The sequence below is a fragment of the Papio anubis genome, chromosome 13 (genome assembly GCF_008728515.1).
Source record: "Papio anubis isolate 15944 chromosome 13, Panubis1.0, whole genome shotgun sequence".
Classification (NCBI taxonomy): domain Eukaryota; kingdom Metazoa; phylum Chordata; class Mammalia; order Primates; family Cercopithecidae; genus Papio; species Papio anubis.
In genome coordinates this window covers 62,725,233-62,796,234 of record NC_044988.1, presented here as the reverse complement: position 1 = coordinate 62,796,234, position 71,002 = coordinate 62,725,233, and the positions used below count along the sequence as shown (strand labels likewise).

The following is a 71,002-nucleotide window of genomic DNA, read 5'->3' as shown; positions in this document are numbered from 1 at the left end:
CTTTATACTCTCTTAAAGGTGTCTTTTGATAAATAAAAGATATTGATTTTAATGTAGTCCAATGTGTCAATCTTTCTTTATGGTTAGTGCTTTTTGTGTCCTTTTTAAGAAATTTTTCCTAATCTCAAGGTAATGAAGATAGTCTTCTATGTTATATTCTAGAAGCTTTATGATTTGACCACCCTAAAGCAACAGGATGAGCCCACACCCAAAATTTGGTTTGAATATCAAGACTTATGATGCCACACACAATAAGAGGGTATAAAAAGGTTTATTACTTACATAATTCAGGTCTCAGGGAGCAGGGCATGCCTCCCAAGCTGCCAAATGGCTTTATTAATCAAGGAAAGGAGACTGACTCACAGTTTTTAATGTTTGCTTAGTAAATATTCTTTATCAGATTTCATCCATTCCTTGTTTGAGAGAAGTTTTCCTAATGAATGAATGTGTAATATTATCAAAATATTTTTCTACATCTATCAATATGATCATATAATTTTTATTCCTAATTCTCTTAATGTGAATTGCATTGATTGCTTTTTCAATCTTACACTTGCCTTGTACTCCTGAAATAAACCCAATTCAGTTGTAGTGTATTGCTGTTTTTATATATCACTGGATTTAGTTTGGTAATCTTTTGTTTGGGTTGCTAATATCTATGTTCACAAATGAGATTAGCTTATACTTTTCCTTTCTCTTACTATAGTTGTCAGGCTTTGGTATCTCATGGCTGGTAGCTAAGCTAGAGGCACTGGCAATCCCAGATCACCATAGTTCAATCAGAGACTGGGAGGATTTGCAGTAGATTCAATCCATGTGAGGGTTTGTCTATTTCCAGTTCATACTTACTTCTATGGTACAGCTCTTCAGGGGTTGACCAAAAGCCTGTGGTTTTTACCAGAACCCCTCCTTCTTATCAAGCAAATTCCAAGTTTTGTTCCCTTTAACCTATAAATCTCTCAAATGTTCTGCTCAGTTTTTCAGCCTGTTAGCCCTTGTCATTGACCTTAAGAGGAAGAACAGCCCCAAACGTCAGGCTCCCTTTAGTAAGCTTTCCCTCTCACTTGAATCTTGACCCCATAATTCCTCAGTGCTTTGGTAGTTTTACCAAAGTTTTTAAAGTAATCTTTGATAGTTTTATCAAACTTTTCTTGAGGTTTTACAGTGCCTTTAAACATTATTTTAAAATATTTTGTCACTATTTTCTAGTTGTTCTTGGCAGGAGAAATGGTCTGAATCAACTTAATCTATCATTGGATTGAAAGCGCCCTAATTGTTTACTTTTGAAATGCTTTTTTAAACTATAGAAGTACAGTGCATCTTCATTATTTGTTAGGGGGTAAAGTTGTTGGTATACTTTTCCATTTTCAGAATTCTGAATGGAAAATGGAACAATATATTCACAACTTTACCCCCCATAATAAATAATGCTATCAGTATGGGGTATTTCTGGTCTTTTTTTCTCATGGACACATTTTTACATGGTTATATACTCTTAGTGCTCAAATAATTTCACATGCTGGTTTTTTTCCTTTAACATTATTCTCATCAGTATTTTACCTACCTACCTCTTATTGTAAATATCATTTCTTCTTGAAAAGCTAGTAAATTCTTTCCCCACCACTTCTTTCATTCTCCTAAGAGAGTACCTACAGCTACTTCTCACACTCCAGTGAAGCAGCTAGCCTAAAAAGTGAAGCTGGCTGATAGATGGAAAACTGAGTAGCTCATTCTATTGGTCCTCTTGACCTTGGCTCACCAAGCTTGGCCAGTATAGCTGTGGATCCAAGAAGCCAGTATGGAGAAGCAAGAATCGGGAGGCTGATCAGAATTAATAATACTCCAGCTGTGGGGACTTGGTAGTCAGCCTACTTCAGCTCCTTCCTGACCTCTCTGCTCTGAGTCATGGAGGACAGTCTGCCAGCTGGCTGCTCCTTGCTCTAATCCCTCCTCTGGTCCTGTGTACTCAGTACACCCCTGCACTCCTTTAGCATCCATCCCAGCAAGGATAGCAGCTTCTGCCCAAGCCTTCTAGTTAGGAAATGACATTGTCTCTTCTGATTCTGTGCTAAAATATTTCTGTCAAGCTGTAACTAACCCCTGGCTTCCTGTTCAACCCCTGTCTGGCTGGTGGAGCAGATGATTAATGAGTATGTCATGGACCTGAATTTTTTTTTTTTTAATCTTGCCAAGTCATGACCAGTGATATCTCTGCCTCCATCCACTTGAAATGTTTCTGTACTAAAGATTACCTGATTTTGGCAAGACCTATTCTTTAGAGCAGCAGTTCCCAACCTTTTTTACACCCTGATACATTTGGCAAATGATATTCAAGTGCCCAGTGTTACCTAGTGCACAATTTCCAGCATATGTGCTGTAACTCTACCCCTTTCTCTCCCTCAGCAAAGCACTGTAGAATGAAAGTAAAAGTAGCATATTATAGAGATAAATTTAAGTTGCCTTTATTCTTTCATCATGTAAAACATTAAAATGTCTTGGCACAATATTTAGTGACAAATGAACAAGGTTGAAAACCACTGTTCTGGAGAAAACTGGTGATTCACCTCCACATCAGAAAGCAATTACTAGGAACCTTCTGAGTATGTAGCACCGAGCCAGTTTGCAACCTACTTTGTGGTTGGCCATAAGCCAGCCAATTTTGTTATAGCTTTTACCCCAAATTTGAACTTACAGCTCTATGATTTTGTGCATTACATCTTTCTCACTCTTAACATATAAGCAGTTTATTGGTTCTTCAAAATTCCGAGCCTATTTATTCTCCAGTGAAGCCATTGATATCACATGTCCTATTGAGCTTTGTTCCCCACTGACCACCACCCATGGTCCATTGTAATGTTCAGCCCCTAATCTTGAGTACTTTTGCCAGCTTGGAATTACAATTGCTTGGGAGAAATAGGGTGTTATGGTTTGAATGTGCCTCCCAAAGTTCATGTGTTGGAAACTTGATCTGCAGTGCAAAGCTATTAAGAGATGAGGCCTAATAAAAGGTAATTAGGTCATGAGAGCAGAGCCCTCATGAAAGGATTAATGCCATTATCACAGGAGCAGGTTAGTTATCATGAGAGTAAATTGTTATAAAGTGATTTCAGCCCCTAGTGCCTCCCTTTGTCTCATGCACTCACTTCTGCCTTCTGCCTTCCACCATGGGACGACTCACCAGATCCCAGTGTCATGTGCTTGGGCTTCCCAACCTCCAGAACTGTGAACTGAATAAATCTCTGTTCATTATAAATTATCCAGTCTCAAGTATTCTGTTACAACAGCAAAAACAGACTAAGACATAGGGAAAGGGTGGGAAAGGGATCAACCATCTCCAAAAGGAGAAGATGGTACTGGTTATTAGACACCTATACAGGACCCACATGGTAATGTAAATTTTTTGCACAAACTCAAGAAGAGCTGTAAATATAAAAGTGATACTCCTAGGATATTAGAGGCATGCTCCCTGAAATTATAATGATGGCTAATATCATGAGTTCTTCCCCAAATCCCATGTAGTTAAAACAATTATTGGTCCTCATATTTCCAAGAGATAGATGTAGGTGAATTAGAAATAAATAGCCTAAAATAGTCCTTTCTGCAGTTATCTGGAGAAGTGAATATGAACTTTAGGGTTTACTATGGTTGTAAATAATCCCCTGAAATGGAAGAAGGCTCTCTAGAGGGGTTAACCCTTTCTGTGTTTGAAGTCCAATTTTTCTCATTCTGTATTAAATTGTGTCCCCCTTCAGTGGAAAACTGGTCCTCACCTAAAGGTGTTATAGAGTTTACTACTTTGTCAAATTGTAACACCATGGATCAGGTAGGATAGGATTAAAATGTTTCTAAAAGACATGATTTTTTATAAAGGAAAAGCCTTTATACAGCATTTATATCTAGAGATGAAAGGTCTTTGAGCCTATAGCGCATGCTTATACTAGGGCTTGGGGAAAATGTACAAGTGAGAGAATATACTGTTACTGAAACTATTTATCACAGGCTGCTTTTAACTACAGTGTTGTTGCAAGTCACATTGTGAGATAGTAAATATTTTAGAATGGCAGGCATCTGTTCCAAATACCCGACTCTGCCATTGTAGTGAGAAAGCAGCCACAGACAATACATCAATAAATGGGCATGACTGTGTTCCAATAAAACTTTATTTACAAAAACAGGCAGTTCAATACCTGAACTATACTACATTTTCATGAAGCATGACTTTATTATAGGTAATTGTCATGTTAAAGTGTGACTATTTTAAAATGCAAGTGTTTAATGCAAAGTTGTATAAATAAAGTGCATAATTTTTCACCCTGTTTAAAAAAAAAAACAAAAGAAGCAAGGCATGGTGGCTCACACCTGTCATCCCAGCACTTTGGGAGGCCAAGGCAGGAGGATATCTTGAGCCCAGGAGTTTGAGACCAGCCTGGGCAACACAGGGAGACCCTGTCTCTATAAAAATAAATAAATAAATAAATAAATAAATAAATAAATAAATAAAAATTTTAAAAAAGAATAGGCATACCGCATTTGGTGAGGTAGGTGGCAGTTGTTTTTCTCTGTGATGGTGTGACGGTCGTATGTTAACTGAGGCACAGTTCTTTGTTGGGGGCCTGCAGCAATGGTACTGTAGTAGTGCCCAGAGGTATCTACTCTGAGGAAATGCTGAGAGTGAGCAAGGAGAGAGCTGCTCCAAGACTGGGCCATGGTCAGAGTCCAAGGTCATTGGTCCCCTCCCCATACTATCCCACAGCCCACTCTCACTCCCAGCTCTGCTCCTCTGAACTTGAGTCTGTGAGGAGACCTCCTTGGGAGACTTTAATCTACTTATTTTCCAAGTGAATTTTTCTTCTACATTCCTGAAATTAAAAGCTGATTAATATTCCCTTCAGTCTGGGCATATTTGCACTGTATCTTGCTGATATTTCACAAAATATAAGTGTCCTTCTAATACAGATACAGATGTTCTATTTTTATATTCTCTTGGGCATTTCAATTGTGATTTTGAAGAGAAACAAATTAAATGGAAAGGGAATCTCCAAAGGTTCAGTGCTCACTGGCAGATCTTTTATACTATGACTTCCATTCTCTCAGTACTTTCAAGAGTTTCCTCAACAAGTACATTGATAGGGAACACACTGAGAATTGCGTATCTTGAGAGCACTTCCTGTTCTGTCCCCTCCCCCCCATTTAAAACTAGTGTGATGAAATACTTAAGCCACACTGTTTGTCTTAGTTCCAGCTGCCTAGAAAACAGAGCCCAGGTAAAGCTTAAGTACTAATTCTTCATAGCGACAGTCAAGGAAAAGGGACATGAGACAGGAAAGGATGGAAAGCAAATAGAAGGTGGTACATTAAACAGTCAGCCCAGCCGTCACTTGGCCATGCAGAATATCACTGGACAGGCAATAAATACTGCCAGGCCGGATGAGGTGGCTCACGCCTGTAATCCCAGTACTTTGGGAGGCCGAGGCAGGTGGACCACCTGAGGTCGGGAGTTCAAGGCTAGACTGACCAACATGGAGAAGCCCCATCTCTACTAAAAATACAAAATTAGCCAGGCATAGTGGCACATGCCTATAATCCCAGCAACTCTGGAGGCTGAGGCAGGACAATCACTTGAACCCGGGAGGCGGAGGTTGCGGTGAGCCAAGATCATACCATTGCACTCCAGCCTGGGCAACAAGAGTGAAACTCCGTCTCAAAAAAAAAAAAAAGAAGAAAAAGAAAGAAAGAAAAGAAAAGAAATACTGCCTTGTAACAATCTGTTAGAGGTGGAAAATAGAAAACTCATCTGCCTGTCTAGTAGCCAGCCTTTAAGATAGCCCTTAATTATATATATATGTATGTGTGTGTGTGTGTGTGTGTGTGTGTTTCTAAACTTTTTTTACAAAAATGAGAGGACACAGGCCAGGTGCAGTGGCTTATGCCTGTAATCTCAACACTTTGGGAAGCCAAGGCAGGTGGATCACCTGAGGTCAGGTGTTCAAGACCAGCCTGGCCAACATGGTGAAACCCCGTCTCTACTAATAATACAAAAATTAACCGGGCATGGTGGCACAAATCCGTAATTCCAGCTACTTGGGAGGCTGAAGCAGGAGAATTGTTTGAACCTGGGAGGCAAAAGTTGCAGTGAGCTGAGATCACACCATTGCACTCCAGTCTGGGCAACAAGAGTGGAACTCCATCACCAAAAAAAAAAAAAAGAGAGTGAGAAAGAGAGACAGGACACTATATACGCTTGTTTCGCTTACATACGAGACCATATGTATCTACCTCATCCTTTTTAATGGTAGCATAATATTCCATTGTATGGATATATAATAATTTATTTAACGATCCTCATGTTTAAGTTGTTTCCACTGCTTTGCTATTCTAAATAATGATGCAGTGAATACCCTTTCATATGTCTTTGTGCAAATATATGAGTTTATCTATTAGATAAATTCCCAGAAGGGGAACTGCTGGATCAAAAGCTATGTGCATTTCACATTTCTATAAAATGGCACTCCAAACGTTTGTTCCACTTTATGTTCTAATCAGCATTATATAAGAGTGTCTCTTTTCCATACCTCTCCTAACATATTGTATAATCAAACATTATTTTTGTCAACCTGAAATGAAAATGAGGTCTTATTTTTTTTTAACTTGAACTTTCTTACTATGAATAAAGTTGATCAGTTTCAAGATAACGAATAAATAGATTTCTTACTCCTTCTCTAGAAAATCACCTCAAAACAACAAGAAAAATAGAAAACTGCACCTTGAATGAAAGTAGGAAACAGCTATAACCCAGAATCATGGTACATGAAAATGAAAAGTAGGTAGAGGAAATAGAAGTGTTCTGGCTCAGGAATAGTACTCAAACTCAGGAGGTTCCAGGATTCCTTTAGAGATTAATGTCATTGAACATCCTAACACTGTCCATTGTTCTCCATCATCCTCAGATACTGATGTTTTAACCTCTGGCCTATCACCTCAGGACCATAAATGGCTGATCTAGGTATAAGCACGACGTCCGTACTTCCCATTCAAGGTCAGGAAGCAAGGGAGCATAAGCTGGGGAACTGTAAGCAAGTTCTCCTATATCCCATCTCTTATATCAGAAAGAAACTCCTCTCCAGAAGTCCTCCCAGAAAATTTCCCCGTATATTCTTAGTCAGAACTGGGTCCCATGTCCATCCTTAGATGTAAAGAAGTCTAGGCAGGGTGTGGTGGCTCACGCCTGTAATCCCAGCACTTTGGGAGGCCGAGGCTGGCGGATCATGAGGTCAGGAGATCAAGACCATCCTGGCTAACACAGTGAAACCCCATCTCTACTAAAAATACAAAAAATTAACCGAGTGTGGTGGCACGTGCCTACTCGGGAGGTTGAGGCAGGAGAATTGCTTCAACTCGGGAGGCAGAGATTGCAGGGAGCTGAGATTACGCCACTGCACTCCAGCCTGGGCAACAGAGTGAGACTTTGTCTCAATTGAAAAAAAAGAAGTCTAAAAATTGGGAATCTGACAAAGGGGACCAATTGCTTTGATATCAATTGTTGACTAATAAATCACCCCCAAGTGAGTGGCTTAAAAAACAATTACGATATTATTATCTCTCATTGTTTGTGGGACTGACTGGGATCAGCTAGGCAGTCTTGTTTGGGATCTGGCCACAGTGGTGGTCATATGCTGGTGCTGGACCATCTGAAGACTCACTCATTCACATATCTGATGCCTGGGTTGAGAAGATAAATAGCTGAGGCTGTAACAACTGGGGGTCCTTGAACATCTCACTATATTTCTATGTAGTCTCTCTGCATAATCTTCTGGACTTCCTGCATGGATACTCAGGGATTCAAGGGCACATGTCCTGAGGGAAAAAAAAAGCTAGACAAAAGTCATATTGCCTTTTATGACACAGCAACTCTTATACTATCTTCTATTTGTTAAATGAGTCACAAAGATCTGTTCAGTGTCAAGAGGAGAGGAAACAGACCATCTCATGATGATGAAGTGACAAATTACGGTAAAAGCATGTCGGACTATAAATATCGTGGCCATTTTTGGAAAATATAATATGCCTCAATTGGCTTTTAGAAATCACAATTCATCCTGAGGAACTGGGAATTGCAGTGTACTCAGGGTTCTGCAGCTCTAACTAAAAATTAGGGTTCGTCATACATTGTTGGTGAAAATGTAAAATGGTGCAGTTACTATTGAAAACAGTTTGATGGGTCCTCAAAAAGTTAAACATAGAATTACCACATGACCCAGCAATTCTACTCCTATGTATATACCCAAGAGAACTGAAAACAGGAACAAAACCTTGTATACAAATGTTCATAGCAGCATTTTTCATAGTAGCCAAAAACTGGAAATAACCCAAATGTCAATCAAATGATGAATGGAGAAACAAAATGTGGTATGTCCATATAATTGATTCTTCTTCAGCCATAAAAAGAAATAAAGTACTAATAAGTTCCATAACACGGGTGAACCTTAAAAAAGTTGTGTTAAGTGAAAGAAGTCAGGTGCAAAAGGTCACATATTCTATGATTCCATTTATATGAAATGTTCAGAATAGGAAATTCCGTAGAGACACAAAGCAGAATCATGGTTGCTAGGGACTATGGGGAGGGTAGAATAGTAGTTGAATGCCTAATAGGTACAGGGTTTCTCTTTGAGAGTGATGAAAATGTTCTAGAATTAGTGGTGATGATTGCACAATGTTGTGAATGTACTAAAACCTACTGAATTACACACTTTAAAATAGTTAAATGGTGAATTTATGACATGTAAATTTTACCTTAATTTTTAAAATACAGGGCACGGTAACTCATGCCTGTAATCCCAACACTTTGGGAGGCAGAGGTGGGCAGATCACGAGGTCACGAGATTGAGACCATCCTGGCTAACAAGATGAAACCCCGTCTCTACTAAAAACACAAAAACAAAATTAGCCGGGCGTGGTGGCGGGCGCCTGTAGTCCCAGCTACTCTGGAGGCTGAGGCAGGAGAATGGCGTGAACCCAGGAGGTGGAGCTTGTAGTGAGCCAAGATCGCGCCACTGCACTCCAGCCTGGGCAACAGAAGGAGACTCCGTCTCAAAAAAAAAAAAAAAAAAAATACAGGTTCAGTTAGCTAGGAAGTGAAAGAATCAATGATTGGCAGCCAACTTTTTGAAGAAGAATTTTATGAAGAAGAGAAACCCTAGCAGCCTGAAAAACATATTTATTTCTCTCTCATTTTTGAAATATATCATTTGCGTGGTACAGAATTCCATGCTGACACATTTTTCTTCCAGTGCATTAAAGAGGCCACTCCACTGTCTTCTAACTTACACAGATTTGATCAGAAGTCTACTGTAATTCTTATCTTTGTTACTCTTTATATAATGTTTCCTTTTTTCTCACACCACCTTTAGCATCTTTGTCTTCCTTTCTCAGCAGTTCAAATAACATATGTCTAGGTCTGTTCTTCAATGTTCATCCTGGTTAGTATTCTCTAAGCTTCTTGGATTTTCAGCTTGGTATTTATCATTAATTTTGAAAATTTCAGACAGGCATGGTGGCTTATGACTGTAATCCCAACACTTTGGGAGGCCAAGGTGGGAGGATCACTTGAGCCCAGGAATTCAAGACCAGCCTGGGCAACATAGGGAAACCCCTATCTCTACAAAAAATAAAAAATTAACTGGGTGAGATGGTGCGTGCCTATAGTCCCAGCTACTCAGGATGCTAAGATGGGAGGGTCTCTTGAGGCTGAGAGGTCGAGGCTACAGTGAACCATCATCGTGCCATTGCACTCCAGTCTGGGTGAGAATGAGACCCTGTCTCAAAAAAAAGTTGTTTTTCTTTTTTTTTTTTGAAAAACCCTTGGCCATTACTTCTTCAAATATTTCTTCTGTTCCATCATCTTTCTTTTCTCCTGGGATGTCAATTGCATATATGTGTGATTGTTTAATATTGTGCAACAGCTCTTGAATGCTCTGTTCTGGTATTGTTTTGCTTTTTTCACTTTTTTCTTTCTGTTTCATGTTGGATAATTTCTATGGAATTATCTTCAGGTTCACTTAATTTTTCCTCTACTGTGGAGGAAAAAAACTACTATTGGTGAGCCTGACAAAAGCAACCTTTATCTATGTAACCACGTTTCCTACTTCCAGAATTTCCATTTTATTCTTTCTTAGAGTTGCCATCTCTCTGATGAAATTACCTATCTGATCAGGAAGGCTGTCTACCATTTCCACCAGACCCTTTAACATATTAAATATAGTTCCTTAAGTTTCTCTTTCTGATAATTCCAATATATGTATCATATATCTAAGTCTGGTTATATTAATTGCTTTATCTCTTTTTTTTTTTTTTTTTTTTTTTTGAGAGGGAGTCTCTTACTCCATCACCCAGGCTGGACTGCAGTGGCACAATCTCAGCTCACTGCAACCTCTGCCCCCAGGTTCAAGGGATTCTCCTGTCTCAGTCTCCTGAGTAGCTGGGATTACAGGCATCTGCCACTGCGCCCAGCTAATTTTTGTATTTTTAGTAGAGACGGGGTTTCACCATCTTGGTCAGGCTGGTCTTGAACTCCTGACCTCATTATCCACTGGCCAAGGCCTCCCAAGGTGCTGGGATTTCAGGCATGAGCCACGGTGCCTGGCCTGCTTTGTCACTTTATAGTGTAGTGATTTTCTCTTGCTTCTTCATATGCCTTGTACTAATATTTTGTTGAAAACTGGACATCTGGGCAGGGCGTGGTGGATCATGCTTGTAATTCTGGCACTTTGGGAGGCCGAGGCGGGTGAATCACGAGGTCAGGAGTTCGAGACCAGCCTGGCCAATGTGGTGAAATCCCATCTCTACTAAAAATACAAAAAAATTAGCTGGGCATGGTGGCAGGCACCTGTAATCCCAGCTACTTGGGAGGCTGAGGCAGGAGAATCGCTTGAACCCAGGAGGCGGAGGTTGCAGTGAGCTGAGATCACACCATTGCACTTCAGCCCTGGCAACCAAGTGAGACTCCATCTAAAAAAGAAAGAAAGAAAGAAAGAGAGAGAGAAAGAAAGAAAGAGAGAGAAAGCTGGACATCTATTGTAAGGGAGTAAAGACTGAGTTAAATCGTTTTTATACCTGAAAATCATCACCCCTTTCCTTCTGCTAGGACTTTAGTATGTGAGTCTAGTAGGGAGCTGAGCTGTGTTTGGTTTTTGTTCTTGCTATGTTACTGTCAGTGCATAACAGGCTCCAGGTTTCTCTAATATTACTTTGTGTTTATGGTTGAGGCTGGTTTGCCAGAGGTTTGCTCAGTGTCATCCTCCATGCTCTTGATGCTATTTCAGCAGTAGACTGCAGTTGTTACTTAATGCTTATTAGCCTGGTTGGTCAGGGTGGGGAGATCCTGTTTTTCTGATTCAGCTTCAGTTTTAGACAGGCACTGTGCCCCTGAGTCTCAGGGCAGGGCCTTCTCCCTGATCCTATGCCACCCCCAGCTGGAATACTTCTGATGGTCTGGGGCCTACAGACCCTTTTTCCAGCTGCAATGCGTCTTCATCTATACGTGATTTATGGCCTAACGACAGGACTTACTGCCCTTTTGTTTCCATAAGGAAGAATCTGGGAAGGGCTTGGTGCCTTTCCCCTCAGCAGCTGCTCTTTCTTTTCCCCAGGCCTGTACCACGAGGTATATTTTTTCAGGACTCTCACACTACCCCAGTCTTTCTTGTGAATACACAGTAAGATTCGTGGAAAGGACCCTGCGAGTGTGAATTCTCCCTGTACTTGTAAGTCCCAGCATTTCTGTATTCTCATGCTGGGCTACAGTTGGCCTTTAGCAATTCATTAAAACTTTTATCTGGATTCTTACAAGCTTGATGGGAGGGGAGTGGGGGAGTCGGCTCCAAATAAGCAAGTGCACATGTGCCACATCTCCATCAAGATGTCTTTCCTTAGATTAAGGTTAATTGGGTTGACCTAGAACTTCATCTTGCTGACAAATTCAAGAACAGTTGTGAATTTGCAGAGTGTCTTGTGATTTCTTTTCTTCTTGTATGTGTGATTTCTTTTGTTGTAAGAGTGAAAGTAATGCTACTTCCAACTTTCCTTTCTCAGGAATCCAGAAGCCCGAGAAACCCTGCTTTGTAGTTAAATCTCTGTTAGATGTACTTCAATGTAATTCTTAACTAACACAGATTCTAACTTCATTCATTTATCAAAAATAATGAAACCATGAGTACCTGAAGAATTAGAACTTTTTTATAACTTCAGGAAGGGATAAACCTTTCTTAGTGTGACTTAAAACACAGAAGCCATGGTCGGGCACAGTAGTACATGCTTGTAATAGCAGCACTTTGGAGGGCTGAGGCAGGAGGATAGCTTGAGACTAGGGGCTAAAAACCATCCTGGGTAACACAGGAGACCCCCATCTCTACAAAATAAAAATTAGCCAGGTATGGTGGCATGTGCCTGTGATCCCAGCTACTAGAGAGGCTGAGATGGGAAGATCGCTTGAGCCCAAGAGATCAAGGTTGCAATGAGCCATAATAGCACCACTGAAATCCAGCGTAGCAACAGAGTGAGACTCTGACTCAAAAAAAAAAAAAAAAAAAGACCCACAGAAACCATAAAATAAAAGACTAATAAATTCAACTACATAAAATCCAAAAATTTATGTGTGGCAAAAATTCATCATAAATATCAAATGACAAACTGAGAAAAAGTATTTCTGATACATATATAGTTAATTTCTTAATATTAAAAAACACTTATACATCCACAAGTGATTTTTGCCCAATAATCTGTGAGCTAAGAATAGGAAAAGATATTTCACAGAAAAGAAACAAAAAGGTGATTATTGTAGCTTCAAACAAATTTATAAATATATAAAATACAATTTTTCACTTCTCATATCGACAAAGATAAAAAATTTGATAATAATTGAGTCAACAAGCATAGGAAGACAGGCACCCTTACAGAGTTTTGGTGAGATTGCCAATTCATACAACTGATAGGCAATTATGCAATATCAACATTTAAAATATACACACTCTTTGACCCATTGATTCAACTCTTAGGAATTTCTCCTAGTTATATACTCATACCAGTGTACAAGAACTTATACACATGAGGTTCATGTCAGTGTTATTTGGTAGAACAAAAAAACTTTAAAGAAATATCCATGGATATAGGATTGAAAATAAGTTATGTTATAGTTTTACCAAAGAAGACTGTACAAACATTAAAGAAAATTATATACAGGAGATATATTCATAATAATTAATAGTAAAACAAGAAAAGGGAAAACAGTATCTAGCATGTTTCTATTTATGAAGAAAATATATCAATTTATTTATGCTTCCCAGGCTAAATTAATTCTGAAAGATACATGAGTATTGAGGAAACTCTCCAGGAAATTAGTTTGGGGGGCAAAGATTTCTTTGTGGAGTAATACCCCGTAAGCACAGACAGCCAAAGCAGCAAAAATGGACAAATGGGATCATGTCAAGTTAAAAACCTTCTGCACAGCAAAGGAAATCAACAAAGTGAAGAGACAACCCCAGAATGGGAGAAAATATACTTACAAACTATTCATCTGGACAAGGAATTAATAACTAGAACATATAAGGAGCTCAAACAACTCATTAGGAAAAAAAATCTAATAATCCTATTGAAAAATGGGCAAAAGATCTGAAAAGATATTTCTCAAAAGAAGACATGCAAATTGCAAACAGGTCTATGAAAAGGTGCTCAACGTCAGTGATCATCAGAGAAATGCAAATCAAAACTACACTGAGATATCATCTCACCCTAGTTAAAATGATTTTTATCCAAAAGACAGGCAATAATGAATGCTGGCAAGGATGTGGAAAAAAAGAGAACCCTTGTACACTGTTGGTGGGAATGTAAATTAGTACAGCTACTATGGAGACCAGTATGGAGGTTCCCCCCCCAAAAAAAAACTAAAAATAGGCTCATGCCTGTAATCCCAACACTTTAGGAAGCTGAGGTGGGGGGATCACCTGAGCCTAAGAGTTCAAGACCAACCCAGGCAATAAAGTGAGACCTCGTCTCTACAAAAAAAAAAAAAAATCCAAAAATTAGCTGACTATGGTGGTGCATTTCTGTGGTCCCAGCTACCTGGGAGGCTGAGGCAGGAGGATTGCTTGAGTTCAGGAGGCTGAGTCTCCAGTGAGCCATGATCACACCACTGCACTCCAGCCTGGGTAACAAAGCAAAAACCTGTCTTAAAAAAAGAAAAACAAAACTAAAAATACAACTACTATATGATCCAGCAATACACTGCTAGGCATATAACCAAAAGAAAGGAAATCAGTATGTTGAAGAGATATCTGCACTCCTATGTTTACACAATAGCCAAGATTTGGAAGCAAACTAAATGTCCATCAACAGATGAATGGATAAAGAAAATGTGGTACACATACACAATGCAGTGCTATTCAGCCATAAAAAAAGACTGAGATCCTGTCATTTGCAACAACATGGATGGAACTGAAGAACATTATGTTAAGTGAAATAAGCCAGGCATGGCAAAATAATTTGGCATGTTCTCATTCATTTGTGGGAGCTAAAAATTAAAACAATTGAACTCATGGAGATAGAGAATAGAATGATGGTTACCAGAGGCTGGGAAAGGTAGTGGGGTGGGGTTTGGGGGTTTGGGTGGGAGAAGGGCAAATGGTTAATGTATACAAAAATGTATACAAATGGTTAATGTATACAAAAAAAGTTAGATAGAATAAATAGGACCTAGTATTTGATAGCACAACAGGGTGGTTACAGTCAACAATAATTATTATACATTTTCAAATAACTATAAGTGTAATTGGAATGTTTGTAACACAAGAAACGTTAAATGCTTGAGGTGAGGGCTACCCCATTTACTCTGATGTGATTATTATGCATTGTATGCCTGTATCAAAATATCTCATGTACCCCATAAATATATACACTTACTATGTACCCATAAAAATAAAAACATTTTTTAAAAGAGAGACACATGATGAAGAAAAATAGGAGGAGATAAGGATGAGAAAGAGACAGCTGTACACCTCTTCTGCCTTTTAAATTTTGTGCCATGTATAAGTATGCTTACTTTAAAAAAAAAAAAAGTCTTAGGGATTGAAATAAAATAGATACAAAGGCCCTCCCTCCATCAAGAGGCCTCTATCCCTGATCCTCCAATCTTTCCCACAATTGCTCTCCAGTCCACCCTTCTGCGTTCTGCTAGAGATACACTGCATTTCTTATTGCCAAATGAACTCTATGGCCCATTCCCTAGTTTCAGCATGAGCCGGTAAGTTTTTCTCCCACCAGGAAGAGTCTTTTTACCCACAGCCTGCAAGGTTAAACTTAACTTCAACTACCCAGGAGCCCTCTCTGATGGCCATGATCCTCACTATGATTTCTCTTTTCTGAAATGGAATGTTTGTGGCCAGAGCCTTATAAATGAGTATAAAAGTCTACTTGTACTGATTGTTGGCTCTTGCTTTGTATGAATTAGTCTTGTCTTTGAACTACATTTTTAAGTATCTTGAGAGCAGAAAGCCAAGCTCAAATGTCTTTGTATTCTCAACACTCCCCAGCTTAGGGCTAAGCACATATTGGGTGCTTACTACATCTGCTGGGTGGGCTGAATACTGAGGAAGGACCAAATAGCCTCTTCAGAGATTTCGAGCCCAAAGGTTTCTTGGCCTGAGACCACCATTACCAGAGCAAGACTCGCTCAAGGAAATTCAGGAATACTGGGAATACTGAGGTATTGGAGGCATATCACAATATCTACAAAAGCTAAGCAGGTAAATCAATAGTCTGGCTATGAAAGTAATGGGCCCTGAAGCGGAATTGGAAAACACATGCCCTGCCTAAAAATTTATGAAATCCAGATTTGAGAAAAATAAACAACAACGAAAAAGACCTCCTCAGGCAAACGGCATACATCCAACCGTGAACAGCAACTAGTCACTTGTGACCCACAGTCAGAAGTGGCCGCTAACCCATCTCTGCCAGCGTTCATCTCCCTCAGCATGAACGTGCCTCCATGGAAGATAGCATTTACAATCTCTCCCAACCCATCTGCAAGCTTCAGACCACACAGACCAGATACATACGACCACTTTGGCCTCTCCCTACTACCCTACCACATCAGCCATGGTCCCTTTCCTGCTCCTCTGTTACTAATCACCTATTGCCTGAAACATCAAAGATCTTCATTTCCAAGCCATAACCAGACTCCACCCTCCCTAAATTCATGTATTTTCTCAGGTATATTTCCAAAACAAGTGGGAGAGTTAGTGGAGGTTCCTCTGGCCTAACCGCCCCTTCTCATAAGGTACCCCCTGTGCCAAAGCACTCAGTTCTCTGAGGATAGGTGACCACACAGTTGTGAAGGAGAGAGCTGAGCCATCAGGCTGGTATAGGGAGTGGAGAGTGAAGACGGACTAGGAAATAGACACTGCTTGTGGCACCTTCGGTGCTAGGCTCAAAACACCCTCATCTACAGACTGAATCACCACATGAGCATCCCTACTACATGTGCCTTATGAAACAGGAGGGCTTTGTGATGCAGTCCTAGTTCCATCCTCTGTGAGGTGGACATGACAAGGCCTAGTACTGGGAGTCATTAGGCACCAGAACTCTGAATGCCCAGATATAGGGATGGCTGATCTCATGCTAATGAGGTTTAGACCATGTTGAGTCCTACTTTTGTTCTGTGGGATGTTGGATATCCCTTATACACCTATGGGTCCATCTTCATCATTATTCTAATCATCTGGCAAGTGAAAAGGAGCCACCATGAATTGAGTTCGGAACCTAAAAGGAGCTGCTGCCGGGTAGGGCTATGATCCCAACTGAATTAAGCCTCAGATAAGAAGCTTATAAGTTCTTAGCATCCCCCCTTACAATCCCCACCCCACAATTTTTATAGCATACTTTCAGTTACCTTTGTGTAATACTTTTCTTCTCAGAGACTATAATTCCTTACCAGGCCCTTCCCGCAACATACTCTGATTGAAAAGCCAAGAACCTCTCTATTTGGCTTGGGTTGAGAACTAGATAATATGGAGTCTATTTTGCTGGATCTCGGAAGATCTCTGAATACGGGGAATTTTTCTGGTTGGCAGAAGTTCTTTTATTGTTAGAACCATTTACCCTTTCTTCTATTCTGCTTTTCCTCCTGTGTCATCCTCAGCATCCAGCAGTACTTCTCTGGGAATCAGATGGGAGATAGAGAATTTGGAAAAGCCTCCAAGTGAATCAGAAATAAGCAGAGAAGGAAAATGGGGTAAAAAGGTGGAATAGGCAAAGGAAATCCAGGAGAGTATATAAAATAGATAGATATATTGAAAGGGAGTGGAAAATGTATGTAAGTTTTGTCTCATTTTGGACATGAGAAAGAAAATGGTGTCCCAGCTTCACATTCTAATGTTTTTGTCTTTTAAGTGTCACCAAAAAGTCAGGCAAAGAGCTAGAGGTGCAGCATCAACAGGTAAAGTTCCAATCTCTCCTCTGACTCCCTTCCACTGTGGGTGTTTCCCATCAATCCTGTCCCTTTATGATCCCTGGAGCCAAGAGCCAGGTGCTCTGCCACTGAAGACTCCAATTCCCCAGACTGAAACTTCCATGGGTGGGAAATCATAACTCGAGAATGTTCCAAAATCCTGTACCTCAATGCCCTGGAAATGAAGAATTAAGAAAGTAGAGCAGATGTTCTTAATTGTATAACTTACTAGTATTATGACCCTGTGGAAGTCATTTCATCTCTCATTCTTATCCACAAAATGAGCAAAACACTGACAATCCTGCCTCATTCACATTGTGGTTGTAAAAATCAAATGAAATTAGATATGGGACATTGTGTTATAGTGATGCTGTACTCAGACATGCCTTAGAGTACTGACTTTTCAGGATTGTAGTCTTTTCTTGGTGAGAGTCAAAGGCCTTACTATTCAGCTTCCTATAGGATGCCTATGAAATTATCCCATGCCATGTAACACTGTCTCCTCGTTCCTCAGTTAGGAGACGTTCCCAGGAAGAAGCTGAGAAGCCACAGAAGCTGCTCTCCATCATTAAAAGGTGATCTATTGCTCTTTGCACTTTATCAACAACCAGCCTGGCCTGTGATGATTTCTTGATTTGGCCTGGGGCAGGACTAAGGAGAAGGATAATGGCTGGGAGGGAGACATACACAGTGGAAGCAGGGACACTGGTTGAGAGGGTTGCCAGGGAAGAGTGTGGATCACGTCTCAGGAGGGATGAGCTGCCCAGTTCAGCTCTGTGCTAGGGTAACAGCAGTTCTACAATTCAGGATTTTACTAGTGCATAATTCATAAAACATATTACATGAGGTGCACTCAGCCATGAGATAAGTTACCCAGCTAAGAGAATGGGTTTTGAAAAAGGAAGTCATCCTTGTCTTATTCTCTTTATACTCTTTCAAGGGAATAAAGCTATACCCTTTCAAGGGAAAATACCTGACACTGGCTAGACTGCTGACATGACCTCCTCTGGTTCTGTCTTTAGTGAGGCCAGTACTTGGGACACTCCTTAGACAGGAGTCTATTATTTTATCCTCTCCTTAAGAGCTCCAGAGAACAGAACTGGTTCCTGAGAGATGCTGGGTATAACATTAGGGGTACCAAATACCCCAGAATGCAGAAGTCCCACAAGGACCTCATTTCCCACAGCTTGGAAGTACTGAATACAGGCTTTGGATTTCTTAGCCTCAAATGAGACTGGTCTGGGTTCTAACTGGTGATGTTCCTGGTGATGCCCCATCAGCTAACCGCCTGGCTCCATTCTCCTAGTTCAGCTTTTCAACAAGGTCAACAGAGAACTGACTCCAGCTCCCAGCCCTCTCTGAGGGCCATGCCCTCCCATGGGTTGTCTGAAGGCTTGCCCAACAAGCTCCAGACCATCAGCCCAGCCCACCACAGCTTGCCAAATGGCATTTTCTTAGAAAGGAAAGTAGAGAGGTAGACAAGAAGATGGTATAGGCCCCAGGATTTTCAGGACTGGGAAAGGAGAGTGCCAACTCCAGCCCACACTCTTCCAAGAAGGCAGATGTCACTCCATTGTTAATTTTGCTGTTTCCCTTCCCAGCCAGGGCTGGCTTCCTCCGGAGGGAAGTGTGCGGCGAATCCTGTGTGCAGATCCCTGCTGCCGAATCTGCAATTCTGTGGCTCTGGAGATTCAGCAATTGCTGGCGGGTGAGAACAACCAGATCTCCCTGACTTTATCAGGGCCATTGCAGGTCTCCTCTTGCCTAGAGATGCTGTCTATGTCTAGTATGTCTTTAGATGAGTGTCTGGAGTTTCGTTCCTGGGACACCAGAGAGCTTTCACTGGCATCTGTAACCCCAACACTGTCACAATTAACGGATCAAAAATCTTTAACCCAGTCAGCTGCCCAGTCAACGTATGCAGATGGCATACAAGATTACTGGGCTGATCACCTCCAGCTAGGGCAGGAATTTCAAGTGCCAGATGTGCTCCGAGGCCCAAACACGATGGCTTCTTTAAGATTTGAGGAGCCAAGGGCTCCACTGAACCAGGAGATGATGCAAAGCAACCCCAGCCTTGTCCAGGGAAACCAAGGCCAGCATCACTTGAATTCCCAGGACTCCTTGCTGTCTCTGAACCCAGAAACCCTGAACACGACGCATCCAATGGCCTTGCATATGGTCCTCCCTGCCCACCTGCCATTTCTCAGTTCTGAAGTGCTGAGGCTTCTTGAGGTACATGTTAAAAAATGGGTGCATTTCCAGAGGTGGGGGCTCCCCAGACGAGTGGAGGAGTCCCTGAGGCAGCTAATGCCAAATCCACCATTGTATTACCAACCTGGAAATGACCAGCCAGTTTCTTTCAACCTGAATAATATTTCTCAGGTCTCTCTTCGTGGATTTGAGACCATTTCCCTCCAGACCTGGTGTTCATGTGTGGCTGGCCAGCCCATCCAGACCTTCTGGGTTTCTGAATGGTCCACTATGAACCCAGAACAAAGACACCACTGTCAGCAAAGCCCAAACCCTATGGCTCTAGCCTTGCCCTCTCCAGCCTTTAAAGCTCTAAGTAGCCCCCATCTACTGTCTGGGGGACAAGATAATGACTCAGGGAGTGATCTCCAGCAGAAATACAGTCAGCTATTCTGTGGGCTCCCTTCTCTGCACAGTGAGTCCCTGGTTGCCACTTTCATGGGATCTCAAGGCCTCCCCAAGAATGGAAAAGTGCCCAAGCCCCCCATGAAGGATCCTTTTCTCTTCAACAAGCTCTCCTTCCCCCAACTGCTCCCTAAAACTCCACCCCAGTTAGCCCCACGCTCTTCCCTACTTTCCCCAAATTGGGTGTCTCCATCTGACCATCAACAAGCTCAGATCAATGTCCCATTTCTGACTCTGGCCGAGTGTGAAGCCTTGGAGTGGCACCTGCTACAGAGGCAACTCCAGCTTCAGTGGGGCTGGCCAGCTGCCCTCCAGAGGTCTCAGCACACCCAGTGCCTCATGCAGCATGAGCCCTGTGGCAAAGCTCAGTCTCCTGAGACCATGACAACTTCCCAGCCAGGGAAGTCCATCTCAGTGCTCACCAGGGAGCTACTCTTCTTCCCGGAGCATGCCCGGAAGCTGCTGGAATTCCACATCCAGAAACAGTTGATTCACCATCGCTGGGGCCTGCCTCAGAAGATCCAGCAGTCCATCCATTTGCTCCTTACCTCCACTAACCAACAGACTGTGTCCTACAGCAGCACAGCCCTAGCCAATGTGAGCATCCCCCAGCCTGTAGCCCTAGAAGCCAACGGGGCTTGTGATGTGCTGTCACCCACTGTGGCCCCAGTGTCCATCCCCATGCCACACTTGTTAACCCAGGCCAAGGCAATATTGCAGAACCACATGGACTCCAAATGTGGACAGATCCACCAGGGCAAGATCCCTGCCTGTGTACATAGGTCCAGGGACTGCAGAATTCCTGGGGTCCTGGCAGTGGCTCCTTTACCCTGCATTCCCGAAAGCCAGGTCCTGGAACTGCAGGCAGCAAGTGACCCAGACCTACATCACAAAGTTATGCCCTGGATGCCAACGGCCCTTGATCAGCAGCAACAGGTCTTACCAGGTACTGTCACTCAACACCCTAAGCTGCTCCGAGTCTTGTCCGTGGAAGCCATCGAGAAACTGGAGACAACTTTACGGCACAAGTATCTGGCCTTCCTGTCGGGGCTCCCTGCTCTGTATTATGTGGCGCTCTCCAGGGCCCTGGCCCCGGCAGTCACTAGCCAATCTGTCATCACAGAGATGGTGCCTGCGCCTGTGGAAATCCCAGCAGAGCCTCTGACTCAGATGGTTGCATTTGAAGAACAGTGTATAAGCCTTGGGCCGTGCCCTCAAGGCAACAATAAGACTTGTACAGACGTTGCAAAGGAATTCCAGTCTGTAGTGCCGGTAAAAGGAACAATGGAGACGCTGCCTCTAGAAAGCCAGACACAACCTGCTAGCCCCCATTCACTCCAGACACATATCTTGACCAAACTAAACTTCCACCTGAGAAAAAAGGCCCTAGAGATACAATGGGGAATTCCCATTAAGGCAAGGGAGTCCAGGGAACAAACTGCTGCAGCACCAGAGAAGATATCCACACAGAAGTCTCTCGAAAATCTAAACCACCAAGGCGAGGCATTGCTCCAAGAACTGCCCATCCCACCAGACACTCTTCCTGCCCCTAATCCAGAATGGGTTCACCTTAAAGAACAGCTGGCCAATGAATTGAAGGCAGTGCAGCAGAACCAAAAGCAATCTAGTTCCAAAGCAGTACCCCATGGTTCTGCCCACTGGGTCTCCAAGATCTCACAACCCAGTGGGGACATGACAGAGACCCACATGCTTTGTGTTCGGGTGGAGGCCAGTGTGAACAAGCCCAGCACGGAGGAACCTTGGGGCGCTGAGCCCCAAAGCCCTGACAAGAGCAAGGACCCAGCCCATGTCCCCATGCTAGCAGGAAAGAGAGAGGACCCAGAGGAAACCAAAGCAGCCAGGGACCATGGAGAAGGGGATGAGGGGTTTGGGCACTCCTCAACCAGAGAAGAAAGATGCCCTGCTGAAGACCAGAGGCCAGCAGGGATGCTTCCAAACCAGACACCCCGAGGCTTCTGGCGATGGAGCCGTAGCTTTCATCTCGCTGATCCCTGTCAACACAGCTCCCAGCATCACCCTCAGCTTAAGCTCCCACAGCTACCTCCACGATTCCCTGGGGAGAAAGAATCTGACAATGACCTACAAGACAATCAAACTGAGCTAAATGTCATCCTTGAATCAGCGACAATTCCTGAGAATGCCCAGACTGTGGTACCCCGGGCTTCACAGAGTCAGCCTTTCCTGAGCCAACCAACTCAGTGTAAGCCCTTGCAGGGCCAGACTTTGCAAGGCCAGGTTTTACATGGGCAGGTGATGCCAGCCCATGCACAAAAGAAGCCCAGCCTTCCAGAGTCTAGCTTGAGAAATAAAATTAAATCTTTTCTGCAGCGTATTAACCCCAAGACAAAAGGTAAAGGGCATGAGGACTCCATGTTCTCAGCTGCAAAAGTGGCCAAAACCAAAAAAGAAAATGTTGCAAAGAGCCTGGCTCCAGCCAAGAGCGCTGTGGGGAGAAGTAAGACAGAGAAGCCAACAGGGTACTCCAAGGCCCAATCTTGTCCTTCTGAGAAGCTGGTGGGCCCAGCCTTCTTGGATGGTCCCCAGTCTCTAGACAATAAGCTCTGGCTACACTCCAGACAAGCTGGCTCTGCCTCAGCCCCGGGCCACCCCCGCCACTGCCCTCGTCACTGTCCTCGAGAGGCTTGTGCCACCAAACCAGGGTACCCACCCTAGCTCCTGACCCTCATTTGAGATAGAAACATTGGTCTGCTCAAGGAGAACATGCAGAGCCATGAAAAAGAGTTTATAGGCTCCCCAGCTGCTGCAGCCCTCCAGAGGACCAGTATGTCATTTCCATAAATGTGCAGGTGGGGCAGGGTGCCACCAGAAATACACTCTATATTTCTCAGCAATACGTTGTCTGTCCGCTTCTTGTCTCCGCTGTATTGTATTAAGGGAAGGTGTGAGGGAGGCTAAAAAGTCCTTCCTGTCTAGGGAAGGAGCTTTAGCTTACGTTTCAGATGGGTCACCATTCCACATCAAAGAAGAAAAGCCCTTATCTAGAGTGCACTGAAGCTAAAGGTCATGCTTGATTTCTGAACATTTACCATCCATCCCACCAGAATATTTTCCACTGTCCCATAATTCCAGGGCCTAGGAGAGTACTGAATGCATAGTAAGACCTTATATTAGTTGAATCCAAAGTCAGGGTTGTGGAGACAGACAAAGCATTGATCATTGTAATGGGGCTATGAGGTGTGTGGTAGAGCCACAGGAGGAAGTAATCAGCTGGTGAGGAGGAATCCACAATAAAAATTACTTTGAGAAGCATCTTGTTTTCAACAATTAAATATTTGAGTGCTTATTACATGCCAAGAACTATGCAAAACACAACCACGAACATGACACAGGCCTTGACCCAGTGGAGCTCATGATCCCATGGGGTCGACAGTCTATTACTCCCAAATTGTCCAGTCAAATTATAAACTTGAAAGTCCAATATTCATCTCAAACGATACAAAAATAAACAAACTGGTTTTCTGCCCTTCACCACCACTCAATCATGCATACCAAACCCACTCTATTCACAATATTTCTCACCTCAGTGAATGGTAGCTCCATCTTTCCAGTTATTTAGGACAGAAACAATGGTGTTATCCTTGATTGTTTTGCTAACCCACAGTAAATCCTATATCTCTACCTTCAAGCATGCATCGAGAAAATGCCCACTTCTCACCCTCTCTACTGCTACCATCACTCCAGTAGCATCATAACTAATCTCCCCATTTCATCCTGAGTCCATTCGACCAACAGTTTATCCTCAACACAGAAGCCTGATGGTCCTCAGGGAAGGTCCTGGCTTCAGATAATACACAGAGAGAGAAATAGAGAAAACCATGCAACTGGATAACACACCAAACAACTAAGTGTAAATGGAGACATCTAACGAGTGGGCCCTGAGACTCTTCTATGTTAAGAAACTGGAAAGTAAAGGAGGGACTAGTAAACAGAGGAAACTGACAAGCAGTAGCCAGTCAGATGGAAGGAAAACAAGATGAGTGTGTAATACTAGAAGCCAAACAAGAAATTTTTTCAAGGAGAGATCAACTGCATGAAAAGTTGCCAGTCAGCCAACTAAGATGAGGAGTGTTAGATTTAGCCACACAGAGATCATTCATGACCTTAAGAGGAGCAGCCTCAGGTGAATGATGGAGATGAAGGTGTGACTGGAGTGGATTCAAGAGACAGTGGATGGCTGGGCGCGGTGGCTCACACCTGTAATCCCGGCACTTTGGGAGGCTGAGGTAGGTGGATCACCTGAGGTCAGGAGTTCGAGATCAGCCTGGCCAACATGGTGAAACTCTGTCTCTACTAAAAATACAAAAATTATCTGGGCATGGTGGTGTGCACCTGTAATCCCAGCTACTCAGGAGGCTGAGGCAGGAGAATCACTTGAACCCAGGAGGCGGAGGTTGCAGTGAACCCAGATTGTGCCATTGCATTCCAGCCTGGGCGACAAGACCAAAACTCCATCTCAAAAAGAGAGAGAGAGAGAGGAGGAGGGAGAAAATGGAAAGACAGCAATTAGTGTCAGAAAGGGTAATATAAACTCCTCAAGGAGGTCTGTTCAAATAAAGATACAGAAATATGAGGCATTAGAACCCAAAATGGCTTTTCCAAAAAGACTGGAGACGTAGCATGGTGGATGTTAATGGAAAACATCCAGTTGAGATGGATAAATTAACGACACAGGAGCTCAAGGGGAGAACTGCTGGAACAATGTTGTGGTGCAGAAGTGAAGGAATGGGATGTTCCTCAGGGAGGGTCCTGGCTTCAGTCCCCAAGTCCCCAAGTTGACAGGGTGACTTTGGCTAAAAATACAGAACTTCACTGGTGGTAGAGAGAAGGTGGAGTTAACGAGGGAGGACTTCATGGATTAGAAGAAAGGATTCCTCCACATATAAGGGAGTGTGGGCAAAGACCCAGAGGGATGAGTGAGGAGCTGGGAAGGGACCATGTCTGTGGGAAGGGGGAACCATATGGAGAACCAAAGCTGGAAAGCTGGAGGTGGAGAAAGATTCTGGAAGTTACCATGGAAAGTTTCTGTTAGGTCCCAAGTTCCCAAGCAGTTGGTTGTGAGTACATAGGTGGGTGAAAAAGTGGTCAAAGCTGCTGCTGATATCTGTGCAGCAGGTGCTCTTGGAAGACTGCACCAGCAGGAGAGATCACAGAGAAAGCTCTAAATGCATGGAGCCTGTGCAAGAGCATGAGGCTGGAGATGGAGAAACAGGGCAGGGGTGGCATCCTAGTGCTCAGTGAGGTGAGGAACCAGGGAGGTTATATGGGTGGGAGGAGAGGACAGGGAAGCAGGAAGACAAAGAAGCTGCCCTGAGAAGATGGAAGGGACATAGATTTTGGATAGCTATTATCCCTCAGGAGCTGGCACCTCTGCATTCCCCTTCTGACCTACCACAGAGGAGCCAAGAGCTGGGAAAAGGGCAGGAAGTTCTGTGACTTCTTTATGACATGTTTTGAGGGACAGTGGGATGCCCCTGGTTCCTAAGGAAACCCAGGATCACTCACCATCTCATCACTAGGAGGAGGTGATGGCAGGACTTGTTTCCTCTGACAGGACCCCAGCATTTAGCACAATGTGTCCACTGCTTGGATACAGAAAAGCCAGGATAGAAAGAAGCATGGATGTGTCCCTGCTCTGAATGCTGATTCTGTGCCTAAGCGATGGGGGCCTAGCCCATACATGGTCCCCAGGGCAGAGAAGCACAAGGTCCAAGCCTGCTGAACCAACATTCAAAAGGTGTTTTTCTAAAGCATCCCCAAAGATCAAAGGAGGTCTTGTGACAGGCACATCCTCCCTCCCTGGTGGGAGAAGCGCAGGCAGCCACACAGCTAGAATAGAGGGAGGCCCAGAATGAAGGGAATGGACTCAGGAGGGTCACAGCAGCATCAGGTAGGAGGCCAGGGGTTAGCATGCACACATCCTGGTTTAGGGTGGAGCAGGTCCCTCCCATGGTTCCCTACAGGCTCCCACCTGCCTGAGGCCAGCATGGGCTCATGCTGCTAACTGAAGTCCCATGACATAGAACTGGGGGCAAAGATGAGCTGGAACTGATACCTTCAGGATTCTGAGTTCTCAGCAAAGTCGAGAGCTAAGCAAAGTCAGGGTCAGAGCCTATGATTCATGCAGGATGCTGATGGCAGATGAAGCTTTGCTCATCCCATCCCATAACCCCAGCACAACCCCACCTTCTATCTTCCCCAGGGTGAAGAGAGGCAAGAAGCAAAATTCACATGTAGAGTACAAACTCAGGAATTTATTACTTCAGGCCAGGCGCAGTGGCTCGCACCTATAATCCCAGCACTTTGGGAGGCCGAGGCGGGTGGATCACTCGAGGTCAGAAGTTCAAGACCAACCTGGCCAATGTGGCGAAACCCCCATCTCTATTAAAAATACAAAAATTAGTTGGGCATGGTAGTGTGCGCCTGTAATCCCAGCTACCCAGGAGGCTGAAGGAGGAAAATCACTGGAACCCAGGAGGCAGAGGTTGCAGTGCCCCGAGATCAAGATCATGCCACTGCACTCCAGCCTGGGTCATGGAGGCAGACTCTGTCTCAAAAAAGAAAAAAAAAAATTACTACTTCAGATTTGGGGGTACATGCTAGGAATACATCAGTGCTTGCTTGAGGTCTTTGGTGAATGGTGAATGGCCCCGACCTTCTAGAGCTCTTCTCTTGGGCTTTCCAGAAGGGCACTTCAGAAATGGCTAGAGAGAATTTCAGGAAACCTACCACCAGGAGGAGGGTGGCTTCTCCACCACATCACTTTTGTTCAACGCTGAGTTGTTGAGGGAAGGGACCGTGGCTGCTTCACTTCTGTACCTGCTCACTGCAGCCCAGGCAGGGAGGGCAAGGAACACAGGGTGAACACAGGAATAGACTCCACAGAGACACTGCTTCCTGCACCATGTGGGAAATGACTGGGCCTCTGCCGCTTAACCAGCCAACCAGGGCTGAATGCTCTGTCTGGCCTCTGGAGCCCATGGTCTAGGCCAGGCCTGCCACAGATGGAAGGGCCAGAATAGCCCCTGTGTCCACTGCAGGGACAGAAGAGAAGAAAGGACTTTCTTGAGCTCAGGTGGGAATATGAGAGGTAAGCACAATGCAGGCATGTAAAGTGCTTGGGGACACAAAGACCAGATGCCTCACAGGGCTGACCAGTCTTACAGAGGTCTGTGCATTCTCATGCCTGGAGACAGTGAGGCCAGGACCCTGGGAAAGCATGGGGAGGGAGAGGGGGGCCTGGGAAGGGGCCAGTGAGATCGGTTTCCAGAAGGAGGGGTGGGTGCTGCCAACTGCCCCCCTTTCCTGCCTTGTCCCTCTCCTCCACTATAAACACTCAGCTAGTGGCTAGGCAAGTAGCATATTAGGGGATTTCCAGAATGTGTCACTTCCAAGGTCAGGCCTACTACAGAGGCCACAGGGGCAGGTCCCTGGGCAGGCAGACTGACCCATGGGAATTCAGACGGCGGGAAGGGAAGCCCTCCTTGCGGTAAATAGTGCTAGCAGCTGGAGTATGTCAGGGGAGGTGGAAGATACAGTAAGGGGCCAGGGAAGAATCACAAACACACAGTCAAAGACACATGGACACAGACATCTCACCACATAGGTACATACAGAAAAAGACATAAGTCAACCGTGCCACTCAGAAACTAGTTCAGAGTAAGGACAAACATGTCAAGGAAGACAAACTCACATGGACTCATGAACACCCTGCGTCAGACATGCCCGAGCAGACACAGGCACAAACACACATGCAGACACAAAGACAGGTTTGCACACAGAACCCATCTCACAGACCCACAGGCACAAATGCAGTCCAAATCCATCCTGCAAAGCCCTTCTCCTCCATAAATCCTCTAGGCTACCTCACACCAGGCTCATCTCTCCTTTAAACACTGGTTGTCATTTCTGTCCCATTGCTTGTCCTTTAATAGGATAGTTTTGGATTCACGTGCATACCCCTGGTCTCAACAATGTGGCTGTGTGCTCTTAAAGAATGTCAGGGTCAGGAAGAGAGTCCACGGCCCTCTTCAGCAGCCTCATCCTTTACCTACACACCCATCACCCCGAGGACCCCCAATTTACTGCTGGTGCCATCCTTGAAGGGTCCTGACTCTCAGACTCTTTGACATAGCAAACACAAGGGAAGAACAAACCAGGTAGACACACTTAGTCCAGGTTATCCTCGGGAAACTGTGGAGAACCAGGTCCTGGTTCTTCAGTTAGAAAACCCTTACAGAAGACATGATCTCATATGTAGCTCTAGCCTAAACTTCATGTTAACCACAATCTCAACCTTATTGACCATAGCTCTAAACCCAACTCCAACCCCATTCCCAAAGAAAACTCTAAACTATAGTTTTTCAAGTAAGACTCTGGGATTAACTGTACCCAGACAGAAAATGCTGGTGGGTGTGATCCAAAAATGTTTACATGGCCAAATAAGTTTGAGATAGAAAACTGATCTGCCCTCTCCCCAGGAGCTGAATGCCTCCCTCCCCTAGTTGGATCATAGTTGCAGGGGCCACTCTGTACCCCTCAACTGTAGAGGTCCTGGAAAACAGCCAACAACTTGTCATCTATATCAGATCAATACCACACGTTATGCAGAAGCCTAAGTCCCTCTCCAGACTAGCTTGAAAGCTTACAACCAGGCTGGGTGCAGTGACTCGCGCCTGGAATCCCAGTACTTTGGAAGGCTGAGGTGGGCAGATCGCTTTGAGCTCCAGATTCGAGACCAGCCTGGGCAATATGGTGAAACCACCTTTCTACAAAAGATGTACAAAAATAAAATAAAATAAAATAAAATAGCTGGGCATGGTGGCTTTTTGATGTGAGCCACATCAAAAGTCCCAGCTACTTAGGAGGCTGAGGCTGGAGAATAGCTTGAGTCTGGGAAGCAGAGGTTGCTGTGAACTGAGACTGCACCACTGCACTCCAGCCTGGGTGACAGAGTGAGACCCTGTCTCAACAAAACAAAACAAAATAAAACAAAACAAACAAAAAAGGAGAGAGAGAAAGCTTAAAAGCAACCTCCAACACAAAATTTATCTCCTTGGATTCAGATCATTTAGGATTTAGGTTAAGATCTCCTCACTCTTAATCCAAATCCTAAATGCAGACAGTGCTCTACTCCAACCCTAACACAATCCTCATCTAAGACGCACCTATTTCTATCAACAGGAACCACAAACCCAATTCCAAACCCTACTTTAACATCACCATGATTCCAGCCCTATCCAATTTGGAACCACAACATCAATGCTGTTCTAAGCATAATACTAACTCTAACCCTAACCCGTGGTGAATTGATGAATGCATGCAACTACACTAGACACACACATTTTGAACACTTATGACTCCCAGAAACTGAGAAGCTCCTTCAGTAACAGCTGCACAGTCCACAGGGCATCTTATTTCCAGAGGGGTCAATGCTCCCCTGGGAACCCAGGAGCAGCAACGCACCCAGACCCTTTGACCCTTGTTGGATATACAGGCCCATGGGCCCCAGCCCACCCCAATCCTATTCCAGGACTTGCCTAGCCCTTGAGCTGAAATTCCCGCCATACCCCTCCCTGGCTCTTGCCTGCCAAGCTGGGAGCATCTGCTGCCCTGGAAACCCCACCAGGCAAGAGCAAACGGGCCTGAGACTGAAGGGAATGTGGCCCTTTCCAATCAGGGGATTTCCAGACTCTTGCAACACCCACACCTAGGATGTCTACTCCAGGTGCCTGTCCTAGAGAGGTAATGGGCCTGCTGAGGTAGGTGTGAATAAGCACAGTTCCTCTCCCGCTCCCAGGATCTCAGTCTGGTGATAGAGTGTGTTAGAGCTGAATTCATCATCACAGGTAGGGCTGAAGTCAGCCATGTGTACCTCCCTTATCCTTCACCCCAGGTGCCAGTGAAGCATTCCTCTGCACCTAGGCCACCCCAGAGGTTGTCACACAGTACCCAGGTTCTCTCAGGAGCTCACCAAGCCAATATCTTCACCCAGAGGACTGGAACTGTAGGTGGAGACCCATATCGCGGATGTGCTGCCATCTGAGTCTTTGTGTCCCCTTCCCCAGCCTCTGCATCCAGCCTGGTCTGAGGACTGAGAGGAGCTTGGGTCAAAGCTGCAGGCTCCAAATGCCCCAAACCCAGCTTAGAGTTTAAGTGGGGCTGTGGGGTACAATGAGCCCAGACCAGCAGCTGAGGGCAGAGGAATGGCTCAGAAGACTTGGGGTCCCAGAAAAGGGTAATGGCTCTCTCATCATCCGAGCTCCTCACTCTCTTCTACCCTGCTTCAGTGCCTCCCTCTCACCACCCCCATCACCAGGTCCACTCACAGACTGGAGGCGGGGTAGGGGCTCGCTATCCCATCCTCACTCTCAGGGCAGCTGTTTTCTGCCCTGGATTTTGTTCAGCCAGGTTTCTACCTCCAGAAAAGCCCCTACTTCTTCTTTCATTTCCCTTAGGGCTCCTAACCTTGATTCTAAGCTCCAGGACCAAGCAGACAGACGTCAGTATCTCCAGGATGGAACATCTCCCTGAGACTGCTCTACCACTGTGGGCTCAAGTTCACAGGTAGGGGCTTAGGGTTGATGCCTAATCAACCTAGATTCCTGCATCTAGGAAGACCAGGCAGGGCTGGGACCTAGGGGGCTATGCACACCATCTGACACAACAAGAAGCTTCTTTGATGACACGAATAAGGGTAAGGGAGACAGGCAGGTATCTTGGAGAAAGAGCAAGCCTGAACTTTTAGGAAAGAAAAAGGTACAGCCCCCTCCTCTTCCCTGCCATCTCCCTTTTTTTCTATAATCTGTGCCAGGCCAGAAAGTCTCCTCCTCCAGGGGAGGTAGGGGGCATCACTTCAGCTTTCCTTTCCTCAGACCAACTTTGTTCCCTTTCACTGGCTCTGTGTCAATCTAGAGTGTGAGATGGGAGCAGAATAGGCCCAAGTGGCTCTCCCAGACCCACCCCACCAAATGCTTAGAATTACCTGCAGAACTTTGTAAAAATACACATTCTTTGGCTCTATTCTGAGATTCTATTTAAGGCAGTCTGCTGTGTTGCTTCTAATTCTGTGTTTTTAACAAGTTGCCCAGGTGATTCTGAAGTGCAGCCAAGTTTGGAAGCAAACTAATATAATATGACTTCAGAATTATCTACATGCCCACCTCTCAAGCCCATGCTATTCTATCTGTCTGAGAATTCTTCAGAGATAGGCTGCTCACTTTCTTAGTCACTTCCATGTAGGCAGGTGGGGAAACCAGGGAGCTGGGAATTTAAAACTTTCTGGTGCCAGAATCTGCCACTAGACCAGGTAAAAGATCCAAGAAATCTTATCTCCTTGTTTTTGCCTAGTCTTGTTCCAGGAACGCCAGCTTCTTGCCAACAGAGTCACTCCCTGCCCTGCTTAAGGTCTCAGCCTTAAGGTCTCTTGAGTCTGAAAACCTCAGACTCAAGAGCTCAATTATCTCTCCTCTAGGCCACCAAATTCCAGCCTCTCTACTCTGTGGACCTTGGAATGAAACACCACCTCTTTATCCCTCTCCCAACAGTACCTCCATCTTCAACCCCTTGCCCTCTGCATCCCATCCTTCCCCAAGAGCAACTCAATATTTCTGTCTCTGGCCATCACTGTCCTGACAACATCTCTCCTGACTACATCTCTCCTGACACTCATCTCCTCCTCTTCTTATGGTTTCCCTATCCTGCCATAAGCCATTCTTCAAAAAACAAGATGTAAGGAGCTTGCTGCTGGGTTTAGCACTCTGGAAACCAGATGGATTCTCCAGCTCTGACATGAGGATTACAACTCTAAGGTACAAATCCAGTTTTAAACATAGATTCTAAGTTATGACCCAATAATCCTCATATATCATATACCACAATAAACTCCAAATGGATAAAAGATTTTAAAATGTCAAAAATTAAACTACAGAAACAACATCATACAAAATGGCAGAGTAAGAAGTTACAGGGGTTGGTCCCTCCACAAAAGCAACCATTGAGGTGGAAAGAGCAATTGGAATTGACTCTTTCAGAAGTCTGGAGCCTGATTGGACACATATAACAAACCGGGGAGGGTGGTGCTTGATGAAGGGAGAGGTTGCTGATCTTTCAGAAGAGAGCATAATGTATGCACTAGCTACCAACCAACACAGTGGGGATAGCAGCCCACATTCCCGAAGTGGCTGGGTGGTCACCGAGTGGACAGGGGGAACCCTGTCCTCCAAAAATGAGGGGTTTTGCATTTGGGTTTGTATTCTGGTTACCTAAGGGACAGGCTTGCTTGGTTTCAGCCCTCTTGGGCTGCAGCATCTTCCCGAGCCACATATATCAGAAGATTTAAAGGGACAGAACCTTTTTGCGGGGAAGGAAGATAACCCTTTGCCAGGTCATAAACAGAAACTTCAGTAACCCCACAAAACAAAGAATACACACTTTGCAAAAAGTGGTTTGAAAAACTCACCACAAATTGATGGCACAGTTCTCAACAAGTATATATCAGCAACCCCTAAGGAGTGAAAAAATTGAATTTCCAGAGATACCACACTGTAATACTCAGAATGCCCAGTTATCTACAAAAAATTACTAATACAAAGAAACAGGAAAGTATGGCCCATTCACAGGGAGAAAGGAATTTGACAGAGACTATCCCTGAGGAAGCCCAGATACTGGACATAGAAGATGAAGACTTTAGCTGTCTTACTGTAAATGCTCAATAAATATTGATGATGGGAGGCTTGATGATAAGGGTGAGGGGCTGAAATCTCAAATACTGTTTTGTTGCTTGTTTTATTATGACCTCCAATTAAATTGGGAAGTAATGGCCCTTTTGGAAAACAAAAAAAAACTGTCTTAAATGTGCTCAAAGAGCTGAAGGAAACCATGGGCAAAGAGTTAAGGGAAATCTGAAAAATGGTGTAATAAAGAGATGGAAATTAGTAAAAAGAAAAAAGTACTCAAGCAGAAATTCTGGAGGCAAAAATACAATAACTGAAATGTACAATTCACTAGGGGCAATCAACAACAGATTTAAGCAGGAAAAAAAAAGGATCAGTATTCTTGATGATAAGACAATTACAATTATCAAGCATGAGAAGAAACATAAACAAGCCTCAGGGATACCATCAAATGTACCTCATCAAAGGAGTCTCAGGAGGAGAATAGAAAGAACAGGGCATTAAAAAAATTGAAGAAATAATGACAAAACATCCGAAATCTGATGAAAAGCATGAATATACCTACCCAAGAAGTTCACAAACTCTAAGAAGGATAAACTCAGAGATCCATACCAAGACAAATTATAGTCAAATTATTGAAACCCAAAGTCAAAGGGATGATTTTAAAAGCAGCAAGAGAGAAGTAACTCATTATGTACAAGAGATTCTCAATAAGATTACCAGCTGATTTCAGAAACCATGGAAGGCCAAAAGACAATGGGGGATATATTTAAAGACTTAAGACAAAAAAAAAAAAGAGTCAAACAAGAATTCTATATATCCAGCAAAACTATCCTGCAAGAATTAAGGAGAAATAAGACATTTCAAAACTTAGGAAGTTCATTAATAGTAGACCTGCCCACAAGAAAAGCTAAAGGGAGAAAGAAAAAACGTAAAAACAAAGAAAGAAATGCTAAAGGGAGACCTTCAGAATGAAACAAAAGGATAAAAAATAATAACTCACAGCCACACAAAGAAACAAAGATCTCTGATAAACATAACCACACAGCAGACCGGGCGCAGTGGCTCATGCCTGTAATCCCAGCACTTTGAGAGGCCAAGGTGAGCGGATCACTTGAGGTCAGGAGTTTGAGACCAGCCTGGCCAATATGGTGAAACCCCACCTCTACAAAAAACAGAAAAATTAGCTGGATGTGGTGGCAGGTGCCCATAATCCCAGCTACTCAGGAGGCTGAGGCAGGAGAATGGCTTGAACCCGGAGGGTGGTGGTTGCAGTGAGCCAAGATCACACCACTCCACTCCAGCCTGGGCAAAAAAGTGAGACCGTGTCTCAAAAAACAAAAAACAAAACAAACAAACAAACAAAAAGTAACAACATAGCCAGGTATGGTGGTTCACACTTGTAATCCCATTACTTTGGGAGGCCAAGGTGGGTGGATCACTTGAGGTCAGGTGTTTGAGACTAGCCTGGGCAACATAGTGAGACCGTGTGTCTACAAAAAATACAAAAATTAGCCAGGCATGGTGGCCCACTACTCAGGAGGCGAGGTAGAAAGATCACTTTAGCCCAGGAGGTTGAGGCTGCTGTGAGCTGAGATTGTGCTACCGCACTCTAGCCTGGGTGACAAAGCCAGACCCTGCGTCCAAAAAAAAAAAAAAAGATAAAAGCTAGTATTGTATTTTTAGTTTGTAGCTCCATTTTTTTCTATATAATTTAAAAGGCAAATGCATTAAACAATAATTATAAATCTATGTCAATGGGAACACAATGTATAAAGATGTGTGACAATAACAATATAAAGAAGGGACTAAAATGTATAGGAGCAAAGTGTTTATACATTATTGAAACTAAGTTAGTATTATTCAAACTAGGTTGTTATCAGCTTAGAATGTTAATTATAATCACCAAGGTATCCATTAGGAAAATAACTACAAAATATATAGAAGAGGAAAGCAAAGGGGAATCAAAATGGTTATGCTACAGACCAGGTGCAGTCACTCATACCTATAATTCCAGCACTTTGGGAGGCCAAGGCAGGAGGATCGCTTGAGCCCAGGAGTTCAAGACCAGACTGGGCAACATAGCAAGACCTCATCTATGGAAAAAATAAAAATTAAAAATTAAAACAGTAGCCGGACGTGGTGACATGTGCCTGTAGTCCCAGCTCCTCAAGAGGCTAAGGCAGGCAGATCGTTTGAGCCCAGGAGTTCGAGACTAGCCTGGGCTAGACATAGTGAAACCTCGTCTCTACAAAAAATAGAAAAATCAGCCAGGCGCGGTGGTGCTTGCCTGTAGTCCCAGCTCCTGGGGAGGTTGAGGTGGGAGGATCACTTGAGCCCAGGAGGCGGAGATTTCAGTGAGCCAAGATCACACCACTACACTCCAGCCTGGGTGACAGAGTTAGACCCTGTCTCAAAAAAAAAAAAAAAGAACTCTTACAATTTAATAATCAGATTTGCTGGAAGGAGGGGAAGGGTATGGATCCTGGAGCGTAGTGAGGAGACAGTCATGGTGTACCAGGAGAGAGGTGGTGAGGCCTGCATGAAAGCAGTAGCTGGAAATAGAAGGAAGGCTCAGGCCCGACATACTCAACTGATGAGGACATAAAATTTGGCAACTGAGGACAGTCCATTTAGTTTGAGATAAGTGGGGCTGGGTGCCAGCGGATCCAGCTTTCAGGAAGGAAAAGGAGTGGGGATAAGAGAAGGGAAGTGAAAGTGCCTGGCTATATAAATAGCAGGCCAATCCCAGCCCACGCACAGACCCCCAACTTGCAGCTGCCCACCTCACCCTCAGCTCTGGCCTCTTACTCACCCTTTACCACAGACATGGCTCAGTCACTGGCTCTGAGCCTCCTTATCCTGGTTCTGGCCTTTGGCATCCCCGGGACCCAAGGTACCAAGGCAGGGAGGGGCCTTGGATGGGGCTAAGGGGACGAAGAGGCCAGGGTAGGAGCTTGCAAGCAGCCCCTGGCTCCCTGTGAATCCCACCCTGCAGGCAGTGATGGAGGGGCTCAGGACTGCTGCCTCAAGTACAGCCAAAGGAAGATTCCCGCCAAGGTTGTCCGCAGCTACCGGAAGCAGGAACCAAGCTTAGGCTGCTCCATCCCAGCTATCCTGTGAGTGGACACAAAGGGGTGGGTACAGGCTGGTGACAGGGTGGGAGGGCATGGTGGGCAAGACTAAGAAGGCTTACTAGCCCCCCCACCCGCAGGTTCTTGCCCCGAAAGCGCTCTCAGGCAGAGCTATGTGCAGACCCAAAGGAGCTCTGGGTGCAGCAGCTGATGCAGCATCTGGACAAGACACCAGCCCCACGGAAACCAGCCCAGGGTTGCAGGAAGGACAGGGGGGTCCCCAAGAATGGCAAAAAGGGAAAGGGCTGCAAGAGGTGAGGAATCTGAAGGGACGTGGGTAAAGGGAAGCCTCAGTCAGCCCCTCACACCTCTCTTCTGCCCTCACAGGACTGAGCAGTCACAGACCCCTAAAGGGCCATAGCCCAGTGAGCAGCCTGGAGCCCTGGAGACCCCACCAGCCTCACCAGGGCTTGAAGCCTGAACCCAAAAGGCAAGAAGGAGGCTATGCTCAGGGGCCCTGGAGCAGCCACCCCATGCTGGCATTACCACACTCTTTCTCCTGCTTTAACCACCCCATCTGCATTCCCAGCTCTACCCTGCATGGCTGAGCTGCCCACACCAGGCCAGGCCCAGAGAGGCCGAGGAGGGAGAATCTCCCAGGGAGCATGAGAGGAGGCAGCAGGACTGTCCCCTCGAAGGAGAATCACCAGGACCCTGGACCTGATACTGCTCCCCAGTGTACCCCACCTCTTCCTTGTAAATATGACTTATACCTAACTGAATAAAAAGCTGTTCCAGCCTCCCACCCAAGTACCTGTTCCCATGTGTTTATGTCCACCGGGATGCCAAAGCCCCTACAAGGTGGGGTCACACATGCTATATTCCCATCTACCCCAAGAGTTTCCTTGCCTCTCGGGTGCCCACACCCCTAGGCAGTTAAATGGAGGTTGATGGACAGGATAGGACCCGGTCTTCTGAGGAATCCTGCCAATGGAGAGATGGTGGACATGGAGCACACATCCCCAACAGCTCTGCAGGCCTCTGAGACCCTGAATCTGTTCAGCACTGACTCCAGGAGTGACCTTCAGATCTTTTCCATGACCTTCAGACCTTTTCCCAGCTATCCCAGAGACTTCCTCTCCTTTCCCTGGGAACTAGTCAATAAGACCCTCCAAGTAGTTCTTTGGAAGGGTCCCTAGGAGGGAAGCTGTGGCTTGGGCCCATCTATAACACAGACAAACACAAGTTATATTTAAACCTACCCTAGCACAGTTCCAGCCCTGAGAGAGCCCATGGAAGGCAAAGACCCAAGGGGACTTGCTTCAGCCCTATTCAGTGAAGCTCGGGCCTCGACCTCTCCTCTTTGTTTAATGGGGCTGTTGCGCTCTCCTTCTGTTTCTATCTGGGCCCCTGGACTTGCTCAGCCTCCTTCCAGATGGAAAAACCTCCTCCCTTTTTCTCCCCTCCTTTCTTTCCTGGCTGAGATCCAGACTACTTTAGTCCCTTAAACCCCCTGAAGTCAAGGAATAAGTCTCCTGGATCAGGTTTTCAGAACCCCAGGATTCAGGTGTGAATCAGTCTCCTCTCCTGGAAGGCCCCAGATGGCTCTCCTTTACCTCTTCCTCCCCAGAGTGAAGACCCTTCTATATCCCCACTCACTTCCAGGCAGGGAGAGAAGAGGCCATCAGATTGGGCCGGGCAATGTGAGAAAGAAGGGAACAGATCCTGGGGAAGGGCAAGAAAGGTAGGAACCTCGAGACTGGGCACAGTGGCTCATGCCTGTAATCCCAGCACTTTGGGAGGCCAAGGCAGGTAGATCACGAGGTCAGGAGTTCGAGACCAGCCTGGCCAACATGGTGAAACCCCGTCTCTACTAAAAGTACAAAAATTAGCTGGGCATTGTGGCAGGCACCTGTAATCCCGGCTACTCGGGAGGCTGAGTCAGGAGAAATACTTGAACCTGGGAGGCGGAGCTTGCAGTGAGCTGAGATATGCCATTGCACTCCAGTCTGGGTGACAAGAGTAAGACTCTGTCTCAGGAAAAAAAAAAAGAAGAAGAAAAAGAAGAAGAAAGGTAGGAACTTCAGAAGCTAGAAGTGGCTGCTCCGTCACTTTTTCCTTTTGTAGGCACCTGAGTATGCCACAGCACTTACCACCTATCCTAACATCTGCAAGTATTGGCTTGTCTGCTCCTCTTGCAGCAGGTGAAGACAGGGCCTCTCCCCTACCTGTCCTAGGGCAGCAGGTGTTAAATTAATCTATAAACTCAGATATGCAAGAAATACTACATTTTGATATGTTCCTTAAATGAACTTAATTCCTACTACAAGCTACTGCATTAGAGTGCTGATGAGAAATTCAACACCAGGCACTCTTGGGGGATCCCATCTGCCAAGGGTTATGCAAAGGTCACGGAAACCTCAAGGCCCACGGGAGGCCTCCTACCTACCTCCCACGCCATCTCATAATTGGACATCATTCTCATCAATGAGTGTTCTGACCCCTGTGGGTCCAGCAGGTATATTTCTTCAAGTCCTAGACTCCACATTTGAGACATAAGAATTCAGATATGACAGCCTCTGGGCTTGGACTTGGCCTCCCCAGATACCCCCTGAAGCCATCTACTCAACAGTCCTGTCACTTGCCCCATCACAGCCAGAAATTAGAGCCCAGTGCCCACTCTGGCTGGATGTACACACTAATCCCTTTGCAGTCCTGAAGAATTCTCTCCCTCTCCTCAGCCCCTCCAGGGCATAACCTCTTCCCCAAGTTTACTTTCTTTTTTTTTTTTTTTTTTTTTTAAGACATGAGGCTTGCTCTGTGGTCCAGGCTGGAGTGCAAAGGTAGGATCATAGCTCACTGTAACCTCAAACTCCTGGGCTCAAGGGATCCTCCTGCCTCAGGCTCCAAGTTGCTGGGATTACAGGTGTGAGCCTCTATGCCTGGCATTTTCCCCTGGTTTAAGACATTTACAAAAAGCCTTTGACATCAGGCTCACTTTGACATCAGGATATCACTCCCAGCCCTGCCAAAACTCTTGCCTACTCTATAGTGAAAAGAAAAAGGCAGACAAAAACAAAATTCCCTATTTCACTAAATTCTCCTGCCACACCTGCATGCCTGGTATTTGCCTCAAGCCCTGCTCTGAGAGGCATGCAATACATTATTTATTCCATCAGATCATGAGTGGCCACTCTCCTTGTCTGCCTTCATCTTTGACAACATTGTCCTGTTCTTTCTCTTTTCTCTCTTATTCTCTTGATGCATAACTCAAAAAACAACACATAATACACACTCACAGTTAAAAAATACATCCAAAAGTACCAAAAGGTTTATTCTGAACATCATTTCCTACAATTTTAACTCTTATGCTATTTCTTAGTGCCATATGTCTAAGTACTTTGCCTATACCTCTGTTTCTTGATTTACCTATTTTAAACATTACCAGATGACTTCCTACTATAAAAAGTGAAGATTTAACTCTCTTGCCAACTATCCTGTCACTGCATCCTCTAAATATAGTCATACCATGATATTTAGATCATGATTATATTATCACATTTAGATCATAATTACAGTTTATATTATTGTGGATTACTATTACATAATATGTATTATCACATATTACATTATTTTGACTATATAAATGTTCTCTGCAGACCAAAGTAGATCACTTTTCCTTTGTCACTCAGCTTTTTGTTTTTCTTAAAGGTTCTAATGCCCTTCCCTTTTTAAAATACCTCTATCTTGACATTACCTTTCAAATTCTTCATCATATGAGATGGATTCAAAACATCATGTTTAAGATATACATAGAAGAAAATATAGGTGAATGTGTTTATAACTTCGAGGTATAAAATAACTTTTTTTTTTAAATGAAATGGAGACCGGGTCTCACTATGTTACCCAAGCTGGTCTTGAACTCCTGAGCTCAAGCGATCCATCTGCCTCAGCCTCCCAAAGTGCTGGGATTACAGACATGAGCCACTCTGCTTGGCCAAAAAGAGTTTCTTAAACAAGACATAAAACCATAAAACATAAATCATTAAAGATCAACACCATTAAATTTTAAAACAAGTGGGAGTTCAGGGTAGGGATGGAAAATTAATTACATGCCTTTATTTTCACTTCTCGCTGAGCCCCGACTAAAACTACAGTAAATTTTTTTGGTGCATGTATGCATGTAAAAGCATAAACCAAGGCCAGGCACGGTGGCTTACACCTGTAATCCCAACACTTTGGGAGGCTAAGATGGTCACTTCAGCTCAGGAGTTTGAGACCAACCTGGGCAGCACAGTGAGACCTCATCTGTACAAAAAATCAAAAAAGTAGCTGGTGTGGTGGTGTGCGCCTGTGGTCCCAGCTACTCAGAAGGCTGAGGTAGGAGGACCACTTGAGCCTGGGAGCCATGTAGCCTGGGCTAAAAAGTGAGAGACCCTGTCTCAAAGTAAATAAATTAATTTAAAACACAAAATAAAGTCATAAACCCACAAGGGCCCAAATGGGAGAGGAGATAAAGGTAACTTTCCAAAAGCCTACTGCTGAGACATGTAAATATTTCAATAAAAATAGATACAAAGCATAAAATATAATTATAAATATGAAGGATTTCTAATGACTTATGAATACAGTAAAAATTCATATTTACTGAATATTCATATGCCAATGTCCAACAGGGAAACAATTAATGACTTCTACTAGAAATGTAAAAAGACAAAAAATCCTAAAGATGAATTATCTCTAAAATCTACAAAATCTTCATTCCTTAAGCATGAAAACTCATTGTAATCCCTGGAATCCTGACTTTTCTTCATCACAGAACCACAGAAGCACTTTATTGCTTTAAAAGTGAGTTATCACTATTTTCTAACAATGAGTCCTCCTCAGTGTCATCCAGAAAATTATTAATACCTTGTATTTTTGTTGTTTTTATTTGCTCCTTTTTTGAGATAGGGTCTTGCTCTGTCACCCAGGCTGAACTGAGTGGCGCAATCTCAGCTCACTGCAGCCTCAACCTCCTGGGCTCAAGCAATCCTCCCACCTCAGCCTCCTGAGTAGATAGGACTACAGGCACACACCACCACGCCCAGCTAATTTTGTTCATTTTTTGTAGAGATGAGGTCTCGCTGTGTTGCCCACGTTGGTCTTAAAACTCCTGAGCTCAAGGGATCCTCCCACCTTGGCCTCCCAAAGTGCTGGGATTATAGGCATGAGCCACTGTGCCTGGCCATACCGTGTTTTTAAATAATTTCACCACTATCTCTTCCATGAAATGATAACATACACACACACTAATGAAATAATGGGCTGACTCCTACTTGTCAGTGTTGCCTCAGAATCTCCTCCTGCTTCTCTCAGTTCACTCCTTCCTTGTCAATATTTTAAGGGCTTCTTTGATACAAATATAGAGGATAGGTGGGACTAGTAAAGCATTAGAGCTAGCTGGGCATGGCAGTTCATGCCTATAATCCCAGCACTTTGGAAGGCTGAGGCGGGCAGATGGCTTGAAGTCAGGAGTTTGAGACCAGCCTGGGCAGTGAAGCAAGACCCTGTCTCTACAAAAAAAGAAAAAGAAAAGAAAAAATTAGCCAGGCATGGTGGCACATGCCTATTGTCCTAGCGACTTGGAGGCTGAGGTGGGAGGATCACTTGATTACCCAGGAGTTTGAGGTTGCAGTGAGCTATGATCACACCACTGCAGCCTGGGTGACACAGCAATACCCCATCTTTAAAAAAACAAAAAATTAAAAGTACATCAGGGGGGCACCCAAGATGGCTGAATAGGAACAGCTCCTGCCTCCAGCTCCCAGCGTGAGCAACACAGAAGATGGGTGATTTTTGCATTTTCAACTGAGGTACCGGATTCATCTCACTGGGGCGTGTCGGACAGTCAATGCTGGTCCATGGGTGCAGCCTGACCAGCAAGAGCTGAAGCAGGGCGAGGCATCGCCTCACCTGGGAAGCACAAGGGGGAAGGGAATTCCTTTTCCTAGCCAAGGGAAATTGAGACACACAACACCTGGAAAATCGGGCAACTCCCACCCTAATACTGCACTTTACCAAGGGTCTTAGCAAATGGCACACCAGGAGATTATGTCCCACACCTGGCCCGGAGGGTCCCATGCCCACAGAGCCTCCCTCATTGCTAGCACAGCAGTCTGAGATCTAACTGCAAGGCAACAGTGAGTCTGGTGGAGGGGCACCTGCCATTGCTGAGGCTTAAGTAGGTAAACAAAGCCACCGGGAAGCTTGAATTGGGTGGAGCCCACTGCAGCTCAAGGAGGCCTGCTTGCCTCTGTAGACTCTACCTCTAGGGACAGGGCATAGCTAAACAAAAAGCAGCAGAAACCTCTGCAGATATAAAAGTCCCTGTCTGACAGCTTTGAAGAGAGCAGTGGTTCTCCCAGCACGGAGGTTGAGATCTGAGAACGGACAGACTGCCTGCTCAAGTGGGTCCCTGACCCCTGAGTAGCCTAACTGGGAGATATCCCCCACTAGGTGCAGACCGACACCTCACACCTCACACAGCTGGGTACACCCCTGAGATGAAGCTTCCAGAGCAAGAATCAGACAGCAACACTTGCTGTTCAGCAATATTCTATCTTCTGCAGCCTCCGCTGCTGATACCCAGGCAAACAGGGTCTGGAGTGAACCTCAAGCAAACTCCAACAGACCTGCAGCTGAGGGTCCTGACTGTTAGAAGGAAAACTAACAAACAGAAAGGAGACCTACACCAAAACCCCCATCAGTACGTCACCATCATCAAAGACCAAAGGCAGATAAAACCACAAAGATGGGAAAAAGCAGTGCAGAAAAGCTGGAAATTCAAAAAATCAGAGCGCATATCCCCCTCCAAAGGAACGCAGCTCACCACCAGCAATGGAACAAAGCTGGACGGAGAATGACTTTGACGAGTTGAGAGAAGAAGCCTTCAGTCAATCAAACTTCTCAGAGCTAAAGGAGGAACTACATAACCAGTGCAAAGAAACTAAAAACCTTGAAAAAAGAATGGATGAATGGATAACTAGAATAATCAATGCAGAGAAGACCTTAAAAGAACTGATAGAGATGAAAACCATGACACAAGAACTACATGACAAATGCACAAGCTTCAGTAACTGACTTGATCAACTGGAAGAAAGAGTATCAGTGATTGAAGATCAAATGAATGAAATGAAGTGAGAAGAGAAGTGTAGAGAAAAAAGAGTAAAAAGAAATCAACAAAACCTCCAAGAAATATGGAATTATGTGAAAAGACCAAATCTATGTCTGATTGGTGTGCCTGAAAGTGATGAGGAAAATGGAACCAAGTTGGAAAACACTCTGCACAATATCATCCAGGAGAACTCCCCCAACCTAGTAAGGCAGGCCAATATTCAAATTTAGGAAATACAGAGAATGCCACAAAGATACTCCTCGAGAAGAGCAACTCCAAGACACATAATTGTCAGATTCACCAAAGTTGAAATGAAGGAAAAAATGCTAAGGGCAGCCAGAGAGAAAGGTCGGGTTACCCACAAAGGGAAGCCCATCAGACTCACAGCAGATCTCTCGGCAGAAACTCTACAAGCCAGAAGAGAGTGGGGGCCAATATTCAACATTCTTAAAGAAAAGAATTTTTAACCCAGAATTTCATATCCAGTCAAACTAAGTTTCATAAGTGAAGGAGAAATAAAATCCTTTACAGACAAGCAAATGCTGAGAGATTTTGTCACCACCAGGCCTGCCCTACAAGAGATCCTGAAGGAAGCACTAAACGTGGAAAGGAACAACTGGTACCAGCCACTGCAAAAACATGCCAAAATGTAAAGTCCATTGATGCTAGGAAGAAACTGCATCAACTAATGAGCAAAATAATCAGGTAATATCATAATGACAGGTTCAAGTTCACACATAACAATATTAACCTTAAATGTAAATGGACTAAATGGTCCAATTAAAAGACACAGACTGGCAAATTGGATAAAGAGTCAAGACCCATCAGTTTGCTGTATTCAGGAGACTCATCTCACATGCAGAGACATACACAGGCTCAAAATAAAGGGATGGAGGAAGATCTACCAAGCAAATGGAAAACAAAAAAAAGCAGGGGTTGCAATCCTAGTCTCTGATAAAACAGACTTTAAACCATCAAATATCAAAAGAGACAAAGAAGGCCATTACATAATGGTAAAGGGATCAAATTATCAGGAAGAGCTAACTATCCTAAATATATATGCACCCAATACAGGAGCACCCAGATTCATAAAGCAAGTCTTTAGAGACTTACAAAGAGACTTAGACTCCCATACAATAATAATGGGAGACTTTAACACCCCACTGTCAACATTAGACAGATCAACGAGACAGAAAGTTAACAAGGATATCCAGGAATTGAACTCAGCTCTGCACCAAGCAGTCCTAATAGACATCTACAGAACTCTCCACCCCAAATCAACAGAATATACATTCTTCTCAGCACCACATCACACTTATTCCAAAATTGACCACATAGTTGGAAGTAAAGCACTCCTCAGCAAATGTAAAAAAACAGAAATTATAACAAACTGTCTCTCAGACCACAGTGCAATAAAACTAGAACTTAAGGTTAAGAAACTCACTCAAAACCACTCAACTACATGGAAACTGAACAACCTGCTCCTGAATGACTACTGGGTACATAACGAAATGAAGGCAGAAATAAAGATGTTCTTTGAAACCAATGAGAACAAAGATACAACATACCAGAATCTGTGGGACACATCTAAAGCAGTGTGTAGAGGGAAATTTATAGTACTAAATGCCCACAAGAGAAAGCAGGAAAGATCTAAAATTGACACCCTAACAACACAATTAAAAGAACTAGAGAAGCAAGGGCAAACACATTCAAAAGCTAGCAGAAGGCAATAAATAACTAAGATCAGAGCAGAACTGAAGGAAATGGAGACACAAAAAACCCTCCAAAAAATCAATGAATCCAGGAGTTGGTTTTATGAAAAGATCAACAAAATTGATAGACCACTAGCAAGACTAATAAAGAAGAAAAGAGAGAAGAATCAAGTAGAGGCAATAAAAAAATGATAAAGGGGATATTACCACCGACCCCACAGAAATACAAACTACCATCAGAGCATACTATAAACACCTCTATGCAAATAAACTAGAAAACCTAGAAGAAATGGATAATTTCCTGGACGCTTACACTCTCCCAAGACTAAACCAGGAAGAAGTTGAATCCCTGAATAGACCAATAGCAGGCTCCGAAATTGAGGCAATAATTAATAGCCTACCAACCAAAAGAAGTCCAGGACCAGACGGATTCACAGCTGAATTCTACCAGAAGTACAAGGAGGAGCTGGTACCATTCCTTCTGAAACTATTCCAATCAATAGAAAAGAAGGGAATCCTCCCTAACTCATTTCATGAGGTCAACATCATCCTAATACCAAAGACTGGCAGAGACATAATAAAAAAAGAGAATTTTAGACCAATATCCCTGATGAACATTGATGCAAAAATCCTCAATAACATACTGGCAAACCGAATCCAGCAGCACATCAAAAAACTTATCCACCATGATCAAGTGGGCTTCATCCCTGGGATGCAAGGCTGGTTCAACATACGTAAATCAATAAACATAATCCAGCATATAAACAGAACCAAAGACAAAAACCACATGATTGTCTCAATAGATGTAGAAAAGGCCTTTGACAAAATTCAACAGCCCTTCATGCTAAAAATGCTCAATAAATTCGGTATTGATGGAACGTATCTCAAAATAATAAGAGCTATTTATGACAAACTCACAGCCGATATCATACTGAATGGGCAAAAACTGGAAGCATTCTCTTTGAAAACTGGCACAACACAGGGATGCCCTCTCTCACCACTCCTATTCAAGATAGTATTGGAAGTTCTGGCTAGGGCAATCAGGCAAGAGAAAGAAATAAAGGGTATTCAGTTAGGAAAAGAAGAAGTCAAATTGTCCCTGTTTGCAGATAACATGATTGTATATTTAGAAAACCCCATCATCTCAGCCCAAAGTCTCCTTAAGCTGATAAGCAACTTCAGCAAAGTCTCAGGATACAAAATCAATGTGCAAAAATTACAAGCATTCTTATACACCAGTAACAGACAAACAGAGAGCCAAATCATGAATGAATGAATGAACTATTCACAATAGCTTCAAAGAGAATAAAATACCTAGGAATCCAACTTACAAGGGATGTAAAGGACCTCTTCAAGGAGAACTACAAACCACTGCTCAGTGAAATAAAAGAGGACACAAACAAATGGAAGAACATACCATGCTCATGGATAGGAAGAATCAATATTGTGAAAATGGCCATACTGCCCAAGGTAATTTATAGATTCAATGCCATCCCCATTAAGCTACCAACGTCTTTCTTCACAGAATTGGAAAAAACTGCTTTAAAGTTCATATGGAACTGAAAAAGAGCCCGCATTGCCAAGACAATCCTAAGCCAAAAGAACAAAGCTGGAGGCATCATGCTACCTGACTTCAAACTATACTACAAGTCTACAGTAACCAAAACAGCATAGTACTGGTACCAAAACAGAGATATAGACCAATGGAACAGGACACAGCCCTCAGAAATAATACCACACATCTACAGCCATCTGATCTTTGACAAACCTGACAAAAACAAGAAATGGGGAAAGGATTCCCTATGTAATAAATGGTGCTGGGAAAATTGGCTAGCCATAAGTAGAAAGTTGAAACTGGATCCTTTCCTTACTCCTTATATGAAAATTAATTCAAGATGGATTACAGACTTAAATGTTAGACCTAAAACCATAAAAAACCCTAGAAGAAAACCTAGGTAATACCATTCAGGACATAGGCATGGGCAAGGACTTCATGTCTAAAACACCAAAAGCAACGGCAACAAAAGCCAAAATTGACAAATGGGATCTAATTAAACTAAAGAGCTTCTGCACAGCAAAAGAAACTACAATCAGAGTGAACAGGCAACCTACAGAATGGGAGAAAATTTTTGCAATCTACTCATTTGACAAAGGGCTAATATCCAGAACCTACAAAGAACCCAAACAACTTTACAAGAAGAAAACAAACAACCCCATCAAAAAGTGGGCAAAGGATATGAACAGACACTTCTCAAAAGAAGACATTCATACAGCCAACAGACACATGAAAAAATGCTCATCATCACTCGCCATCAGAGAAATGCAAATCGAAACTACAATGAGATACCATCTCACACCAGTTAGAATGGCAATCATTAAAAAATCAGGAAACAACAGGTGCTGGAGAGGATGTGGAAAAATAGGAACACTTTTACACTGTTGGTGGGACTGTAAATTAGTTCAACCATTGGGGAAAACAGTGTGGCGATTCCTCAAGGATCTAGAACTAGAAATACCATTTGACCCAGCCATTCCATTACTAGGTATATGCCCAAAGGATTATAAATCATGCTGCTATAAAGACACATGCACACGTATGTTTATTGCAGCACTATTCACAATAGCAAAGACTTGGAATCAACCCAAATGTCCATCAGTGACAGACTGGATTAAGAAAATGTGGCACATATACACCATGGAATACCATGCAGCCATAAAAAAGGATGAGTTTGTGTCCTTTGTAGGGACATGGATGCAGCTGGAAACCATCATTCTCAGCAAACTATCACAAGAACAGAAAACCAAACACTGCATGTTCTCACTCATAGGTGGGAACTGAACAATGAGATCACTTGGACACAAAAAGGGGAACATCACACACCAGGGCCTATTGTGAGGAGCGGGGAGAGGGGAGGGATAGCATTAGGAGATATACCTAATGTAAATGATGATTTAATGGGTGCAGCACACCAACATGGCACATGTATACATATGTAACAAACCTGCATGTTGTGCACATGTACCCTAGAGCTTAAAGTATAATAATAAAAATAAATTTTAAAAAAATAGAGCTGCCGGGCGCGGTGGCTCACGCCTGTAATCCCAGCACTTTGGGAGGCCGAGGCGGGCGGATCACAAGGTCAGGAGATCGAGACCATGGTGAAACCCCGTCTCTACTAAAAATACAAAAAATAAGCCGGGCGCAGTGGCGGGCGCCTGTAGTTCCAGCTACTCGGGAGGCTGAGGCAGGAGAATGGCGTGAACCCAGGAGACGGAGCTTGCAGTGAGCCAGGATCGCGCCACTGCACTCCAGCTTGGGCGACAGAGCGAGACTCCGTCTCAAAAAAAATAAAAATAAAAATAAAAATAAAAAATAAAAAAATAGAGCTAATACATCTTTAGGCCAGGAGCCACGGCTCATGCCTGTAATCCCAGCACTTTGGGAGGTTGAGGTGGGAGGATCTGTTGAATCCAGGAGTTCGAGGCTGCAGTGAAAAACAAACAAGCCTCAGTTAGTCCTATAAACCTGAAACCAATTCCAAAGTAAGCAGCTAGCCAGGAGTGGTGGCACACACCTGTAATCTCAGCACTTTGGGAGGCAGAGGGAGGAGAATGGCTTGAACCGAAGAGTTTGAGACCAGACTGAACAACATGGCAAGACCCCGTCTCTACATTTTATTACAAGACACTTTTTTTTTAAGTGAAAGCAAGTTTATTAAGAAAGTAGAGGAATAAAAGAATGGCTACTCCATAGGCAAAGTAGCCTACAAAAAACTTTTTTAGAGTAAGCAACTAGGTTTCTTAAGAACCCCTCTCTTCATGATACTTGGGTCACACTTTGGCTGGCCACAGTTCCTACTCATTAATCATATCCTTTTAGAGGACTGTGATTACCAACAACTGCCGGGTTCTTTCTTTTGATACCTTTCCTTTAAAAATTAAAAATTACGGGCTGGGGGCAGTGGCTCATGCCTGTAATCCCAGCACTTAGGGAGGCCGAGGCGGGTAGATCACCTGAGGTCAGGTGTTCAAGACCCGCCTGGCCAACATGGTGAAACCCCCTCTCTACTAAAAATACAGAAATTAACCAGGCATGGCGGTGGGTGTCTGTAATCCCAGCTATTCAGGAGGCTAAGGCAGGAGAATTGCTTGAACTCAGGAGGTTGCAGTGAGCTGAGGTCACACCATTGTGCTCCAGCCTGGGCAACAGAGCAAGACTCTGTCTCAAAAAAAAAAAAAGTTTAAAATTATGGGCTACCAGAACGACACACTAGGTATCCTCTACCATGCCATATGACCTAGTGAGAGTCAGAGGGGCAGGGTCTGTCACTTGTTGTCTATGAAAGGTCACATTAATTTGTTTCCCAGCTGTAATCACTTACCTGTGAAATATGTCTTAAGCTTCAGCTCGTATCCTTCATGAAGTTCTTTTTCTTTCTCACATCCAGGCATTACTTCTCCTTGTATTTGGGGACAAAATAATGCTGTTTTGTTAAAGTCATCAACGTTTCTATGCTTTGCCATTAGTCTTGGGCTGGATTACCATTTTTATGGATGCTGAAAATGCCAGCTCTCTTTTTTCCTAACGCCTATATTTGTAATTCTTTTTTTGAGACAGGGTCTTGCTCTGTTACCCAGGCTGGAGTGCAGTGGTGCAATAGTAGCTCACTGCAGCCTCCAACTCTTGGCCTCAAGGGGTCCTCCAGCCTCATCCTCCCAAAGTGCTGGGATTACAGGCATGAGCCACTGCGCCAGGGCTATATTTGTAATTCTTCTAGTAGTGCCTACTTTAAGGGGAATTGTATGATCTTGTGACCTTGGTGACCTATGTCTATTCCTATGTCAAGAAACTGAAAGCTCCATTTTCTTCAAGACAACCATTTCTCAATTGGCAGCAAACTAAAACACCCCAGAGAAACTCTGTTACCATACTCTTTGAGACTTTTGCTTTAGAATCATGGGTTGTGATAATAATAAATTTCAATCCAATATTAAGAGAATAACTGAACACCACTTGTTAAGGCCTAAGCAGCCAGCGCCAGCTTCTGCTCGGAGTATCCCCTGCGCTGTGTGAGCCTTCGCCTGCTGGGAGACGCTCACTGCCCTGCTCGACCACCAGGAGGCAGCAGCCCTCTGTCTGTTAAAGGAAAACAGGCGAGGGGGTGGAATTTTCTATTCTCATTTCCTTCATCTTTCTAGGACCAATTTGTTTTCAACTATTTTTACGATTTGTTCTTACATGTGTCTCATTCTAGGCCAAAGGTTGCGCGTTTCCCTGTGTCCACTTATGAGCAAGACAAGTTCCTTTCCCGCCCATGTCAGGCTATAACCCTTCATCCTCCAGCCCCAGCCTCGCGCCTCGCACACGGTTAGCATCTCAACACATTCCCGTGGAATAAGGAAACCTTTCTTAGCGTTGGCCCCGTAATGAGTGATGTAAGATATCTATCGGGTGCGAGGGAAGTGCCAGAGGTGATGTGAACCTTCCTTCAGCCTTTAAGCCAAACTAATTATTTCAAGACTTCAACATTGGGCACCTCGGGCTCTGGGTAAACGGGGAATATTTGGGGCGTGGGAGAGAAAGATAAATGCTTCATATTCGCCGACAAACACGGGCCTTCCCACGGCTACCAGGCTGGGACGGCCCCGCAGAGGACCCCCGGGGCTCAGGGGCCTGGGTGGCGGGGGTTTGGCGGGACGGGGGGTGTCCTGGCCCGTGATAACTGTCGGCCCAGGTCACAGGAGGCGCGGGCACCACCCACAACCCGAGCCTTCCCTCCATATGCCCGGCCCGAGCGTGGGGACCCCAGGGAGGGCGGGGCCAGGGAGCCGGGAGGGCGCCAGAGGCTGTTCCAGGCCCAGGGACTTCGGACGCCCGCGCACCGCAGCCTCTCTGAGGAGCTCGCGGGGTCACAGTAGCACGCGTCCACCTCCTGCCGCAACAGCGCCCGGCTCCAGAGCCTCCCTTCCCAGGCTCGGGGCGCCCCCTGCAGGCCCAGCTGGGGAGATGCATGGGCATGCTCACCGCCGCGGGGACACGTCCGCACACATGCCCCAGTCGCGCACAGCCCCACAGACACAGCTCGGGATACACACATTCATGCATGCGACATACACTAACCATCTACTCAGGGTCCTCTCCCTACAATCATTCACCCACCCCGACCCCCCTCCCCAACGGACTTGGTTGACTCTCCTGCCCCAATGGCTAGTACGCTCGCATTCAGGATCTCCTACCTCTGGGGCAGGGATTTGGCCAGACCTGGGAGCACGAAAGTTGGGCAGGCTCCTTGGAAGAGGATGAGGCTAGGCTGGGCTGAGTGAGTTGATCTGCCCTGAGCTGGAACAAGATTGCCAGGGCTCAGGCTGAACCAAGAACCCTGTAAAGACGACTTGGCTGGGAAGAGGGTGAACAAGGCGAAGCACGTAGCGCTGATGCTTCTGTATCTGTGGTCAGAAACTGTTTCAAACACCTCCCTGACCTCCAGTCCCCCACCCCCATTGGATTATCTAAACCAACAGCTGTGGGTAGGTGCCTTAAACCCTTCACCCACCGGGCCTGTGTCCTTTCCCTTTTTGCCATGATAGTGGGTACCTTCGTAACACCCTGACTGCCACTTCCTTCCCTGATTCCTCTTTCTCTTCCTGATCTGTTCATGTTGGTGAGGTCCAGGACTTAGAAGTTGGACCTCTTCTATCTACACTCACTCTCTTGGTGACCTCATTGTCTTATACCTTTAAATACCATCCATTTACTCCCAAATGTGTGTCTTCGGCTAGCATCTCTTCCCTGAACTCCAGGCTCATCCGAGCTACCTACTTAACATTTCCATTAATATGCCCAACATGCAGTTTCAACTTAAATCTATACCAGGGTCCTGATCTCCCCACAAACCCACTCCTCTTCAGTCATCCTCATCTTGTTAACTAAAATTCTATCCAAGTTTCTCAAGTCAAAAACCTTGCAGTATTCTCTCCTTTTCTTTCTCTCATATCTTATGCTGAACCCCTCCGCAAAGGCTGTTGGCTCTACTTTGTTTCCAGAATCTGAGCACTTCTCACCAACTCCACACACCATCATCTCCTCCCTGGATTGTTGCAACAGCCCCCACACTGGTCTCCGTGCTTCCATTCTTGCACCAGTTTGGTCTACTCTCCATTCAACAGCTAGAGAGAGTTTATGTCAGACCATGTCACACTTGTTCAATACCTTCCAATAGCTCCCCATCTCACTCAGCAGAATATAACAATGGCCTACAAAACCCTGTACTATCTGGCCCCTGTTATTATCTGACTGTATATCTCCTACCACCCTCCCCTTTTAGCCTCCTTGCTATTCCTCAAATGCACTCTTGCCTCTTTGCCCTTGCTCTTTCCTCTACCTAGAACATCTTCACCTAGACCTCTGCAAGGATTTCTCCCTCACCTTCTTCAGGTCAGCTCTCTGCTCAAATGTTATTGGTAAAGGTTTTCCTGACTGCCTTATTTAAAACAACACCCTCCCTCAATACTCCCTATCCCTCTTGCCTTCTTTATTTTTCTGCATAGCACTTATTGCCATCTGAGATAGTATAGATTTTTCTAGTTTGCTTATTGTCTGTCTCTTTCATTAGTATAACAACTCTGCAAGAGCAGGAACGTGTATCTGTTGTACTTACTGCTGTATCTCAGTGCCAAGAATGGTGTCTGGCACATAGGAGGCCCTCAATAAATATTTATTGAATGAATGTGTAACAAATGCCTTGTTTATTGTTATTTAATTATTTCACCCCTTCCTGCTGATTCTCAGGGTCTTTCCCAACAGGCGCTCCAGGCAGATGGTATTGAAATTGAATTGAAACCTCTCTGCCAGCTTTGCACTATATGATTGTGTCATTTAGGATCTTGGCAGGAAACAAATGCCATGCTCAAAAAAGGTTAATGGAAAAGAATTTAGTGAAGGGACCACTTACAGAGGTGAGAGCAGGGTTGTTGTAGGCAGTCACTGCACGTGAATTAGTATAGCCCCAAACCTCAGACCATCTCTTCTTCTAGGCAAAGTGTACACTAAATGTACTGCCCCAAATTCTGCACACTGAGAGGACTTCCCTTAACCACTGTATTTCAGGACCATCCCTGGATGGGGCTGTAATCAGCTGTCTCTTCCAGCTAATGCCAGCATACCTTACAGACCCTCTGTTAACTGTTTGTAGAGAACATCTCCATGAAGCTGTAAGTGTGATGAGAGGAAGAAGCAGAAAACAACACAAGTAGGAGTCTGAGCCATCTGGCCATGCTTTTATTCATACCTTCTGAAACTTCTAAGGTCTGGTCTTATATATACAATTCATTTCATAATGAATGCTGCTGTGCACATCCAACTATGTGATTTGCTTAGATAGCACCCTTAGGTCACATTGTCACTGGATGAACTATAATCTGAGTTTGAGACCAGGGCCCCAAGGCCTATCAAAAGCTGCTTTTCAAATAGAAAAGAACTGTTAGCAGAAGAAGCATGGCCTTACTCCACTACACTAAGGTTCTTTGCTTTAACTCTCCTACTAGCGCTCCTACAGCACACCTTTATCTGCCACAGACAACATGAAATTCACTGGATTTGTGGGTCATTCAGCCAGAGCAGCAGTGCAACTTTCCCTGGAGCCTGGACCTCATTCAAAACTATCAGCTTCGGCTGGGCATGGTGGCTCATGCCTGTAATCTCAGCACTTTGGGAGACCGAGGCAGGTGGATCACCTGAGGTCAGAAGTTCAAGACCAGCCTAACCAACATGGAGAAACCCCATCTCTACCAAAAAAACAAAATTAGCCAGGTGTGGTGGTGCATGCCCGTAGTCCTAGCTACTCGGGAGGCTGAGGCAGGAGAATCACTTGAACCCAGGAGCCAAGATTGCATGATTGCACTCCAGCCTGGACAAACAAGAGTGAAACTCCATCTCAAAAAAAAAAAAAAAAAAAAAAAACCTGTCATCTTTATGAGCCTTTATGCAATATCCAGTCAACATTTTGCCGTAGTACATATAAATACAGTATATATTGCCTCTAAAACCCAAAGTGCTCTTTAACGTCATGCCCTAATGACTTTTTCAGCTCGTCCCCATCTCCATAGTGTAGAAATTTCACCATATCTTGAAAAACACTGACTAGAAGGAAGATTTATAGAATCCGCCTGTGAAAGAGATCCAGGATCTCCCAGCCCCCCACCCAATCAAGAGGATTCAGTTCTGGGAAACCGGCCTAAGTTTAGGAACTGGGTAAGACTGTAAATCCTTAATATAACTTGAAAATCAAGTTTCTGCTTACCAGGTCTGGAATTTTTCCACTTGTATGGGTCAAGTAGAACATTAGTAAACTGTCCATTTCATTACTAGGAACACCATGATTAATTAGCTACCACCATATATTCCTATGGGGCAAAGCACATGATTACTACTCATCTCTACAGATTTCATAGTAATTTCACTCACCTTATCACTCATGGTTAGGTGGTAACACCTGTCCTCTACCACGCAAGAATTCCATCATTCACCTTGAAATAAGGCTACCCAGTCCCAAGAGAGCATCTCACAACCTCATTTCTAGCCTATTAAAGAAGTCACACAGTGCTTTTCAAAGGGTTGACGTTCCCCTCAGTAATGTGTTCTTGCTGCCTTGAAGAAGAAAGTATCTTTCTGGGCCCTTTGGAGGTGTACAAAACAGGTAACTTCAACATTCATTTCTAACCTTTGAACCTCTTCCTCTACTTTACTATTCAAAGTATAGTCCAAGGACCACAGCATCAGCATCATTTAAAAGTTCGTGAAACATGAAGGCCAGGTGTGGTGGCTCAGGCCTGTAATCCCAGCACTTTGGGAGGCCAAGGTGGGTGGATCATCTGACGTCACGAGTTCGAGACCAGCCTGGACAACATGATGAAACCCCATCTCTACTAAAAATACAAAAGTTAGCCGGGTGTGATGGCGTGCGCCTGTAATCCCAGCTACTTGGAAGGCTGAGGCAAGAGAATAGCTTGAACCCAGGAGGTGGAGGTTGCAGTGAGCCGAGATGGTGCCATTGCACTCCAGCCTGGGCGACAGAGCAAGACTCCGTCTCAAAAATAAAAACAAAACAAAATTGTAAATGTGAAACATGAAACATCCTGGGCTTCACTCCAGACCTACTGAATAGAATCTACAATTTAATAAGATTCTCCCAGGTGAATCATGCACACATTAAAGTTTGAGGAGCTGTGTTCTACAGCAGGCCAGCGAGGTTCTAGCACCTCAACCTCACTGATCACAGGCCACTGTCAAATCCAGGCTTCCAGGAATCAACCCAACAGAATATTAACACAACTCCCAGGTGCTCAGCTAATATTAACACAATGATACCCAAATCGTGCATGAGGACACCTATATCAGTAAATTTGTCCTCACTGGTTCCTGGGATTCTCCCAGGACAAGTTGACAAGTTCCCGCAAATTTCCCAGCACCTACACTCTTGCTCTTGGAGCACATCCTGTACTTTCCTGTCTAAACAATGTTAGGATTGAACTCGAAATATGGGCCTGGAGACTCTGAGGTCTGGTCAGGGTGGGTCCTGAGGAGAAAAGGCATGCCCTTTGACAGAGAGTTATTATCTAATGGAAGGGAAGGTTGGATCCTTCATGGTTTACAGGGGAAGGGGGAATTATTTTCTGCCACCAAGGAAGATTCAGGGGGATTTGAAGGTCCAGAGTTCTCAGCTTTGTTCATCTCTGCTCAAATGTCACCATTCCAAGTTTCAGAGTCCTATGCCTTCCCAACAGTGCCTTTATTCTAGCATAAGGGCATCATCACTCAGACATGAATCCAAGACACTTGGGTCTTGGATCTGATCCTCAGCCATATCTGTCATGTGGCCACATATAATAAACATTCCTTAAGACTTCCATTTGAGTTAGAAGTTCATGGTCTAACCTTTTTTTTATATATATAGAGTCTCGCTCTGTTGCCAGGTTGGAGTGCAATGGCATGATCTCTGCACACCGCAACTTCTGTCTCCCAGGTTAAAGCAATTCTCCTGCCTCAGCCTCCCGAGTAGCTGGGATTACAGGCGCCCACCAGCATGCCTGGCTAATTTTTCTATTTTTAGTAGAGACAGGGTTTCGCCATGTTGGTCAAGCTGGTCTCAAACTCCTGACCTCAAGTGATCTGACCCCCTCAACCTCCCAGAATGTTGGGATTACAGGCGTGAGCCACTGTGCCTGGCCTAACCTTATCTTTTATATTGGAATTTTACTAGCACAATCAGAAATGGCCAGTGAGGTTCTGGCCTCAATATAGTACTATAGTAACAATATAGTAATCACCATTTACAATCATCATTTGTGGCCATAGTAAGTAAGTGCCTCAGGTACTTTATCTCCTAATGTCTTAACTTCCAACGTTTCATCCATGCCTCACGAGTGACAGTCTAAGTGACTGTGATGCTTCTACATGCTCCAGATTACTTGTGTCCTCTTTTCCCAAGCACAGAGACCATCCATGCCCTCATCAAGGGCAAGCCAATCCTAGAATTGCATTTTGGGAATCTATGTCCTGGTACTACCAATTATATCAGTGAGAACCCTGGCAGGAAACATAGCACACTCCAAGGATACAGGGAAAACCATGTTTCCCTACTCTCTACTCCCTCTCACCACTCAATACTTCTGTGACCTCTGGTTATTCATAAGTGTGTGGGATTTTTCTCCCCACCGAGAAATTCTCTGGCAGACAGTTCCTCAGTGGACACCAGATGGGTGTCCTCTAATTCAATTCAATTCTGACATCATTTACCTGGAGGTAGCATCAGATCCCACAAGTTGAGGGTTCAGTTCCACAAGACTGCCCCCCTACTTCAGATACCAATTGCAAGCACAGATTTTGGCCTATGCTTCTGAGTGACCCGCTATAAATAGGGGTTTCCACAACCCACCTTGGGTTCAATTAATTTGCTAGAGCGGCTTACAGAAGTCAGGGAAACATTTACTTATGCTTACCCATTTATTATAAAGGATATTAGAAAGGACAGATAAACAGCCAGATGAAAGGGATGCATAGAGTGAGGTATGGGAAAAAAAAAAAAAGGTGTGGACCTTCCATGCCCTCTCTGGGCACCCTCCTCCAGAACCTCCATGTTTTCAGCTATCCAGAAGCCCCCACGCCAACTTAATCCTTTTGGGTTTTTAATGGAAGTATCAGTACATAGGTATGATTGATTACATCATCAGCCATTGGTTTATCAACTCAAGCTTCAACCCCTCTTCCCCTACCCAGAAGTGGGGAGTGGGTGGGACTCCCCACCACTAGAGAATGTTAGAGAATGTTCCAACTCTCTAACCATGTGGCTGGTTCTTCTGCTGACCAGCTCCTATCCAGAGGCTGTCTAGAGGCCTCCAGCCACCAGTTATCTCATTAGCATACAAAAGACACAATCTATCCCAAGATTCCAAGGATTTCAGGAGCTATATGTCAGAAAAAGGAAGATGAAGACCAGATATATATTTCACAATATCACATACACTCAAAAAAATTTAATTGGAAAGATTTTAATAAAAGGACAATTTAAGAGATTGGGTCAATATTAAGGAACCAACATGGGATGATAAGCTGTTGGGGTCTAGCAATGGGGAGAAGCCATTACCATACAAAGGCTTAAAGGGGCAAGAGGAGGGAACAGTGTTTCCAAAGCCTGTCATCCCAGCACTTTGGGAGGCTGAGGTGAGTGGATCACCTGAGGTCAGAAATTTGAGACGAGACCAGCCAACATGGTGAAACCTCATCTCTATTAAAAATACAAAAATTAGGCCAGGCACGGTGGCTCACGCCTGTAATCCCTGCACTTTGGGAGGCCAAGGCGGGTGGATCACCTGAGGTCAGGAGTTCAAGACCAGCCTGGCCAACATGATGAAACCCCGTCTCCACTAAAAATACAAAAAAAATTAGCCAGGCGTGGTGGCAGGTCCCTGTAATCCCAGCTACTCAGGAGGCTGAGGCAGGAGAATCACTTGAACCCAGAAGGCGGAGGTTGCAGTGAGCCGAGATTGTGCCATTGCACTCCAGCCTGGGTGACAAGGGTGAAACTCCATCTCAAAAAAAAAAAAAAAAAAAGTAGCCGGGGTGGTGTGTGCCTCTAATCCCAGCTACTCAGGTGGCTGAGGCAGGAGAATTGCTTGAACGTGGGAGGCAGAGGCTGCAGTGAGCTGAGATTGTGCCACTGCACTCCAGCCTGGGTGACATATTGAGACTCTGTGTCAAAAAAAAAAGAATAGAGATAGACCCGTGGAAGGGAGGCAACCCAAAAGGATCACTCTAGACCAGTGGGCCTCAATCTGTAGACCACCTTGGGAGGTCAATGTGAGCCTTGGGATTCTCCTGCCTCAGCCTCCTGAGTAGCTGAGGAGTCAGGAGTTGAAATGGAGTTTCACCATGTTGGCCAGGTTGGTCTCAAACTCCTGTTCCAGATAAACAAAACTTATGAAGTTCATTAATAGTAGACCTGCCCATAAGAAAAGCTAAAGGGAGAAATAAAAAACAAAAAACAAACAAACAAAGAAATGCTAAAGGGAGACCTTCAGAATGAAACAAAAGAACAAAAAATAATAACTTACAGCCACACAAAGAAACAAAGATCTCTGATAAACATAATAACATAGCAGGCTGGGCACAGTGAACTTCTTGGATATGTATATTCATACTTTTCATCAGATTTCAGATGTTTTGTCATTATTTCTTCAATTTTTTTAATGCCCTATTCTCTCTATTCTCCTCCTAAGACTCCTGGGATGAGGTATACATTTGATGGTATCTCTGAGGCTCGTTTGGATCTCAAACTTTAGCATGTATCAGAGTCACCTGGAGGGTGTGTGAAAATGCAGTTTGCTGGACCCCATCCTCAGTCTCAGATGTGGTAAGTGGGAAGTAAAATCTAAGAATTCATGTTTCTAACAAGCTCCCAAGTGATGCTGCTGCTGCTGCCCAAAGGCTACTCTTTGAGAACAACTGCCACAAGGGAAATTATTCACTGCCAGAACTGCAACAAGATGAAAGATTTGGGGAATTAATACCCCAGCCTCTCTCCTTCCACCACTGATCTCCTGTTGCTGCTTCCCATGGGCCAGCCCCAAACGGAAGCCAGAGAGCAGGAGACCGTGAGTAATGCTATCTGCAGTGGTCAGCCTTCCAGGGAGCAGAGCAGGGCCGTGAAGAGTGGAAAATGGATAGATTGGGTCAAACAGAATAACCAGAACCACCATGGACAGAGGAATGGATAGATCAATGGAAAGAGGGATGGATGGATGAATTAATGAAAGCCATGGTGGCTCACGCCTGTAATCCCAACAGTTTGGGAAGCAGAGGCGAGCAGATCATTTGAGGTCAGGAGTTCGAAACCAGCCTAGCCAATATGGTGAAACTTCACCTCTACTAAAAATACAAAAATTAGCCGGGCGTGGTGGTAGGTGCCTATAATCCCAGCTACTCAGGAGGCAGGAGAATGGCGTGAACCCGGGAGGCAGAGCTTGCAGTGAGCCAAGATCACGCCACTGCACTCCAGCCTGGGTGACAGAGGGAGACTCTGTCCCAAAAAAAAAAAAAGAAAGGACAAAAGAAGAACAATGGCTAACAGAACTTATTGTGCATCAGCCTCTAAGCTAAGGGCTTTTAAGGGCTTTACTCAGGGTACCTCATTTAACCCTGAGATGTAGATCTACCATTCCCATTTTACAAATAAGGACACTAAGACACAGAAACTGGAGAATTTTCATCTTGTCGCAGTTAGTAAGTGGTGGAATCTGAATCCCAAGCTAGGCGCTCTGTCTGCAGAGTCTCCCTCCTCTGCACCGTGTACTACCCATGCTGTGCCATGACCAAGTGGCAGACAGGTGGTGTGGGGTGAAGGTAAAGAGTGTAAACCCTAGAGCACACCTGGGTCCAAATCATGCTCCAGTACTTACTAGCTGTGTGGCTTTGTGCTCTGAGCCTCATGTTCCTTATGGGTAAAATAAGAATAATAACGCGAAAATAAGAAAAACTACATCAATTATATTGTTTTGGGAAAGTTAAGCAAGGTAATAGTGGTAAAGTCCTTGACATAGAGCCTAGCACATAGCAAACAATCAAAAAATACCATTACTATTATTATGATTAATGAATGGAAAGAAGCTAAGTCAGAAATTTAAGAGGGAAATGTTCCCCCTCCCTCTCCGCAGCCAAGAGAGGGTCTAAGACTTGGGTGACGAAGGGTGAATGGGCGTTTCATATTTAGTTTCTCTTTTGAGGCCTTCTCTTCTGACCTTTCTCATAAGGGGGAAGTCACTTGTCCCCTCCTCCATCAGCCGATTCCTTGAAATTTTAAGATTTGTCTGAATATGAGCTGGCCAGCCCCTCTCCTTAGAAATCCCCTCTTGGTTCCCAGGACTGAGAAAAGGGGGAAAATGAAGGGGGCTATTCCAAGCCAGTCTCCCTCCAGCTGTTCCTTTGACCCAGGTGTTGGACATAGGAAAATGGTAAACGGAGGAAAGGGAGGGCTTGCTGAGCCCCAGAGGCCAGAGATGTGGGATGGGGGTCCTGGGTCTCTTCCCAAGGTACCTGGCCTTTCAGCTCTGCTTGCCCCAAGGGAAGGACTGGTTCCCATATGGTGGGACCTTGGAGGCCACCCCAGGCTCTCATGGTTGTCCAGAGGGTGCCAGGGAGCCTTCTTCACCATCAGCCTCCCAAGAAAGAAGCACCAGTGAGGACAAGGGATAAACCTAAGGAAGGGAGCCCCACCTTTGACCATCACTTCTGAACCCCAGCTCCATGATTGATGATGCAAATGCCACCGATGGGATGACAGAGCAATCCCTTTCTCTGGAGAAACAGTGCACAACCCCCTTTACTGGGCCAGACTGCAGACTTAAGTTCTCAGAGCAGGAGCCAAGGAAAGCAGAAGGAAAGGGCAACCGCAGTGGGGAAGAAGGAGGGGCAGAGTGAGATTCTGCCAGAAAGAGGGAGGTAACAGGGGAATCACAGAATGGGACATGAAGGGGAATTTCAGGCAGAGAAAGTGAAGCTCTGGCCATAAATAGGAGTCAGCTGCAGGACTCACATTCCCAGCCTCACATCATTCATACCTTGCATTTCACCCCTGCATCCCAGTCGCCCTGCAGCCTCGCACAGATCCTGCACACACCAAGACAGCTGGCACTTACATATTCGCCATTGGCCTGCCTCTGTTCACCCTCCATGGCCCTGCTACTGGCCCTCAGCCTGCTGGTTCTCTGGACCTCCCCAGGTAAGGCTGAAGGAAGAGTCAGGGTCAGGGGCAGTGAGGGGCTGGCAGTGGGTAATGTCTAGATCTCAGATTGCTTGGCACTGGATGTAAGGGACATGGTGAGTTCAGGCGAATGCTTAGGTCTGCATGTTTCGGTGAGCCTGGCGGGTCCCTGCATGTGTGCCTGTTAGTGTGGGTATCCCTGTGCCCCTGAATTCCAATGCGGGTGTGTCTCTTAGTACATCCTGGGGCCTATGGCTGTGGCTGTCTCTGCAAGCTCTATTTCCTGCTGCCTCCGTTTCCCAGGCAGAAGGAGATTTGCTTAAGGTAGGGAGAATGGCAGACACCAAGCCAAGGCTGATATTCAAAAATTTAGCAATTAATAAGGCTCCTAACACCAGCCTACCCCACCCCACACCCCTCCCACACTGTGACTTGCATTAACTCTTTACTTGCTGGATTGTCTTGGGAGAGAGGTTGGGGTGATCAGGGCAGCAGGAAGTCATTTGTGGGGCTCAGGGCAGTGGTTATTTGCAAAACAGTTTAGAAGTATGACAATATGTTTAGCAACCAGCAGAGCCAGAGCCATATTGGTGCATGCTGGTTAAATACCAGGTCTAACTCCTCCCCTACCCCATCACACACACACAAACACACACACACACATACACACACAGAGGTGTCCTTAATCCGAGCTAGGGCCATGGCCACGCCACCCTCAAGGGCTCTGTGTCCTGTCACCTTCTTTCCCCATCCCAGCCCCAACTCTGAGTGGCACCAATGATGCTGAAGACTGCTGCCTGTCTGTGACCCAGAAACCCATCCCGGGGTATATCGTGAGGAATTTCCGCTACCTTCTCATCAAGGATGGCTGCAGGGTGCCTGCTGTGGTGTGAGTGGTGGGGAGGGTGTCTAGCCTCATCTCCCTTTTTAGCCCCTGCTGAGACTCCCACCTTCTTATTCCCCTTCTCCATGCCAAGCCCAACCCCTTCAAGGAAATCCCTGAAACAGGTTCCCAGACATGGTCCCCAGATATGCTGGATTCTGGGGCTCCATTCTCTCTGACCTCTCACCCCAGGTTCACCACACTGAGGGGCCGCCAGCTCTGTGCACCCCCAGACCAGTCCTGGGTAGAACGCATCATCCAGAGACTGCAGAGGACCTCAACCAAGGCAAGCCTGGCCTCCCTGGCCCTGTATCCTCCCTCTGAGCTCCTGTCTAAGATTCCAGCCTGTGACCCTTCCTTTCCTGCCTCCTCTAGATGAAGCGCCGCAGCAGTTAACCCATGACAGCACCAGAGGGAGCCTGGAGTCCGAGTGAAGCGTTGTGAATTATTACCTAATCTGGGGAACCGAGGACCAGAAGGAAGCACCAGGCCTCCAGCTCCTCTGCACCAGACCTGATCAGCCAGGACAGGGCCTGGGGTGTGTGTGCGTGTGAGTGTGAGCAAGAGGGTGAGCGTGGTCAGAGTAAAGCTGCTCCACCCCCAGACTGCAATGCTACCAATAAAACCACCTGCTGTTTACAACTAATTGATCACAACCAGTTACAGATTTCTTTCTTCCTTCTCCACTCCCACTGCTTGACTAGCCTTAAAGAAAAAAAAAAAAAAAAAAGCCACCTGGCACCCATAGATCTGTCTGCTGTCTGTTTGCTGTCTAGCCAGGAGGACAGGAATAGGAAGGGGGAGGTAGAATGGCAGTATCTATTTTCTCTTCTGTGGCCTAAGGGATCTCCTCGCTCACCTTCACTTAACAACCTGATGCTCTCAGGATCAGCCTCATTGCTTTCCATAGTTCAGCAACACTAAGCTTGGATCAGTTCCCTGAGTGAGCCAGTGTCTCATGCCTCCCAGTCTTTGCTCTCCAAAGCAGGTGTTCAAGCATCCAGGTGTCTGAGGGATCCAGTGTCACTCAGGGGAAGGGAGTTGTGGGGAATCAGCTCTCATGGCTGGGGCAGGTGGAGTGGGGCAAAGGACCCAGCTCTACTGCCTAGGGGGAAAATACCCATCCACCCACGCCCTTCCCTTGGTCTGGCACACTCTTCTCTCTCCTCTGCCCACCTGGCTTCCCATCTGGGTCCAGATGCCTCTTCATCCAGGGAGCCTTCCCTGACCCCAGGCTGGGTTAGGTAGCCTCCTGTAGTAGCCCCTCACAGCATCCATCATACTGACTTATATTTGCTGGTTTGTCCAAATTTGTCCATGTTCTTGGACTGGGATCACATCTCTTTTGGGTTCCACTGTTTTTCTGGTGTCCAGCATGCTGCGTGGCTCAAGGCAGTCCCTCAATAAATATTTGTTTAGTGAATGAATAAATATGTGAGGAAAGACTCAGAAGCCAGGGCTGAGGGCCCATCTGTCCATTCTGTCCATACAGAATCTGACTTCCAGGCCAGCCTTCCTCTCTCAGCCAAACTGAGCAAGGTCCAGCCCCATCTTTACAATCCTGGGGCCATGCCTCTCAGGGACACTGACAGACAGATCTGGAAGTCAGAGGTCAGAGACAGGAGAGAGGCCCACGGGTTGGAAGAAGGAGTAGCCAGGGAAACACAAGAGATTCCGCAGAGAGGAGCCCTACCACCACCCCTACAGTCTACATGGGCTCCAGGGCTCAAAGGCAACACTGAGACGAGAGACATCTCCCCAGATGAGACCAGAAAGGAATCTCAGCTCTGGGAGATGAGAGCCGTGTGACTCTTGGAGCATCCCACAGGGCTTCTCTGTACAGAGTGAGGGCCTCGTACTTGAGAAGTCCCCTGGGGAAGCAGGCTGGCCTCCAGATGGTGTTCTCTAAGGCCCTCTCCAGCTGGGAGTGACAAGTCTGTGCCACTGGGGTCAGATGAGAGCAAGGCGGCCAGATTGAGCACCCTTGCCTGGGAAGAGAGGCCGTCGTTATATCAGGTATACCTCAGCCAGCAACAAAACCAGGCCGGGGCAGGCCTTGAAAAGGGAGAAATGGACTGGGCGCGGTGGCTCAAGCCTGTAATCCCAGCACTTTGGGAAGCCGAGACAGGCGGATCACGAAGTCAGGAGATCAAGACCATCCTGGCTAACACGGTGAAACCCCGTCTCTACTAAAAAGTACAAAAAACTAACCGGGCGAGGTGGCGGGCGCCTGTAGTCCCAGCTACTTGGGAGGCTGAGGCAGGAGAATGGCGTAAACCCGGGAGGCGGAGCTTGCAGTGAGCTGAGATCCAGCCACTGCACTCCAGCCTGAGTGACAGAGCGAGACTCCGTCTCAAAAAAAAAAAAAGAAAAGGGAGAAATGTTGAGGGAGTTGTGGCAGCCCCTCCTCACTGACAGGATGACATCCTCTTCCTCTCCTCTGCTCCCAGATGCAAGTGCTCAAAACCTTGGGTATCCCAGGTCTTAGAATCACCTGGGATCATGCATCCATGCATCCATTCATTCAGCTGTTTCTGCATTCATCAGACCTCCATCCATCCAACCATCCACTCACCCACTTCCCACCCAGCCATTCTTTCATCCATCCACCGAGCCAGCCAGCCATGGCGTTCTACATCTCCCAGCTGTGGATCCCATGCCCCGCATCCCAGCAGGCTGGTGTCTCAGAGGACAAATACACATGGTGGGGGTAGGGGGAGCATATTGCCTGAAAACCCTCTCAGTGCCAGTGACATTTACAGGAAGTCAGTCTGCCACAGAAGCAACAAAAGTGATCTCTCTGGACTATCGGAGGAACACACAGACAGAGCAGGGCAGGTGAGAGTGGGAGCCTTGAAGAATATGCTACCAGGACAGGGGCCCCTGGATACTACCTCCATGACACTGCTGCCAGGAGGTACAGAGCAAATCCTGAATTCACTGCCTGGGCCAGAGTCCCATGATCCTGTCTCTGCCCCACTCATTGTGCGACTCTGGGCAAGTTCCTTTTCCATTCTGCACCCCAAGACCCAGTTTCCCCATTTGTCAGATGGGAGAGAGAAGCTTGATTTTCGAGACTCCTTCCAAACAACAACTTGGCTCCTGATTCTTTAGTTCTTATACTAAACCGCCAGCATTTGCATAGATACCCCACAAAGTCTTGCACATCCAGAAAACGCTCCCTGGGGCCACCTTCTGAGATCAAAGGAGAACTGAGGCTCAGAAAAAGAGAAAATAGTCTAGGAGCTAGTGAAGTGCCTTGGATTCAATTGACCCTGGAAGCCTGGGAAATGAAGAATTTGGAGGAAATCTGAGGGGTGGACACCAGAGCCCTAGGGGAGCTGGCATGCAACCCTCCCCACCCCTTCTATAGCCAGTGCTTTCCATCCCAGCTTTTTGCCTTCCTCTTTTTCCCACCCCCCAACCATATCGACCCATCCTGGACACTGGGTCTTATCTCCCTGCCAGGTACATAAGCTCAGCAATCTGAGCAACTGGAGCAACTGAGCATCCTGCCCCACTCTAACATTCTCAGCCCTGTGACTCCATTTAATCAACATCTGCTTTCTGCTTCATGGTGAGTCACTGACGATTGTTGCATCTTCATTTATCCAGAGTTCTGGTGGGCTAGGAGCCCACTAGAAATTGCCAGCCCTCTGAGGAGTGGTGTGGACTCCTAGCTCCCCAGTTAGGATGTGGAGGCCTTGTTGCCTGCCTCTAGATAGACACCTTCCTCTCTAGGGCACATGGCATGAACATTACAGGTTCAAGGCCTGCAGCTGGGTGATACCTCCCATCATAAAGGCCAATATCTCAGTAGCCAATATCTTCCTAAAAGTATCTGACACCTCCGCTCAGGTTTCTCTTAGCCTTTGGGTGATGAAAAGCTCCCTTTTCTATTTGTTGAGAGAGCTCCCGAGGGAAAGGTTGGGCCTCATCCAACTCCATTGCCAACATTGCTCTGACAGGGTCTGGTACAAAATAAGCCCCAATACACATATGATTAACAAAAATGGAACTGAACATGGCCTTTTCCCACCATGCCCCGCCCCCCACCAGGAGCACATCCAGTTCTCAAGACAGCCGGGGCTATCTCTGCTGTGTGGTTGAGCGTTTGTTCAGAGCCAGCTTCATACGGTTTTGATCAAGTTTTGATCATCTCATATTCAGCTTCTCGGCAGGCAAGCTCCATGTCACCCCCTCCTTCTAGGCTACGGGAAACTCAGAAACCACCAGAAAATCTTAGAAATAACAGTTTTGTGAAGGCTCAGGACTCCTAATTGGGAAATTTCCTCCAAGTGCCCTTCTGTAGGAATTAGCAGGCATTTCTCTGGTCAGATAATTTCCTAGGTGACCCCTGAGACTTTGTCCACATGGAAGGACATGGCTCTGAGAATTAGCTAATTCACCACTAATGCTTACCAGGTACTGGGCACTGCTTTAAGTGCTATTACCATTCTTATGTTGCAGCTGAGAAAACTGAGGTACAGAAGTTAAGTCACCTGCCCAGGCTGGACAACTAGAAAAAAGGCAGAGCTGGGGTTCCTGTCTGGGCAGTTTGGCTCCGGAATATCTACTCTGAACTACTACACATACCACTTCTCCGAGGTGACCTATCTCCTAATTACAAATGGAGAACAGTATAGCAGGGCCAGAAGTGGAGAAGCGGCCCATGGGAATAGGGAACGTCGCTACTTCTGGGTGCTGGCCATGTGCAAGTCTCCAAGCTGAGTCCTTTCTTGGCATTACATCATGGCACCCTCAAACGATCCCATGAGGTATCATTAGTACCATTCTATGTAAGGAATTTGAAGCACAGAGAGGAGAATTACCTCCCAAGTCAACTCAGCTGGTGAGTGGCAAAGCTGGGATTGCAGTCTAAGCCTGCCTGATGGGCAGCACTTGGACTGAGGGCTGGGGGTTGGGAAGTCTAGTTGGGGTAGAAAAGCTCAGCTTGCTAGAAAAAGCTGGGGAAATAAACAAGAGAGGAAGCTGGTGGCCACAGGTAGGGTCCCCGCACTTGAACCCAGACACAAAGACACACACCCTAGAGGGCTTCCAACCTCCTGTGCCTCTGCAGTAGAAGGGGTATCAGCTTCCCCCAAGCCTCAAAGAGGGATTTTACTGAGGCCTCAGTTTTCCCAATGGCAGAGGAGTAGAGAAGGGGATTGGGCTACAGCAATGCCCACCCTACTCCTATTCCCAGGGGAGTATCAGATGCCAGGACCTGGTGATATTGAAAGGAAATGAGGAATGTAGGGACAGTGCTGGGGATCTGGAGGGTAGGGGTAGAGGCAGGATAAGAAACCCTCTGACAGGCAGGGCTCCTGGAAAGGAGTGGGGCCCGGCGTCTGATCGGCAGGTGGCAGAGGACCTCTGAAGAGCAAAGCATCTGAGGGCAGCAGGGCAGCATCAACTCTCAAAAGACCCATTTCTGAGGAGCACTTTCATCTCCCAAGGGGCCAGGGGCAGGAAGGGCAGAGTTGGAAGAAAAGAGCGAGGACAGAACCTCTAAGGATCAGGGTAGATGAGGGAATCAGGCCTCCCCACCCTACTTCTAGGGCCTTTGGGTCTTCCCCGTGGCTCCAGTGGGATGCAGAAGATAAGAGCCGCCCTCAGTTCCAACTTGGCAGAGGTGGGAAAGCTTTCACCCCAGCCGCGGGAACACTACCATTCTGGGACAACCAGATCTCCTAGGGCTTTTGATCTCAGAATCCCAGTCCCTGGAAATCTGAGCCTAACACCATCCAAACCCCAATCACCACGTCGACCTCATTCCTGTCAAACCATCATTTCAAGGGTCCTCTCCCAAGAGGAAGCCAGCCCTTCCGTCAGGGCCTCAACACTGTAAAGTGCTCATCAGTTTAGGAACCCCCATCCCTGACAGGATGTCCCAATATCTATGATGTCCTCATTGCTGACAGGACTCCCATTAATGTCAAGGTCTCCCCATTACTATCAAGCCACCATTCCTCTCAGGAAACCCTACCACTGTCAGGAACACTTAAACCTGTCAGGCAGCACAGCAGCACTGCACAGCTCCAGGGGGCACCATCTTCTCTGTAGTCTATGTAAATGGTTCAGCACTGAGTGCCAGAGTATCGCTCTGAATGTTAGTGTAGGGCCCCCAGGAGTCTCAGCACTGCCATCATATAGGGTTCCAGCCCTGGGAAAACCCCTCATGTCTAAAGAGATGTCTCATCACTGTCTGCAACCCAGAACACTTATTCATTCCAGGCACTATTCTAGGTGCTGGTGATACAATAGTGAACAAGATAGACATGGTCTTGGTCTTCATGAAGCTTCCCCCTCTCCTCCAAAAACAGAAGGCAAATAAACAAAAGTGTTGATCAGGATTCTTACTTGCAAGCCACTGAAACTCACTGGCTGATTCCAACAGAAAAGGAGTTTATTTAAAAAGACCCTGGGAAGATGCAGAAAATAGCAAGAATAAGTGAGCCTAGGCAGCCAGAACCACTCCCAGAGCATACAGTACAGTACAGATGGTCCAGATAGGCCTCCAAGACAGCATGGTTGCACCACCAAAAGGGGATGCCAAGTGGCCAAGACAACGCTTATGTCGAGACAACTGGGGCTCTTGCCCTACATTCTATGTTTTAGATGACCCTAATCTGGCCCTCCTCTAATCATATCTCTGGACACAGGGGAAAAAAGTCCACAGAATCAAGGGAGCACCCACCCAGAACTCATTCTTTTCTTCTAGACCACATTTCAGGAACTGAAAAACAGAATTTCCTGCCCAAATGCCCCCAAGTAGCTTCCAATATCCATATGGGCCTCTTCCTCAGATCTGTTCTTCCTAGGATAGACTGTATCACTGATATACACACTACCAGGTCCAGAGGGGAGCCAAGAAGTAGCTATTTGCAGGGAATGTAGAAAGAGCTTGTATGTTCGGAGCTGGAGTGTTTACACCCAGGCACATGAGACCCTTCATGGTGCAGGATAGAACTGTGGATAGGAAGAGGAGAGGGACAAGTGGAGGGCTAGTGATGGGTTCTCCCCTTACCACCTCATTCCATCATGGAACTCCAAGGAGTTCAAGAAGTCTCAACTTAAACCTAGCCTCCAGGTTGTTTTGAAAGTATATTTTTTGGCCAGGTATGGTGGCTCACGCCTGTAATCCCAACACTTTGGGAGGCCAAGGCGGGTGGATCACCTGAAGTCAGGAGTTCGAGACCAGCTAGGCCAACGTGGAAAAACCCTTTCTCTACTAAAAATACAAAAATTAGCCAGGCATGGTGGTGCATGCCTGTAATCCCAGCTACTTGGGAGGCTGAGGCAAGAGAATCTCTTGAACCCGGGAGGCAAAGGTTGCAGTGAGCTGAGATCGTGTCATTATACTCCAGCCTGGGCAACAGAGCAAAACTGTCTCAAAAAAAAAAAAAAGAAAGCAAGCAAGCATATTTTTCAAGGTAAGGAAGACAGACACATCTTTCATTTGACAACTTGTTAGCTTGATTTTTACCTTTTAAATATTTAGATAGCGGCCCTCCACTTTTACTATTGCCCCAAGCCTCACCAGTGTTAGGTGGTCAGCCTGCCAGATGCCACCTCTGGAATCATAGCTACAGCTGCTCCTGTAAAAGAGATTTCACCACCCCTCCTACCACCACCAGAAATAGATTCTCTAATAACCCCACTCCTTCACATCGCTACTAGTTTCCTATTCACAGTCGTTGGAAGGTGATTATGATTAGCAAAGCCTAGGTCATGTGTCCAAGTCCTAGTGCAGAGGGGGCTGGGAAAATTAATATGTGACCTTTGGGGATTCTATGATGGAAAGCAAAGTCTACCAGTAGCCAAGAGTAATATAATAGGAAATTTCTCAAACACAGAAAGGGGCTAACTTTGTGGGCAATGAATATAATAATAAATATCTCTATAGTTCACACTATGGCTATCCAAGATCAACATACATCTTTCTTCCCAAATCCTAGATTTCTTAGAAAATTAAGGGTATCACCTAACATAATATCACCTTTGTTTATGCAGCCAAAAAAAATTCACTCCTCCCCAAAGACAGATGACTCAGAGCCTTAGAAATTATCACATCCATCTTAGTCAGTTCAGGTTGTCATAACAAAGTACCATAGACTGTGGAGCTTAAACAACAGAAATTTATTTTCTCACCATTCTGAAGGTTAGAAGTCCACCATCAAAAGTGCCAAGATGGGCCAGGCGCAGTGGCAGTGGCTCATGACTGTAATCCCTGCACTGTGGGAGGCCAAAGCAGTAGGATCATTTCAGCCCAGGAATTTGAGACCAGCCTGGGCAATGGCTCTACAAAAAAACAAAAAAGAGAAAGAAATAATTAGCTGGGTGTGGTGGCAGGTGCCTGTAGTCCCAGCTTCTTGGGAAGCTGAGCTGGAAGGATCTCTCAAGCCTGGGAGGTCGAGGCTGCAGTGAGCCGTGATCATGACACTGCACTCTATCCTGGGCAACAAGCAAGACCCTGCCTCAAAAAGAAAAGAAAAGAAAAGAAAAGTGCCAAGATAGTCACTTTCTGGTGAGGGCTTTGTTTGTGGCTTGCAACCAGCCAGCCGCCTTCTTACTGTGTGACAGAGAGAGACAAAGAGAGGTCCTTTTCTCTTCTTCTAAGGCTATACTCCTATTGGATTATGATCTCACTTAACCTTTTTTTCTTCTTCTTATTTTTTGACATGGAGTCTCACTCTGTCACCCAGGCTACAGTGCAGTGGCACAATCTTGGCTCAATGCAACCTCTGTCTCCTAAGTTCAAGCAATTCTCCTGCCTCAGCCTCCCAAGTAGCTGAGACTACAGGCACACAACATCACACCCAGCTAATTTTTGTATTTTTAGTAGAGACAGGGTTTCACCAGGTTGGCCAAGCTTGTCTCGAACTCCTGACCTCAGGTGATCCACCCACCTTGGTCTCCCAAAGGGCTGGGATTACAGGCATGAGCCACCACACCTGGCCTCATTTAACCTTAATTACCTCCTAAAGACCCCACCTTCAGATACAGTCACATTTAGGGTTGGGACTTAACACAGGAATTTGGGGGGGACACAATTA

At 45.4% G+C, this 71,002-nt stretch overlaps 3 protein-coding genes and 1 long non-coding RNA gene across 6 annotated transcripts; all 4 read left to right on the top strand.

Moving 5' to 3' along the window:
• The first annotated feature begins 16,570 nt into the window (after positions 1–16,570).
• On the top strand, positions 16,571–23,025 carry LOC101002660 (protein FAM205A). Of its 3 annotated transcripts, XM_031654310.1 has the most exons (5): positions 16,573–16,826; positions 17,437–17,482; positions 18,009–18,069; positions 19,096–19,729; positions 20,549–23,025. In XM_031654310.1, the coding sequence occupies exons 1-5, from the start codon at positions 16,683–16,685 to the stop codon at positions 22,844–22,846; spliced, it is 3,183 nt and encodes a 1,060-aa protein (XP_031510170.1). In that variant the 5' UTR covers positions 16,573–16,682; the 3' UTR covers positions 22,847–23,025. The 3 variants fall into 3 exon arrangements, with proteins under 3 accessions (XP_031510169.1, XP_031510170.1, XP_031510171.1); XM_031654309.1 differs by having other exon boundaries at positions 16,571–16,826; positions 19,096–23,025; XM_031654311.1 differs by lacking the exon at positions 16,573–16,826 and having other exon boundaries at positions 17,440–17,482; positions 19,096–19,202.
• Positions 23,026–30,507: 7,482 nt separating this feature from the next.
• Positions 30,508–33,661, top strand: LOC116270039. Its single transcript, XR_004177924.1, has 2 exons — positions 30,508–30,757; positions 31,665–33,661. It is a non-coding gene; the product is annotated as an uncharacterized LOC116270039 (long non-coding RNA).
• A 1,939-nt stretch (positions 33,662–35,600) lies between these two features.
• On the top strand, positions 35,601–36,749 carry CCL21 (C-C motif chemokine ligand 21). Its single transcript, XM_003911559.2, has 4 exons — positions 35,601–35,761; positions 35,864–35,984; positions 36,080–36,253; positions 36,327–36,749. The coding sequence occupies exons 1-4, from the start codon at positions 35,695–35,697 to the stop codon at positions 36,358–36,360; spliced, it is 396 nt and encodes a 131-aa protein (XP_003911608.1). The 5' UTR covers positions 35,601–35,694; the 3' UTR covers positions 36,361–36,749.
• Positions 36,750–60,808: 24,059 nt separating this feature from the next.
• CCL19 (C-C motif chemokine ligand 19) lies at positions 60,809–62,589 on the top strand. Its single transcript, XM_003911560.5, has 4 exons — positions 60,809–61,078; positions 61,817–61,949; positions 62,136–62,229; positions 62,319–62,589. The coding sequence occupies exons 1-4, from the start codon at positions 61,030–61,032 to the stop codon at positions 62,337–62,339; spliced, it is 297 nt and encodes a 98-aa protein (XP_003911609.1). The 5' UTR covers positions 60,809–61,029; the 3' UTR covers positions 62,340–62,589.
• The last annotated feature ends 8,413 nt before the right edge of the window (positions 62,590–71,002 follow it).

Excerpts from the sequence above, each read along its gene's own strand:
- LOC101002660 (XM_031654309.1), top strand. The coding sequence starts at position 16,683 with ATGTTGAGTCCTACTTTTGTTCTGTGGGATGTTGGATATCCCTTATAC. Across the intron at positions 17,483-18,008 it reads TAGAGGTGCAGCATCAACAG|TTAGGAGACGTTCCCAGGAA; the intron begins GTAAAGTTCCAA and ends CTCGTTCCTCAG. Across the intron at positions 18,070-19,095 it reads CTGCTCTCCATCATTAAAAG|CCAGGGCTGGCTTCCTCCGG; the intron begins GTGATCTATTGC and ends TTCCCTTCCCAG.
- CCL21 (XM_003911559.2), top strand. The coding sequence starts at position 35,695 with ATGGCTCAGTCACTGGCTCTGAGCCTCCTTATCCTGGTTCTGGCCTTT. Across the intron at positions 35,762-35,863 it reads TGGCATCCCCGGGACCCAAG|GCAGTGATGGAGGGGCTCAG; the intron begins GTACCAAGGCAG and ends CCCACCCTGCAG. Across the intron at positions 35,985-36,079 it reads TGCTCCATCCCAGCTATCCT|GTTCTTGCCCCGAAAGCGCT; the intron begins GTGAGTGGACAC and ends CCCCACCCGCAG.
- CCL19 (XM_003911560.5), top strand. The coding sequence starts at position 61,030 with ATGGCCCTGCTACTGGCCCTCAGCCTGCTGGTTCTCTGGACCTCCCCA. Across the intron at positions 61,950-62,135 it reads TGCAGGGTGCCTGCTGTGGT|GTTCACCACACTGAGGGGCC; the intron begins GTGAGTGGTGGG and ends CTCTCACCCCAG. Across the intron at positions 62,230-62,318 it reads TGCAGAGGACCTCAACCAAG|ATGAAGCGCCGCAGCAGTTA; the intron begins GCAAGCCTGGCC and ends TGCCTCCTCTAG.